Raw genomic sequence first — 72,089 nt, 5'->3', positions numbered from 1 at the left:
GTAAATATTCATGCTGTAGCATTTCTTTCACCCTTCTCAAATTCATTCCTATTCTTCTGTTTCTATTTAGGATAGGTGTTTTTAGGCCTAAACAACACATGCACTTTGGTCTGGGGGTGTGGAAATCCATTTTCTTGCTGCATATATGGAACACCGCCCCTTTTTTACTTTAGGCGAGTCAGACCACCATCTTTGGCTGCTCAGCTTGCAAGCATGTATACGCTTTTAATACTTACTTTTATAGCGGTTGCTTTATTGGCTTTTGCTATACCTTCTCTTGCAATATGTATGTGTTTTTCCTGTAAGTGTCCATGTAAACCGTCTTGTAGTTGCACCTTTTCATGTAAACAACCACCTCCTTCTCCTCCCCGTCTCCAGAGACCGAGACCATCACGTTCCTCTGCTGCTTCGCCTAAACGCTTTTTTGCTTCACTCAAGCCTCAATTGCCTTCATGTTTTACTGTTGCTTCGCGTGAACTTCAATCATCTTGTTCTTATTTACCTGAACCTCAGTTGTCGTGTTCTTTTGCTAATCTTTGTGAATCTCAAGTTTAGTTTGTAAGATGTCTGTATTAATTATAATAATTGTTAGAAATAGGAAATTTATTTACTTATTTGGTTGAAAATCAAAATAGAATTTTCTAGACTTGAATGATGAATGCACTTTGGGATAAAAGGGGGGTTCAGAGAGCCTTTTTCCCACTGTTCATGATGATCTCGATCCCAGCAGACCGGAGCAGCCGACCGCTTAGACTCACAGGGTACCCCCATCTTGTGGGGGTTTTTTTTTTGTTTGTTTGGGTTTTTTTTGTTTTGTTTTTTGTTTGTTTTTTTTTTACAACTTTAAAAAATGGATCGCATTTTAGTAATTGTTTTAATTCATGTTACATTTTTTTCCCTGTTGGCAATCATTCTGCTTATTATTTTTATACTTTTGTTTTGTCCCTGCAAATATTTTCCTTGGAGATTGTCGCTGCGTCCCTCTGCTGATTCGGCAGGGCCTTAGAATTACTTTATAAAATGTTATATTTGTTAAAATTGTTCCTGGTTATATATATATTTGTTCAAATTGTTCCTGGTTATATGTTTGTTAGATAAAAATGTTTATAGTTATTAAGAATATTGTTAAAAATATATACTTGTTAAACTGTTTTGTAGTAGTTAAGAATACTGTTAAAAGATATTTGTTCATTATGATATTGCATTTTTTCTAACTTTTCTCTTTCTCTTTCTGTATTGTTATTTTTCACACCACCACTACAGCATCAATGTTGAGCCACCGGGTGGTGTAAGGGACTTTTAGGACTTTTGGTTTGTCTCAGCATTGCTGCCTCCATGAATACCACTTCCTGACAACAGCATCCTGTTGTTGTGGATGAGTACATTTAGAAGGAGACAAATAGTCCCTGACAAAACCACGACATCCACCAAAGGCGAAAAACAACAGCCGCCTTACCAGCACCCATCGAGCTGCACCTGCTGGGTGGAGGGGAAACCATGGCAAGGCTGAAGATGCCGCAGATCGGCCCCTCACCAGCACGACCACCATGGACACCTGGGCATGCACGTATGGAGGACCACGGGGCAACACATAGAACAACAAGCCCCTTGGAAATGGGCGGATAAATCATGGGGACAGGGACTATAAAAGGACAGACTGTGTACTCCTCTGAGAGAGAAACTGAAGAAGATTGTTAGAGGTTGCTGTTTGGTGGAGACTAATATGGAGCCAGGAACATGGAGCATCATCAAGCCGCCAGAACATCGCTGGATCCCTGGTCGTGGTGGTGGTAATTAGTTGCACCTCTACTGTGTTCTTGCTTAGGGATTCTGACCTTTTCCTTCTTTTCCTCTCTGTCCTATCGCTCTGATCAGTTGTTATAGAGAATAAAGTCTCTAAGATTACACAGCATCTGACTTCATTTGTGTCTTAATCTCACTTTTGCCTTGGTTCATGTTCATAAAAGATCTATAGGGAGAGATAAAGCCCAAGCCAAATTAGTGTCCTATCCAAGTTTCACAATTTGTTGTTTGATCAAATGATTCTTTTCTACCTGATTACTTGACTGGGGATGGTATGGAGTATGAAGCTGCCAGTCTCATAATGGAGGGGTAAAGCTTAGTGAGCCTGTGGTTACCTGTGTCTGGATTACTTGTTGATTCTGCCATCATATCAAAGACCATTTATAGGGCTTATGAGGGTTATTCCTACCTGTTTCAGCATTTATGGAAAAAATTAGCCAAACAATTATCCACAACACTATCCATAGTCTTAAGATAATTGTTGGGTTCCTAGTATGGTTAAAAAGTCTTACTTCTCCTTCTCTAAGTGTTATTCCTTTAGTATCTTGGGTGTCATGCCTTTGATCCCTCTGAGGTGAAGTCTCCTCTTGTTGACCTGGAGAGGCCTGGTCAATATAGAGAGATTGGGAGTTTCAGCCCCACATCATTACGTCTCTGCCTCCTTCACCTACTCTTTTGCCAAGAGCAGTGAGGTGTTTCATCTTCACGGCAGCAGTCGTATTCTTCAGGGGTCTCGCTTATCCCTGTCCTCATTTTATAGGCCTTCCAGTGCTTTGCTTTCACCTGAGGTGCCCCGTAAGGTGTTTGAGGTAGTTGCTTTCTGCAAACTACTCTCATAATTTCCGGGGTAAAGTTTCAGGGTTCATTAGCATGTACACACCCGTTTTCTGAATTTATTCCCTCTGCAAATATTTTCCACTATACTGCAGAGTCTTCTATTATTTTACCAATGGTTACTCTTATCTTTAGAGCTTGTTCCGTTGAAGCTCTTTCTGTTTTGTAGCACTGGTAGCAGCAATCCCTAGGGGATAGCCACTTTTACAATGAACCCACCAATTTCCTTAACATAGTTTGTATTTAAAACATACAAGCGCGTAGCAAATGCAATGTGGGGTATCACAAAATGCAGTTTTACTCACCCAGTCTCTTTCTGTGCAATTGGAGCCGTAGGTCCCCCAGGGTCTCTGTAGTCTCATATAGTTCCTTGGGGATCGGTCCTTTCACTCGGCTTGCATGAGTCCACCCTTGTTCCGCTGTTTGAATTGCAGTTTCTGTCGTAAGACAAGAAAAGGTCCTTCCCACCGAGGGGTTAAAGATGATTCTTTTTAGTCCTAATCAGGACTTTATCTCTGGGATTAATTGTGTGTATGGTGACATTTAGTGGTAGTCTTTGCACTACCATTCCTTTCTTTCTTAACTCATTATAGCAAGTTATTATAGTAATAATATACTCCTTTAAATATCCATCTTCCAGTCTAGGGTGATCTAAAGGGACCTCTAGATCATAGGGCATTTTATATAAAATTTTAGAGGGAGATATTCTGGTATCTGTTTTAGGCTGGGTTCTGATATTTAGTAGGGCCAGAGATAAACATTTAACCTAGGACATCTTAATTTCTTGTGAGTGTCAGGGTTCTCCCACTCAAAGGCAAAACAATCTCTGCATTCCTCTTTAAGAGGGCAGGCCCAAAATGCATTTTTTAGGTCAATGACACTATAACATTGATGTTCAGGGTTCAATTGGCTTAATAGCATGTGAGGGTTTGCTACCACTGGAACCTAGTAACGGTTCGTTTGTTTATTTCTCTTCCTAATAAATTATAATCAGCTTCTGAAACTAACAAAAAGGATCCTAAACCATATTTACATTCTGATTTCACCTGTACATTCTTTATGACTGGAGCCTTAAAAGGTTCTCCTTTTGCTCCGACAACTTGGACTTTCTCCGAAGAAATTTCACACCCTCGGGGTAATTGTTGGACTGTTGATCTTTCAGCACCAGTGTCTACCAGAAGCACCACTGCTTAATGCTGAGGACCCAATTTTAATTTTATCAAGGGCTCTGTTCCTTTCGGGGTCCTCAGCACATAGAGCCCTTGACCCCGTTAATCTTCATTAAAAATCTGCTCATCCTGTATCTTCTTCCTGCAATCTTTCTTCATGTGTCTATTTTTACAGTAAAAACACTCCACTGTCTTTAATTCCTTCACCCCCTGCCGTGACAGTAGTCATCTGGTCCCATTGTCTTCTTTCCCTCGGGACCGCACTGCCGCTATTGCTCCCTTTTGACCTTCCCTGACCACAGCTACTAGAATCCTAGTCTGCTTCCTCTGGGCCTTGTCTTCTCTTCTTGAGTATACCTTTTGTGCTTCCCTCAATAATTAATCTAATCTTCATTCCTGCGATCCTTCTACTTTTTCTAATTTCCTTCTAATATCCACCCAGGACTTTGCCACAAACTGTGTTTTTACAGAGCTTGTCCCACCGGGGTAGCGGGGTCCACACCTGAATACAATTGGAGACTCCGACAAAGCCTCTCTAGCCATTCTGTTGGAGTCTCATCTTGTTGTTGTTGTTGTTGTTGTTGTTTATTAAATGCTTTATTAATATTCTGTCCCCTAGGGACTGATTCTTTTATACCTTGGACTATAATTGTCCTCAGGTCTTGCATATGGCCTCTATCAATTTCATCCTGATTATTCCAATTAGGTAGAATTAGAGGCCATTTCATATCTGTTGCTGGGCCCTGCTGATGTTGTTGTTCCCAGATTCTCATTCCTGCCCTCCTGATCATGTCTCTTTCTTCAGCAGTGAATAATATAACTATTAAGGCTTGCATTTCATTCCAGGTATAAATATTTGGTTCTAAAAACTAATCCACCCGTTCTGCCACACCTAGGGGATTCTCCAACAAATTCCCCATTTCCTTCTTAAATTCTTTGATGTCCCCTGAATTAAGAGGGACTGTCACGTATCCCATACCTGGTTGGGGTCCACCCCTTGCAACCTCCCTTATGGGGTACAAGTTGCTGTTGCCTTGTCCTGCTCTAGTCTGACTCTGGGTTACTCTTTGCTCCGTTGGGGAATCTGGTGGGGAGTCTGAATCTCCTGGGTATTCTGGTGCAGTTGGGGTGGTGAAGGCTCCCGAGGTGGGCAGGGTGATTTCCTGACTGGGTCTGTCCCCCTGCAGCAGGATCAGAGCCACCAGTCAGAACATCAATATATTGATATATCTTGACCCCTTCCCTAGGAGGGATTTGAGCAAGCTCCTGCACTAGTGCATCATGAACAATGGTCAGTGAATGGCAGCATCCCTAGGGGACATATGTAAAAATAAATTGCACACCTTCCCATATAAAGGCAAAGCCATCTCTGTCTGCCTCCTGTATTGCAATCAGTTCGGCTATGTTAGGTACTGCAGCTATTAGAGGACCTGTACTGGCATATAATCGGCAATAGTCAATTGTCAGTCACCCCTTTCCCTTAGGTTTATGGACTGGCCGCACTGGGGAATTATAGGGTGAGTGACTTGGAATAATTATCCCTTGTTCCCACAGCTCTGCTGTTACTGGAGTGATCTCCTCCCTGGTACACAATAGTAAGGCGTAAGGTTTAGAAGGAGGAAGTGCAGGCGCTTGCCGTAAAAGTCTTATAGAGGCAATTAGGGACCCAAATTTCCATTTTCTTCCTTTTGAATCTACCCAGGCTTGTCCCTTTAATAGATCAAGTCCCAGGATATTTGTGGGAAAATTTCCCAGAATCATAATAGTTTCTGTTGCAGTTTCATTCCCAGGTAACCAGCATTTCACCCAAGCAGTCGGCAGTGTCTTAGAGTCCCCAAAAACATCTGTAACTTAAATCTGCTTTTTACCAGCAATTATGACATTCCACTTGGTAATATCTGTTTGGAGTGCTGAGACCTGAGCACCCGTATCTACTAGAAATGTAACTGGAGTTTTAAGGGAACTGAGCGGAAAAGTAATCAACAAGTCTCCCTTAGTATTTTCTGTGAGCCTCCTTAAATGGACCCACCAGCCATCCCCCGGCTCGCTTATTGTGGATGGCATGTCCAGTTTCTTGACCCTAAATCAATCAAGTCCTCTTCAGAGGCAGTTGGTGTTTGTGAAGCAATTACCACCATCTCGTTAGTTTTCAGTTCTGTCCCTCCCTTCATCCAAAAGATCTGCTCGGCTTGGGGGTGGGGGTGGGGGGCCAGCTTCCTTCTGCCTTTCCAGGCTTGAATGAGCTTTTCTAAAACTGTAGTAGGCAGACCATCCATTAACTCTTGGGGAATCCCCTGTCTCATTCCCTCAGTCCACAAGAGGTTTCTATTTGCTCTTAACACTTGTGCAGGGGAAGGAGACATATTTTCCTGCTTTTCCATTCTGCGTAAGGAGGGCTTAGGTTTACCCATTCCCCTGATAAGGCACATTCTCCGGCCATAATTTATTAAGTCCTGAGCTATCTCTTCCCAAGTTATGGGCTCTCCCCCCTGCCCGTCTCCCCTCTTGTGAGGCTAATGCATTCCGCAAACGATCTTGTAATTGTATTGCATGTGATTTCAAAGAGTCCGGCAAGCCCCAAATCAGGGGAATCCTTTGATCAGGATTAGCAATTAATAGCATCAGGGCAGGCTGCTGCTGAACCAAACACCTGTCATGCATTAATTGGAGACAAGCAGCCTTCTGCAGACTTTCAGTCAAATGATTTATGGTTGGGGTCTCAATACATACTGGATCCCTCCTTTCCAAGGGGTCCAGACTCCCAGCCCAATAAGCAGCTCGTTGAGTTAACGACCACGGCTCTCTCTGGTCATCAGTAACTAAGAAAACCTCTGGCCCCCTGTACTCTTGGGCCTCATCTTCTGATAACAAAATTTGGTAGCCACCAGTCAAAGATACCTTCCACACATACTCAGTCTGTTTCTTGAGCTCGTTTGGTATATTGCTCCTGAATTTTTGCAAGCTCAGTCGCTGGGTACGGTGTAGTTCGAATGGTGACTTGTGGAGCTTTTCCACCCTGACCCTCGGTAGTCTCTGTTTTAACTAATGGTCTTAAATTTGCCCCCTCATTTTCAGGGTAACAAATTTCTCGTCTTATCTCTATATCCTTTGTTGGATGCAAGGGTCTGGCTGCTGATTTTGTCAGACTTGTAAATTCCTGTTCACTATTCGGAACAGAGCCAAGATCTGTCCGGTTGCAGGTTTCTTGTTCGTTCATCTCTTTTTCAGACTGTGAGATGAATTATTTTTTTTTTTTTCCCCCTCCGGTCTAAGGCATCTAACAGAGCTGTTCTTTTTGCCTTTTGATCAGGAAGGTTATTCCCTCATATTAGAGGGTTTAGCCTCCTCTGGTGTACATAAGTGTTTAAGGTTTGGCTGACCCACTCTTCAAAGGACCCCAAAACAGGCCAATAGAGATGGTTGCCCCTGATTTGTTTACCTTCTAAAACCTCTATACAATAATAAATCATGTTTACTTTGTCCTTACTCCACCTAGAAGGGGTAATTTTCCCAATTATTTAACATCAATCTTAAAGGGCTATCTGGTGGCATCTGAGGGTACCTCACCTGGGTTCCCACACCACCCATGGGATCAGAAGGCTTGCTCTTCTTCTGGAGCGTCTGCACACACTCACACAATTTACTCCCCCTTTTCGTGTCCCAGTCCCTCGCGGGATATGGGAACCACACTACCGAGGGGTCCGCACTCACTTTGCCCTGCTGGGCATCTCACACACCAGGCTCCAGGAACCCAACCCCAACCAAATGGGAAACTGGCCTATACTCACGCAACTCTGTGTGTCTTTGTCCAGGAGTTCGTGCACAAAGATTATGGGGTTAACCGGTGTTCTTTTGCTTGTTGCTGAATTTTAGGGTTCATTGATCAGGGCTCCAGCAGACCAGTCTGCAGGCGGGGGCCGCTGAAATTCAGCGGGGCGCCTCCCCCGTATGAGACTCTGCCGGGAAACCACAATCCGAGTCACGGCACCAATTTGTTAGAAACTGTCTTCTTAAAGTTGGCTGAGTCATAGTTTCCAACTTCTTTGTTTTAGCAAGCGACAACAAGCAAAACAGCACTGGGCGGCCAGGGAGTCTCCTGCTCCAACAACGACCCGCACCTCTCAAGGAATTTTGTCTTAATTTTATACTTCAAAGCATTGCATATTCATTAAATGCCTGCCTATACATATACATTACCTAAACCCGCCTACTCCCGCTTCGTATGGTAATTAGCTTATCAGTCCTTTACGCTTGCGCAGATGCTGCTGAAAATTACAGGCCGGGGTCTTCAAATCATGGGCGGTGGTCTTCGGGAGGAAGGCCGTAGGTCCTCCTCACAGTGTACTTTTCACTGTTTGCCTGGAATGTGATGATTTTACAAGCTTGCAGTGCTCTTATCAGTCTAGGCTCATTACTGGTCTTGAGTAAGGAGATTTCTGGATGTCCTTGTTCATGCTTTATAAAGTACAGACACTTCTCTCTCTTGTTGCCTCCCCTCCCCCTTTCTTTCACTCCTTTACACAATACCATTTTATCATGTTAGTTCAGTTAAGCACTTGCTGTTAGTTCTATATAATGTGCAATAGTTCATATGACAGTTCACCTTTCCATTGTCTTTTGGCTGATTTTGATGAACAAACAGTATACCATCCATCACACGTGACAAACTTTTCAGAATATGAAGTGAGTGAGACAAACTAGAAACTGGCAGATACTCTGCCAGGGAGTGCTATGGAGGTGCCTTCATCTTTTAGCTAATTAACGGACTTTTACTTTTAAATAAAACTGTCTCAGAATAAATAAATTCTGGCTACGGTCTTAATTATGCATATGTTACTTCTTTCCACTAATCGAAATCTTGACTGAAGCCCAAGTATTCACAATAGGTTATTATGATCTGAATCAATGAGTTGTCATAGGTGGGATGCTAATTTTTCCTTCCTTCATTACATTTAATTAAGAAGTGTATGCCATAGAAATTGCTTTGAATAGAGATGAACAAATAAGACAGCCAAATGTATATAGGGAAGGGGAAAGCATTCCTACTGAATGCACTGAATGTGTTTAGGCAAGCTTCTCATTTCAAAGCAAAATTCCTCTGTTGCCTTGTTTTCTAGGTTGTAACCCCAGAGCAAAAGCAACTTTGCTGAGCTATTCCTTCAGGGAGGAAGGGATAAGAAAGACATTCCCAAGAGAAAAACAGGTGTAGAAACAGGGAGAAAGGGGTGCATGCAATGGCCTGCAAGAACATGGTACAATCTGTGGGACAAAGAGTTAGAGGAGTGGCCAGCAAAGTGTTATGAGGAAGGAAGATGGGGGGAAACAATGATGAAGGGTCATAGGATTATTTCAGTTTCAGCTGCCTGAATTGAGAACTTCTTTATTTTATTCTTTTTCCTCATCTACTCAGTATACATATATTCAGCCTGTTCACATGACTTTGAATCCCTCCCCAACAATGACTGTTGAACCTGCTGTCTGGTTTCAATCCAGTTTAATAGAAAGGGAAGAGACATAGAAGGTAATTAAGCTCCCAATTTTTAATGCAAATAGCTGACTAGGAAGAAGAGACTTTGATCGCCATACAGGTGACAAAAACTGCCAGAGGAGCCAGACTAAAGGATCCATACAGAATCCATCCTGAATCAATTCCCCAAGCACAGGCAACAATTCAACCAGAAGTTATATTCCCTTGGAAACTGCAGTTGAGCACAAATCCATAGGAAACTGAGCTTTGTTGATTCTAGTGTTCACTACTTCTTTGTCAATGAAAGCTCAAATAGCCTCACTGGGATTTTGAAATTATACTCATAGAAGGACTATATTCAGGATCTCAGGCCCTGCAACTAGTGTATAGCACAGGAATTCTCCCTTAGACACAGAAATTACTTCCCTTTTGAATGTGATTACTACTGGGAATGCACAAAGAAGTTCCACATATCTGTGTTTGGGACTGCCAAAGCAAATATCTACTGAAAAATACAAAATGTGTAGACAGTGAAATGGCCTCTCAAGTAACTGATACTTAAATGGCTAGATATAAAGGAATATATAGCTTAACACAAAACCAAAATCAGCATTTTCTCTTCATACCTGTACACATACATCCCTGTTATTTCCAACTAAATTACATTATATGTATTTGCAATAAAGCTTGCAACTTTCAGCCAACAGCTACCTGATCATAATATGACACAAACTTTGCACTAGTTTGTTTTTTGTTGTTAGAAGAGATCTAAGTACTCTGGATGAGATTCTCAGCTAGTGAAAACCACTGATTCTCTGTTGAGTTTCATTAACAATGCCATTTAACACTGGCAGAGAAGCTATAGGCTGTTTGGAAATTAATTTCCGTTTTGTAATGTGATTTCCATTGTATATGTTTCAGGAATAGTACCTTCTAGACTGGATTACTGTTATATTTTTTTGAAAAGCTCATGTTATGAACTTCCATGCTGAATAATTAAATTATAATATAAACTGCATTTTTGACAAATTTTGGAGGTTTGAAGTTCAGATATCAAAAAAGCAATTTCGACAGATCTACTTCTATGAGTTCAAACTTGGATGTCATGCAGTGCAAGCTGTTCAAAACATCAATGAGTTATATGGCCAGGGAAGTGTTAATGAACGGACAGTGCGACTTTGGCTCCAAAACTTTCTTCATGGCGATTTTGATGTTGAAGATCAAGAAGGTCACGGATGTCATTCTGTTATTGACGACGATGAATTGAGCTTCCTGAATCTGGGTGAAACGATCATGGCGGTGAAGTACGTCCAGCAAATCAATGAAATGCACCAGAATCTTCAACAGCTGCGCCCAGCACTGGTCAACAGAAAGGGTCCAATCCTTCTCCACGATAACACACAGCCACATGTTGCACTTTCAACACTGCAATGGTTGAGCAAGCTGGGCTACGAAACTGTGCCTCATCCACCGTACTCACCAGACCTCTCACCCACCAACTATCACTTCTTCAAGCATCTTGACAGCTTCCTGTGCGGGAGATGCTTCAGAAACCAAGGGGAGGCCGAAACTGCCTTTGATGACTTCATTGCCTCCATAAGTCCAGAATTTTAGGCAACTGGAATAAATATGCGGTTTTTTTTCATTGGCAAGAATGTGTTGATTCTAATGGTTTTTATTTCAATTAAACAATTTTATTCTGAGCTGAGATATGCCACTTCAAACATTCAGGTTTAAATTGGCAATTAATTTCCAAACAGCCTTTTGCTGATTGTTTGTAAATGAGGGATTTCTTTATCCCTCATCATAGCTCCTGGTATTGATACAGCCTATTAAATAATAATCAGTTGATACAAAATAACAAGAAGAAACCCACATACCCACCAGCTGCATTTCTTTCCCTCTGCATTTATCCAATTTTACTTTTTGTAAGGAAATAAGGTATCAAACCCTGAACAGAGTTAGAGCTTTCTGAAAGAAAATGTTGCTACAAGCATACTGTGCAATTGCTAGATAATTCTTAAAAACTTTCAAGACTACAATAGTGTATTGGTCCTTTAGCTCCAAAACCATAGTTCGTCATTCTCTCCTTCCTCAATTTACAATGCCCTTAATCAATTTTTTTCTCCTCTATCGGTTCCAAAATATGCTTGTAATTACTGTTCAAGTCCCCTTCTTATTTCTAGTATATTGTGTCTAGGGTTTCAAAGACATAAGGGAGTTAGATGTATGACTCTGTTAGGCTGCTTTGAAACTTCAGCTCGTAGTACCAAGATATTATTTATCATGCAGTGTGTGCATTCACAGAATCACAGGATCAAAGAATTGTCTAGGTTGGAAAAGACCTTGAATATCATCCAGTCCAACCGTTCACCTAACACTGACAGCTCCCAACTACACTTCATCCCTCAGTGCTATGTCAACCCGACTCTTAAACACCTCCAGGGATGGGGACTCCACCACCTCCTGGGCAGCCCATTCTAACACCTAACAACCCATTCTGTAAAGAAATGCTTCCTAATATCCAGTCTAAACCTTCCCTGGTACAATTTGATGCTTTTACCTCTTGTCCTATCACCTGTTTCTTGGTTAAAGAGACTCATCCCCAGCTCACTGCAACCTCCTTTCAGGTAGTTGTAGAGGGCGATGAAGTCTCCCCTCATTCATTCCATATAGGCTCATAAACCACATAGTTAAACATAAACTTCCATACATGAGCTATCCCTAGATTATATAATCTACACATTTCATAGTACAAATGGATTGATCACTCTGTTCCTAATAGCTAAATTATTCTTCTGCTTCAACACGTACTAGTACAAGATCTTACTGTCCTCTGGCACACACAGAATAATCCTGGGACTATAGTCTGTTCAAAGCCCTTTACAACGTATTTAAGAAGACCATATTTTAAAAGACCATATTTAAACTTGCGTGAGTCCAGTTGTGTATTTCTATCAAATTGGAAGGAAGATTATAAAAGACAAGTAAATCAAAAAAATGTAAAGGTGAATGATGAAGGGTTACGTAGCAGTGTGGAGTATGCTATCAGACTATTAACTATTCATCTTCAGCCATTCCAACTTTTTTGAGCAGTAGTACTTTTGTAAAGGAAGTAGAATAATGGTTTTCTGAAAATTAGCTGGACTGTAGCAAAATGCATTTCAGGCATAATTCTGTTCTAATGAAGCTTTTTGTTTGGGAATAATGCAAATTATCCTCATTACAATCAGATGGGATGGTTGTTAATATCTTTTCGTAATTAGAAGCTATTTTCCTTAAATACAGTTTATGCATGAACTTTCCAAAGACATACATCTACTGGGGTAGGACTGAGTTATTTTCATCTGGAGGGATGCACTGAAGGTTATACAAGTCAACATTTAACATTTAAATATTAGTTTTAAAGATGAAGGAACTCACACCCTACCTATAGTACATAGAGGTCCCAATCCAGGTATGTGCTAAGGGCACTTTACTAAATTCAGTAGTCCCAAGGATAAACATGCCTAAATGAATTTCACAGCCATGAATGTTCAACACCTAGCAGAAATGATGCTCCTTCACTGCAACATCAATACACTCTCTATGCCAATGACTTTGCATAATGTAGTGTCAGATGGGGGCATTTTCTTACTTTACAGATAAGTCCCCTTTGTCTCACGATGAACCAGTTTTAGAACCTTGAAGAATAAAAACTTCCCAGTGTGCAAGCATCTTAAGAACTTTGTTATGACATTGGATAAAATATTCCTGTGCATTGTGTTGTGTCCACTCTAGTCCCAACAAAGTCAATGACACTAAAATATTTTCAAGGACCTGTCAATATCTTGCTGCCCTTATTCTGCATTTAAGCAAGACCTAGGACCAGAATTTGCACATGTTTATTGTCTGCCTCTTTTGGCTATGATCAGTTACTATGATTTTTGGGCAGAAGAACAGAGTTTTGCCTGGTGCCCCAGAAATGCCAAGGCCTAGGGAGAAGGTTTGCACCCCAGCAGGCATATAAACTTCAGTGGTTCTTCTAGACATAAAAGCTTTTAGATTTAAATGGGGATGCATGTTTAGTGTAAAAAAAGAATTTACTTAACACAGGATAGATGGAAAGATAAACTTTTAAGACAGACACATGCTCTGAGTAGAAAGGCAAGCAGCAACAGCAGACAAAGCTGGGGAGAAATTCCAGTTGTCTTAAATTATGAAAGCAACGATTCCAGCCATACTAGCAAGTCCCATCATAGACAGGACTAACAAGATAACAAGGTAAGTGTGTTTTTCATTGGTTTTGTGATTGTTTTGTGGGGTTGTGTTTTTGTTTTTTTTTTTTCCTTTCTCATACAAAGGGCTCTCAGCTTTACATCAGACTGATTATTATTACTTTTTAGATCTGCACACAGCTTGTGCCTAAGTAATTTTAAGGACTATAGAATGTCTACTATATTATAAGGCAGGAAGATAAAACAAAATGGTGTTCACTGGTCTATAAAATAACAGAAAAAGCTAGAAATAGGGCTTGACATCTCATGTGAAAGTAGTGACCTAAACTGTGAACCCTGCAATGAAATGTGCTCTTGGTAAAGGATGGCTAACACAGTGTATGGCTGTGAAGGAGGGCCAGACTACTTGCTTCCCGTGCTGCCTTGGGTGGGTGAACAGGCTGCTGCAGACAAGTATGAAATGTTACTTAAAATGTGACAACTAACCATTTCTGGGAAATAAAATATCTCAACTTGAGCCCCAGAAGAAAAAATTTCCCTTTGTAGTGGACCAAGGGCAGGCAGAGAAGCTTAGCTGAGACACAGTAATTCTTTGAACTCTACAATGAGCTCTGCCAAGAGAAAAATCTTGCTCTTCCTTTCTGTTTTTTAACTATTTTTATTTTCTCAAGAGTTGAAAAAGACAAGAATAATAGGGAAATGATGACAGTTAAGAAGGTCATACTACTTCAGGAATGTAGAGGGAGAGGAATATCAATTCAGGGAAAATTAGCTGAAGGACTGTGGATGAGTCCTGTGAGATCCTTAATGTAGTGCCTACCTCAGGAATGGATTGACTGAAGACGTAGCAGCAGTTTTTAAGACTATATTCCTAGTAATTTTCTTGAGCTCAGAGATGCCCCCAGATTTGGCAGCATAGTGCCAATAGAATATATGCTTCTTTCATTTCAGGGAACAAGAAATTTTGCCACTGTCTGTCTGCCACTCAAGAGAGCTGGACTTCATCACTGGCAATTTCCCCAGAAGGGTCTTAGCAGGATGACTGTAAGGGACATGGGTGGAGAAGAGATATTTCTTGGGAGCAAGAGCCTCTGATGGTATGACAGGACCACTGAAAGTGCTAGAAGCTCTTGCTTTTACTTTAGGCTCTTGAAGGCACAAAGAAGTCATCCAGAGGTGGAAGAGGAAAGGATTCTTCTCATAATGTTCACAAAGTCCGTTTTTTCCAGTGGTCCTAAAAGGAAGTTTGAACCTCTAAGCTGGAGCATTAATTGCCAGACCTGAGGCTGGGTAAGATAAAGAAGTGGCACCGTATAGTAAACCTGTCTTTTCACATCTCTCGGGACATAATGTGACTTGGCATGACATGGTCATCCAACAGAGCATCCCGAGATGGCAATGAAAATAGCTTGCACAAGCATGTGGAGATGCTAAAACCCATAGGTACATCAGGGGCTCTGCAATTGAAGGGACAACTCAAGATCCCAGCACAAATGCTGCTCACAGCTGAAGTGAGATGAAGAGGCTGCCTTGTGGGGATGTCTCCCAGGGTCATGAGGCGTCACACAGAAGTCAAGTGGCCTTGAAAAAACTTCTTACTGTGACCAAAAGTATTGGATGGTTCTCTGGTCCTTTAAGAGTCACCTATGCCCTTTTGGGGACCAAGTAATTTGGATTTTCTGGTATCCACAAAGGTGCCCATGATTTAGCAGGAGCTGGGGCCAGAAAACACAGGCACGCACACTCAGGTTCATGTCACTGCTTTAGACCTGCCACCATATCTCCAGTCTGTCTGATTCTGGTGGGACAGCAGGCAGACTTCATCACTTGCCTCCTCATCTCACTGGTACTACTGCAGACAGTACCACAGGTGCCACAAAGTTCCCTCAAAAGAGGGAAGAAAATATTATTTTGTCCCAGCCTTGGGAACGGGGAAGGAAATGGGGGGAATACACCTTTATGGGTACATTACACTGTACATGCATAGTTGTTTTGCCCTCTGAGGTGTAGCACATGTGTCTGCAAAAATAACCAAATGTGTAATGGATATTGAAGGGAAAAAGATTTCATGTTGTTTAAACTAGTTCAGTGCTGAAGAAGTCTGTTTAACTTAATGACACATAATTAACTGCCAGTCAGTCAGCTATTCAGAATCAGTATCAATACAATGGATAAACCTCAAGACCAGACACTTTAAAAATATTACTGTACACAGATTTTGCAATGTGCTTTTACAACTAATCTGAATTTTCAAATCCCACATTCACAAGGAGGATTCCACATCACACAAGGGATGTGCAATTTCCCCTTCTCCTGTGGGAGTTGGAAGTGCTTGGGGTTTGGGTGTACCATCACCCTTCCCTACAATCCACTAGTGCCTGTGCTTGTGTCCATGAGAAAGCCTTCCATGAGACCACATACATGTGCACCACATACGAGGCTGCTTTGTGGGCGGGTGCTGTGGGGATGCAGCTCTCTCTGGCATAGGCTGAGGTTAGGATGTCACAGGGACACACCCAGTCCAAGTTGCTTTCCTGTCAAGTACATGTATTAGTTATTTTAGTATGGTGAAAATGCAGTTTCATGTGGTTTATTTGCTGACTTTTTTCTTTCAGCTCAACAACAAGCATTTGCACTTAGCTGTTTTGCAGGGTCAATTTAACAGGGAAAAATTAATAGGGAGAAGCTCACTTGGTTAATGCTTCTTTGTCGTCTCTCCTTGTCTCTGGCTAAGAGTGCAGTGTGCTTGTGAAGGGAAGAATTTGTGTGGGAGAGAATGAGCATGTTTCTTTTACAGTGGAGAGAGGGTTCTCTAAATCATAGCTGTATTTTCAGTGCCTGGAAGAAAAGATGCTTCTTTCTCTTACAATTCTTCTCGCATATAAATGTAAATACCTAATCCCCCAAAATCCCATATACCTGTTTTTTAAATGCTACTTTAATAAAAGATATTTTTCCTCCAAGTGTGTTTTTTAATCTTTAGTGGGCAATTGAATGGATGGGACACTGAAAATAGTAGGGTAATGATTTAAAATAGCCCCATCAAACCAGGTATTGCTCTGATGTGTTATAAATAAATGAAAATCATCTGACTGTATAATGATTATGTTTACTCCTATATTACTGTAACTGCTAAAGGTTCATCTGACTCAAAATTACACGTGTATTTACCTGTGCTCTTCTTATAACCCTCTTTGGCCCCTGTCTCAAGAATGCAAATAAATACACAGAGCAAAACAAGCACTTAAAAAACCTAAAGCAGGGAAGTTTTACAAACAAGAGAAGAAGGGAAGGGGCTCTATTGACAACAGAGAGAAAGCACCGAGGGCATATGACAGTCTTCACGTGAAATATTCTATTCTACATATTTCCAGGATCATGCTCCGCAGTGAAGTCCCACAGCAAAGTGGTTTCACACACAGAGTGCCAGACAAAGTGGGAAGGAGCACTGTTAGAACAACCATGCTTCCTGGGTCATTAAGCCAAAGCTGTCCAAAGGGACAGTTACAGATGCAGTCTGTGGAGTGGTGTTCTGCTGCTTCTGGTGCTGTTCTGGGCCCAGGGGCTGGGGGATGTGTTGAATAGTGCTTGCAATAGGCATCTCTGAAAGCCAAGATGCAATCACTTTGTTAAATTAAAGCTCATTTCCTCCGCTGTTAAAGACAATGTACACGATCACTGTCACCAAATGATTACATTTAAAGTGAAAGGATGCAGAGGGAATGCCATTTCTTTTGGTCTATATTTAGTCACAGCTGTGAGGGAATGAGGGTTGTTTAAAAATCCCTTAAATGCCTGCCAAAACTTGTCAATCATTAGAACCAATAGGTGCTTATTATTCCAGGCATTATTTGAGATACTGGAAATTACACAGCCACAGGTGATCACATTGCTCACACAAAAGGAGTGTGGGGGAAGTTTGGGAGAAAGGATTTGGTCTCCTTCCATCTACTTTCAGTATATTCATTGCTGGAAGCCTTTTTACCTGTATCTTCAAGCATCTCCACATAAGTAAATTTCAACTCAAATCACTCAGTTGCTAGACCCAGCAATCTTGCCAAGACCTAGAGTTTAACCTGGAGAAATCTACACAGAAAGTGAAGAGCAGACATTAATGTTCCTTTCCCTTTCACTCCTATGTATATGTGTATATGCCTATGCATCAGGCTGCAGGGCTGTAGTATTTTATTCAGAACTTGTTTTCGAAAATGTGCAATTTTCTATCAGACCATCACTTTTATTTGCAAAACTATGTTTCAGTGGTAGAAATTAAGTTTCTTATTTTCAGCAAGATGAAGTGAAAATTGGTAGTTTTATAAAGTAGATTAGCAAAGTAGATACACAGCACCAGAGTAGATGGCACTGCTGGATAGAAATGACAGGGTCCACATAAAGTCAAACACCAGACTTAAGGATTCAAATGGGTTTCCATTTCATTCCTCTCTTTTCACTTGGTTAGCATTTTCCTTGACAAGCTGGATTTTCAGGTGAAGATGCTTTTCCACTTCATTGTTAACTGACAGGTGTGGTTTTGTGAGAACATCTGAGGAAAATCTGATCAATTTTTTTGTGCTCTAGGAGCAGAGTTCTATTCACTCATTTAGCTTGGTTTTGTGTCACTTCCTTCAGCAGGCTGAAAAGAACTTCCTTCAGCACAAAAAGAATATTATCACAGTTTCTTTCCCTCCCTACACACAGATAATTTAAAAAAACTAAATCTGCAACTCGAGGTGTCTGTTTTGAGGATGCATAAGGTGCTTTGTCCATCTTCAGCCTGAAGGGATTGGGTTAGATAACGAAGTTTGAAGGACTTAAATGTTGCTCACAGTCAATCGGCATCAACCAGGAAATTCAGTAAACCTAACTGACCTTTTGTGACACCACAATGAATATAGCTCTGCCCAAAATAGCTGCCTCTCGGACAATTTGCCTGAGAGATATGGACGAGTTCATATCAATCTGAGCAGCTTCAGGGAGAGATGCTTAAAAGCTCAAGTGCTGAAACTTAATAAGTCATCTCAGCTCCCTGCCCCCAAATCTTCCATTAATATTCCTACATTCTCTGCCCTTTAAATAGGCACATTAAGTGCAGATAAATAAAACATTAGGTTGATAATATTACTTATTTTGTGGTAGCAGGTGGAGGGCCTGATAAATACGTCATGATTCTAGGTCCTGTATGAACGGACGGCACAGAGAAAGTGCTGGCTCCAGAGACACAAAGCTGAAGTTTTTGACAAGATGCAAGCAGACAACAGGAGTGAGGTGTAGAAAGAGATAACAAAACAGGCAGTTGTATTTTCTTCAATTAGTAAACATCAAACACTTCAGGAGTTTTCAATTTATGTTCTTTATTTGTGTAAGTTTATTTACTGTACTATATATTTTAAGTTGCATGAGGAGTCTTCTAATATATAGCCACTGAGAAAAATGTATATAGACTGGTGATTGGAGCATAGGAGAAGGTATCTATTCTTTTGTGTAAGAGACATTTCTACAGACAAACTAAATGTTGTAATGTATTGCAATTACTGATACTTGACAATTGATATTCCTGTTTGTCCAATATTAACTTGCAATTAAACTTGCAATGTTACTGATTGTTACTGTTTTATTATTAATTTGAGTTGATGATTTTTAGTGACTTTGATAAGGAATGATTAGTACCAATCAATTAAATGGAATTTCACAGGAATATCGTTTTTTATAAAAGATAGTGATGTAATGTTTTAAGTAGTCATAGAGATGTTGTGTTTAGTTTAAAGTAACCTTACAACCAGTTATGCTGCTAGATGAGGTACCACTGTTAGACTGTTCGGTAAGGATGATTTATTGCCCTGTAGACCAAGCATGTTAAAACTGCAATGTGAGCCAAAGTCCTTGAGTCAAGGGCCTTGGAAGGTCTTTCTTTTAGGTCAGTAGTCAGTGGTGGTCACAAAAGCAGCCCTCAGACTCATTTCAGGACTCAAGTGCACATGATCAGAAAGAGGTGGGAATAAGAAAATGAGTTGTGGGGATTATCATGTTTATGTATGAGAACTTGATTAATATGTATTACTGTATCTTATATAGTCATCATGTTACATGGGTTAGGTGTGTGTTTTTGGTGAGACGACTCCCCTGCGCACCTGGCCATTAATGAAGGAGTGTCTTCTTATCTACATCACATTGGTGTTGATAAGTCTTTTATCCTGTTTGGTGACAGCAACAATCTTTGGCCTGCTTTCTTTATACAAGAAATCTCCCTGATCATTCTGTCAGTCCTTTCATTTCCAAAAATTTCAGACCTATTTTCTCTAAATGTATACAACTTTGAAAGAAAGGAGAGGTCTTAGTTATGTTTTGTTCCTACAAGCTTCATGAAAGTACATGCCCCAAAAGATCTTTCCAGTGTCCCCTATGAGCAAATTTGCCACAAGTTCCACAAGCAGGAGTACACACTTAACCCTGCCCTCCAAGGCAGCAAAGCCTTCAGCTGGAACTTTAAATTCCTAGAAATCCAGTCATGAGTCACAAATGAATTGAAAAGCAGATTTTGTTAGCCCTACTTCTCATGGGGGCAACTTGATTTTTAATATGAGGATCAAGATAAACTATTAAAAGCCTAACTTTATTCTCTGAAATCAGTTCTTTTCTGTGCTGTGTGAAAATTTGCATGTGGTCATGCTAATATGGGCTTCCCAGTATGGGAGCTGAATACTCTACTTAATGGTAACCATACTTAAGAATGAGGCTCTGAATGGGATCTCCTCAGGCTTGAACTCTTTGGAGAAAATGCAGACATTTATTCTGGGAATGTAGTAAAGACTTAGAAGTCCAACTGCAGGCACTTCTTTGTGCAGATCATTGTCTGTCACATGTCAGTTACAGCCATTCTCTGCAGCTCTGTGCCTGTGCTTTCAGGGTATTTTATGTAGGCACTGTGTGTGACTTTTCATGCATGGTCCCCTTAATGTTATTTCCTCCAGAAGGAATTTCAGGACTAGGCTAGAAGAAAATACAGGTGCTCTAGAGGAACACATCTGCCCCAGGGCAGTCTGCTGCACTTTTGTTCCTTGGAACTTAGAAAGCGGTATCTGCAGGGACCCTTCCTCCCCCTGCTGTGGCTCCTCAGCCTGGTAAATAGGTCATGGCATGAACTTGCTCAACCCTTTCAGTTGGATTTCACTTTTGCTCACAGGCATTTCTGGACTGACCTCTCTGCCTTAGCATACTCCTAGCAGAGAGTGGCAGCTGAGCTACTGAACTGCCACAAAGGGCCTCTTACAGAAATCGGCCCCTCTTTCCCTGTGCTTCTTTCTGACTAGAGCAATACTCATTAGTTCAAGTGATAATTGTGAAGTTTTCCACTTAAATATATTGCCTTCACTTTAAGTTGCAGTAAGAGGAAAAGATGCTATTATTATAAACCTATCCATTAAAAGAGCAGTAGAAGGGTCACTTTGGAAAACTGAAAAAACAGACCTTTTTTTAAAAATTTTCAGATGGGTTAAATTGTGGTTTGAAATATCAATAGAAAGCTGAGGCACAGACAGCATCAGAGCAGATCCATTCCCTCTGTTCGTTGCTGATGTTGGTGGAAACAATTCTCCAGGACACAAAGCCTTTTGTAGGCCAGATCTCCTTTCTGTCTGCAAGACTAATCGTCTCTTTAACTCAGTGCATGTTACAATGCATTATTTGTTTCTGGGGTGGCAGAACAGCTGGGACCAGCCAACTGATTTCTAAAGATCCTGTTGAAACCTTGTGACATTGCTTACAGCAGATATCACAAGTCAAGTGTTTTGGGCCTCACCTGGTTTGCAAGCTCTCCTATCTAACTAGTACAGTGACAAGGGGTAGCAAATTGTGGCATCTCCAGTTCTCGTGGTACGTTTGTGAAAGATCACTTCACAAAGTAAGGAGCAACTTGAAAACTCTGGGAGTGAATTTTGCAAACATGCAACAAGGGTATATAGTAGCATAAGGAATTATGCCACAACAGTAGATACTGGAAAGTGTCATTTTAGAGGCATTTCACACAGAAGTGGCAAGGACTGCTAGACTGAAGAGGGAAAGCTCTGATTTTAATCCAGTACTGAGAAGCTTACTCAGCCTTGAAAATCAGCTGTCATAAGAGAGCAATAAGCTTGGAGAGGGGACAGAAAACATTGAGATATCTGCTATTTTCAATTCTCCATAAATAATGGAGAACAGGGACAGTGAAGTACTGCCCTGACAATAAATCTTGAAATATGGATGGATGAAAAAAATGGAAACTAATAAGGAAAAAACAATATTTGCAAGCACAGTATACTAAAGAGAAAAAAAAAAAAACCTTAGTGGTAGAGGAAAGCAGAAAAAAAAGCAGTTCTATGAAATCAAAATTAACTCCTAAATTTTGATCTCCAAAACCTCTCTTGGTGGTTCTCCAAGTTCCTAATATGCCAAGACTTGGTCTTTCTTGAACACCAGTTTAGAAAGCGCCTCTGTCGCGACCCAGACTGGAAGCCCAGAGAATCGCAATGGTTCTGTGTTTGGGTTAAATTAAGGTGAAGCAACACCAGAAAACCGGTTAAATTTTTTTAGTTGTGGTAGAGAACAATTTAAACTTGGAAAAGGATAATAAACAATGTGGTATCTTATAAATCTATAAGAAGGAAAAAAAGAAAGGAAAGGAAAGGAAAGGAAAGGAAAGGAAAGGAAAGGAAAGGAAAGGAAAGGAAAGGAAAGGAAAGGAAAGGAAAGGAAAGGAAAGGAAAGGAAAGGAAAGGAAAGGAATACAAGGACATGATCACCTGCTTTGTAACTTATTTACTTATACTTAGAATGATTTCTGAATATTGCTTAATAATCCTGCTTGCCCTGACTGTTCTGTGGAAACTTACCAAGGACTACTGTGTTCATCAAAACAAAGCAGTTTTCTGTGGAAACTTACCAAGAACTACTATGTTGGGCAAAAAATAAGAGACATGTCCTTGGAAAGCAGATGTGTTCTAACAAGTTGAGTTTTTAGACTATATATGGACAATAGAAACTAATAAGCTAGGGCTTTTAGATAAGATAGAGGTGGTAAACTGGCAGGAACTGCTCTTGTTCAAGAAATTGGCTAAGAGAATCTGCACATGCTCCAAGGAAAACTACAAGGTGAGAAAGACTACAAGCCTTCCTCCAAAAGACCTCTGAAGACAACCACCAGGAGGCAATGCACAGGCACAAAGATAACAGGAATTGCTGACACCTGCCTTTTGAACTAACCCTGCCTTACTTATGCATATGTATATTTGTATTGTGCAATCCAATGAAAATGTATATCCACACTCTATAGGTTTCTGCTAAAATGTGCTGTTGGTTTGCAAGCTTTGTGGAGAAATGCCCTTTTGCACCCTGGCACCAGAATAAACATACCTGCTTTATAACTCTGAGTTGTAGAGTTTGTTTCTGTACATCAAGAGTCAAAAAAATCCAGATCACCACCCCTGGATCCAGCATTGTCTCAGGTCTGGAAATCTTGTGTGGTGGGTACACATGGATCTAGTTTTGATGGTGGGTGCACACACAGCAAAGTTTTCTGTTGCCTTTTAAGTTCATCCTATTAGCTGATTAGCATATCTGCCCACCTTTAGTTTTTCCTCTGGTCTCACAGGTTTTTGCTGACTTCATGCTTCTTGAACAATCATCAGGCTTCTGGAGCAGAAATGCTTGCCTTTTATCAGTTCATTAACAATGCATGCATGGTGTCTGGGAGTATACAATAAAGTCAGAAATGGCTACACAGTGGAGTCAGTGATAAACATTTGGTTTCACTCAGTCCATGTCTCCCCATTTGAGTCTTATTTAAGGAGTGTGACAATGCAACTGCAGGGGAGTGGGGGGTGCATCCTTTGATACCCTCCTGCTGCCCTGGGTGACATTCCTTAGACTAATTCAAAGGCTACACCTTGTCCTTAAGCTTTTCTGTGTCAATGAATGTTTGAGGCACTACTTCTTTCAGTTCCTTACAGCCTCCTTCATTGAATATGGAATGAAAGTGGACTGCAACATGTGGAGAAGCCACTGCCTTTTCTATCTTGCACAGGTATCCAAGTCAAATGTTAGTCATGATCCTTAGAAGAAGGTTGTCCAACATGTCTATCTTTCACTAATCTAACTAACATAAAGTCAAATTCAGCAACTAGATTTTTCTTCTTGTAGGGTTCTCTGGAACCTTACTTAGGAAAATAATGCATAGAAAGTCAACATAGATCAAAAATCAGGAGCAGGGGGCCTGGAACCAGTAAGACTAGGGAGGGTAGGAAACCTAAATGTTACAAGACGTGTCTTGAGAGGTTCATGAATGGTGTTATTTAATATGGTGTCTGTGAAGGGTGTCCCTGCCCATGCAGTGGGATTACAACTAGATGATCTTTAAGGTCCCTTCCAACGCAAACCATTCTATGATTCTATGATACCAGGCAATGGGGCTCTCAATGACCCAGTGCTAAGGTATGAATACGCTGGTGGTGATAGCTCTGTCTCTTATTTCTCTCTTTCTCAGCATTTAGGAAAGCAGGAGGCATATCAGCTCACAAGAACACTTCCAAGAGATATTTGCCTTAAAATAGAGCTTCCACCTTAAATGACTCAGTGCCTTAACTGGAAAATGGTTCTCACCGGAGAGCACTTTGTGTTGAAAAAGATACTGAATTTCTAATATATGTTCCTGGTGTAGGGAATCTGTAACTCAGCTGACACATAAACCAGATTACCATTTGTTGTTCCAGACTGTTCCAGCACAAAATTAGCTCTGTCTTGCACAGTAATTAATTTATTTCCTATGGGTGAAAAAACTTTGTCACTTGGTTTCATTGTTTCATTAGATGTACTCTTCCCCATCACTGTCTCTATGGGAAGACTGACCTGTTCTGCAGTTACTCTGCTCAGCAGGACACACCTTGAAATCCTTTGTCCATCACCATCTCAGTGAAACTGTCAACTGAAAACAGCTGAAGCTGAAACAAGAGCTGCAAACAGATAAAGCTAAGTTACCATACTTTTTTTCCCCCCTGATAATCATTCATGTGAATGACTGTTTCTGGAAGACAGAGAGGAAAAATAAATGATGCAAAGGCTGAGAGAATGAATTGGAGGAGTAAAGGGAACAAGATTTAAATTTTGGAAGGAAGCTATTATTCAAAGGAGCTGGCTAGCTGAAAACTCCTCTCTGCCACATTTTACACTCATCTGCTGTTTTAAAGAAAGATGTAAAGTGCATTTGAGCTATTTTATGAGCACTAAGCTAACAGCACTCTTTAACCTCTCGGTGCAGAACAGGCTGCGGCTCTGTAGCCTGTCCTTTGTTCTGCCAAATTGTCTTTCCAGGTCCATCTTTCCTGTACTCCAGGTACTACCCATAATGTTTAGTTATGTCTTGAAAATGTAAGGTTTGGCTACTGTGGAATTTGTGTTTAGTTGGCAGTTTCTCTTTTCTCTGACCTTTTCTGTTGCAACAAGTGGTTGTTATGATCATTTGTGGTGTTAGTAAATACAAAGCTTCAAAAGAATTCGATGTAGGGCTTTTCTTGGCAGTTTTTCAATGGAAAGTTGTATTTCCAAAACTCAGCATACCATCTTGTGTGTTGTGTCTTCTGAATAGTGATGCACAGAAAAAAAACTTTTTCAATTCCAAAATATCCATGTGAGGAGTTAAGGTAGTTCAGGAGCCCATGCCCTACATTAGTCCTCTAGGCCAGGCTCAGATGGACCCATTTCCTATTTTCCACATGTATGATACAACTGACATGAGACATCACCAGCTTCTACCAAATCCAAGATCATGATACATTGTATGAGATGTCATTCCTGTAGGAAACTCAGTCTAAAGTGAGAATGGGGGAGCAGGAGGCATCTGAACTGCAACTTCAGTAGCATTTAATAAAGAAAATGTTTGAATTTTCAAAGAAAATATTTAATGTCTTGATTTATTGGAGTGCAAAGCACTAAATCTCCATATGTTTTTGACAAAGCAGACTTGTTTGTATTCATGTCAAAATTTTCTGTGCTGTGGTTTCCACTCAGACCTGGCAAAAGGCAGGCCACAAGCTCTTTTCATGTAAGCTAGTAAAATCAAAAAACTCTCATGAAATACCTAACAGGTTAAACTGGCCAAAGCAGACATCTGGTTTTTCCTGTCCTTAAGAAAGTTCCCATTGAAATTGGTATGAAATGATGATCTTCAATAAAACAAGTTTTTTTCAAAAGATTACCTGACATGGAACAGATTCAAGAGGCTTCATCTACGAATATCTATTTGGGTAATTTGCAGAGAGCTTTTTGAGCAAATAATGGTAATTCAAAACACTTCAATTTTGGCTTCTCCTTATCCTTCACGCTTTAATCCTCGCCCACATGTGCTCATTCATACACACAGTCATAAACTTTCCTCAGATGTGGACACGCTTTAATCTTGGGCCTGATTCACTTCCCAGCATGAAGCTGATTAAAAAGCCCAGGGGTGCAGAGACCGTGAGCAGAATGAATGAGTCAGGCTTTTCTCATTGTTAAAGTGCCCTGGCTTCACTTTGTGACAAGCCTTTGCTTTCAAAGAGCAGTGCCCAAGCTAGGAGCTCTGAAGCAGGGTTTCATTTTATACTCTTCCATGATCACTGAGCTCAAACAGTAAGATTGATCTGCCATAGAAGTGAGGAAGGAATAGGATATTCCTCTAAAGATAAAAAAAATCAACAGAACTCTCAGCTACGCCTCCACTGGCACAGTGCCATTACTCACATGGCACAAGAGGATACTTGGGACTCATTTTCAGAATGATCTTGTCCACATGTTCAATTAATGTGCAACCTTCCCAACTTTCCCTGAGTGTGAAATTACTGGGGAATCACATAAGGATGCAAAAATTTGGGGGATCAGGATTGATGATAAAAGGTCAAATTCCAGAAGACCATACCCCAGGGTAGTTTGGAAAATTGATGAGAAAAGACATGTGATGTTTGCCTCTGGAGCAGAGACCAGTGCATGGAATATCCCCTGTTCTAAGCATGCCAAAATCATTGGATTAGCGTGCTCATTTTTCCTTCCTTACTTCCTTCTGATGCAGTGATCCTCTGGGCTGTGCACTGACTTGGCATCAATGGAAGTGGTGAATCTATCACTTCCCTATCAATCTCAATCCAGAATAGCCTGGATCCTGGTGGTTAGACATCTCTCAAGAAAGAAAGGTTCGATTCCCATCTCTGTTCAAGTTCCTTGATCTAAGAAATCCAGTGAACCTGAAAAAGTTATGAAAAGGTTACAAAAAGGTTACCTACAGTGGGACAGATTCATAGAGAATGTCCCCAATTGAAGTGCTAAGGCTTGGACAACTGGCCCAAGCCAGAGTTAACCTATAGATGAATCCTGTATGTTTTATAACTGAAAACCATTGTGCTAGTAGGTATTGTACTAAGTTGTAACAACACACTTCTGCTGATGTAAAAAGTGCTAAAGCTTTGAAATACTGAAGCCTGAACAACAGGCCCCAAGCCGAAGCTGCTAACTTAGTCTGTAATCATTAACAAAGTATGTAAACTCGCTAGTGAAAGATGCAGCTTAGACAAAATAGAATCAGGAGTGAGGAGAGAATGTATCCAGCTTCCCTTGTTTAGCCTTGTTCAAGGCTGAGAACCCAGGTATTTGGCCTTGTTAGAAACTCCCTTGGTTTCCCCCCCTGAGCCCTGGCCAGGCTTTGGGTGGAATCCAACAGGAGAATGAAACCAGAAATTTTCCACTCAGAACAAAGGTGCCAGCTATTCTGGCATGTCCATCTCTGGTATATAAGGCTGGGCCGGTTTGCAGTGGCTTTGGAAGCCTCACCTATGGGTGGATGCATTTAGCCAGAGTCAAACCATCACAGGATCCCACTCTCTCTTCTCTGTATTATTTCTTTTAAAAATTGGAGGTGCTTTTTTTGAAACCTCTATCCCTCTCTCAAATGCAGTCAAGTCCACTGATGGATCCAAAGTTTCAGAGGAGAAGAGGCAACTGGTTTGTGGAAAAAAAGACTACAACTCAAACAGAGTTATACATCAGGTATGTTTACTCTGGCAACGAGGTGCAAGGGGATTTCTCCACAAAGCTTGCACACCCACCGCACATTTTACCAAAAACTTATAGAGTGTGTATATCCATATTCATTGAATTACATAACACAATATGCATGTGCATATATGCACAATATATATACATTACACATATGCATGAGTAAGGCTGGGTAAGTTCGAAAGGCTGATGTCAACAGTTTATGTCATCTTTGCACCTGTGCATTGCCTCCTAGTGGGTGTCTTCAGGGGTCTTTGGGAGGAAGGCTCATAGTCTTTCTCACTTTGTTTTTTTCCCTGGAGCATGTGCAGATTCTCTTGGCCAATTTCTTGAATAACAAGAGTGTTTTTCAGTTTACTTTCTATCTTATCTAAGAGAACCAATAGAACTTCTACCATTCGTATATGGCTATCTTTACTCATTAGCAAAATTCCAACTGTTAGAGCCAAGGTAGTGGCACCAGCCAGATGTTTCTGCCCTAGAGCTTTGTCATAACGTATCTACTGCTCTCCTTTATGTGGGAGCCTGAACATTTTTTTCCTTCACTATATTCAGTATTTCAAAAGATTGATTTAGTTCAAAAGTGCAAGTGTTCCAGCAGTTCAATGTTAGCCCAAAACTTCCTGTTGTTTTCACTGGGGATTTAAGAATATACAGGTTGTTTTCCTCATAAAACCACACAGGAAATACTTGGTCCTATTTGTAAACTGTGACTGAATTATCCTGATTCTCAACAGGGAGACAGGATGAACTCTCAGAAGAGTGATTGGCAGAAGTTTAGGTTTTAGGGCAAGAGCTGTTTCAGATTAGCTAGCAGGTTGTTCATAGATAGATAAAAGTAATGAGTTGAAATTAGATTTTGATCTTAATGTTTTTAACAATCTTTTAGATTTCCATTTTTATCTTATTTGTATTGTCTACTATTGCATTCAAACACAATCCCAGCTCTGCCCACTAGTTTGACTTTCTAGCAGAAAGGAGGACTAGATGAAGCCTGTTTAGGAAAGTCTGTGAAGGGGAAAATAACTTATTTATTTTGTGGTGAGTAGGGGGAGGTTAAAATTTTTGTTAATGCTATCTATAAGATGAAGATATAGCCCATGGTTCTTTTTTTCAGGAAGGAAACTAATCTGACTTTATTAATTATGTTGTTAGTGACTACAGAGGGTTTCATTATTTTTTTGAGTAATAGTCTAGGGTAACAGTTTTTTTAAGGAAAAGAACAGTCTGCTCATGTAGCTATTAATACAAGTATCTGTGCAATTACTTTGCTTGAGTATCTCTGCTTGCATATATGGGGCAAGTTAGTCTGCTGTACTGTATTTCTGAAACATGTTAGAACTGAAGGTTTAGAAGAAATTAATCTCTTGTTTATTAAGACTCATGTCTTGAAAGCTCATTTGAGATGTTGCCAATATCACATAATTTTCAGTTTTAATTTGTAGAAGTTGTCCTTTTGTTCCTGTAATACATCAATGATGTCAAAAAAGACATGACAGTCAATTAATGGTACTTCCAAGTTAGCTCTTTTTCTTATGATGTAGGGTTTGGTTTTGGGTTTTTTTTGTGTGTGTGGAAATTTTTTTGTGTCAAAATTCTTGTTTCACAGAGATCCTTCAAGTATTCTGTCTAGATTTGACCATTCTGGATCTTTCTCCATTTAAACACTCCATAGCTCATGCCAATTTATGCTGCTGCAGTATTTTCAGTATTGCTAGTTTGATGATACAGGGTTGTATCTATACACTTTTGAAAAAAATATTCAGGCAGAATATAATTGCTAAAATTGGTTTTGGGTCAAAACATTAAGATGATTATTTTCACTCACAAACTAGGTATTGTCAATAACAATATATTTTTCATTGGAAGCACAGGATTCACTAGACACTACCAAGTGAGATAAACTATAAAACCAGCTGCAAGGCTTGTTTTTTACACTTCCATGTAGTTATTTTAAAAGTTCCTGACTTGAACAGTTGTCCTAGTTCAGCTAGGATAGGGTTAAGTTTCCCCAGCAGGGAGAAGGGATCTCCAACCAGGTTATTCATACCATGCTGATGTCAGGTCTGGGTGCTGGAGCATGGGAAGCTTTCCTTTGTGGCTTTGGTCACGGGGAGCATCGCGAGCGAGCTGTCTGTAACCATTGCAGTATTTCTCTGTATATCATTTGTCTTGTTTACTGTTATTGCTCTTTATTGTTGTTATCATTGCCACTGTTGTTGTTCAGATTGCTTATTACACTGTTGTATTAAATTTCTTCTTATTTTAACCCGGGGTTTGTGCCCTACTTGTGTCCAATGGTGGGGGAGGGGCAATGGCAACGTGGTCTCCCGGCCCGGCAGGGCCTAAACCAACACTACAGTATTTAAAGGGTGAGAAAGTTTTTAAAAAATCACAGAAGACTTCACGTGGGTGTGCAGTACTTTTTGTTGCTGTTTAAACTGGCAGGTTGTTTTTAGTTATGAACATATTTTTATCTCTTACTCAGTTTAATGAAGAAAAGATTATAATAATGTGTGTCCTTTGTGCCATCTCCCAAACCAGTTCCCATTTTTTGCTAGGAAATTTCTCATGTCTCAGATTCTTCCTCATTTTCCCATCTAAAAAAATGTGCTGTGAGAAGACAACGAATGTCAGGAAAACACATTAAGGAATGACAGATGTGCAAACAAATGGTAAAGCAACACATCATAAGCTCCTCTGACAACTATCTTCAACAGGTATTTGGGAAAGAGATTTACTGCTTATATTAATGTCGTTCAGATGGTGACCCAAATTCAAATCTGGTGCTAAATAATTCTGTCTGGGTCATCATCTTTCTTTTCTTCCATCTGGCACTGCTGTACCCAAGCAAAGGCCAGGGGGAATTTTGTCTTCAGGTGATTCCAGAAATAGCTCCTGAATTGGCATCAGGCTCAAAAAATTGTAAAGGACAGATCATGGGTAATTCCAGTGCACAAATCCAGCAAATGTTGCCTGTGTTCTTGCAGGAATCTGACCGAAGTTCACACTGACAGCAGGAATAGTTGTAAGTCTTCGCTGACTTGAATGCTGCTTTCGACAAAAATAAATGTAAAGATTTATTGCTCTAACCATCTGTAGGTACAGGCATGGGCCCATTTCTAGATTTGCCAAGAAACTCCAGTAAAGCAGAGAATAAAGGCCCCAGGAAATGCACATTAAAACACTGCCCACTTTGTTTGCATGTCTGTGTATTCAGAACTGCCAGAATAACCAGTTATTTCTTCTTGTAGCCATGATGATGCAAACCCAGATTCTGAGTAAAATCTGAGAGGTCCCTGCTGTGACAAGATCGTGCATTTGCTGAGGCTGCAGTTCACTTGTAGGTGGAAAAGAGCCTGGCCACACCAGGAAAATAAAGCTGAATTGGTATTTTCTTGCTGGGACCATTTGCTACCCCTTAAGGCTCCTGAACTCTCAAGCTATTTCTCTCTGATCCTGTAATAGCCATCTGTTAATAGATTGTTTAGCACATTTCACTGCCAACATGAGGGTGAAGGGGTGGTAGTTGAACTGCATATATGAGAAACACAGCAGAAACATGTCCTTCCAGCTCTCTAGAGCCTGATAACAAAACAAAACAAAACTGCCATTGAGAGCTGTTGTTGCAGTGGAACAAAGAGTAATAAAAGCTCTTCAAAGAGCCATCTGGACTGTGCTAAGGATGCTGCTCCATGCTAAACACCCATCCTTTGGCAAGCCTGCATTATGCTGAACATCTAGGGTTCTTCCATCTATTCCATCAGTCTCAGGCTGGAGAGCTGCATGAGTTGACAATAGATCGGATGTCCTTGGAGGTTTGACTGCAGACTGTGCTGACAGGCTCAGGCCTGGTGTGAAAGGAAAAAGAATGTTCTTAACACCTTTTTATGTATATATATTTTGTATTTTTTGGAGGAAAATCTGTAATGTCTTCTCTTTTTTTCTATCCACACAACTTGGTTTGGAAGTGAGGTATTGTCTTGAAGAGAGTTTGCTAACTATTGGATGATAGACTGCCTCTATTCAGTGCAGCAGTGAAGGTCACACTGATTGCAGTGAAGAAAAGGTTTTACTTCTATTTGTAAAGGTCAGCAGAAAGACCAGTGGCAATAGAGAATAAATCCTCCTATGGTTTTATTTTTCTTTCAGTGATGAAATCCAGTTACTCTATAATCCGTGTCTGTTGAAAAGTGACATTTAAATCATCATTGCTCTTTCTCTATCTTGAAATCAGTTGTCTTAAGTGTTTGTTGACTGTTCCTATTTCCAGCAGAAAAAATAAAATATTAAATGATGTTCAAAGTCATTACCCTTTTACCTTGGGCTAACCCATCCTCCCCTGTGTTTGCTGGCAAACTCCAAAGTTGTGGATGCAGTCCTCAGTGCTGTAAATTAACCCGCTCATTCTTGCAATGTGCCTCCTCACCATGGAGAACCCAGACAAAGACAAAGGAACTGCAGTGGCTATGGCATCCCTATATCACAACCATTCTTGTCCTACATGCAGATTTGTCAGAACTACTGGTAGCTGATGTAGGCTGTAAGGTTGTCCTAGACTTTCCAAGGGAAGCTAGATCCAGCGCAAAGAAAACACAGGATAAAGATTTGAGAACATGTTTTTGCTTGTTGTGGTTTGACCCCAGAGGACAACTGAGTGCCATACATCCGCTCACTGCCCCCTTTCCCTGCAGCGCTGGGAAGGAGAAAATAAAGCAAAAGGCTTGGGAATCAAGATAAAGACAGGTAGGGATAACTCCACCATTATGGTCATGGGCAAAAGCCAGGCTCATTAGGGGAAGAAAAAAAGAACATAAATTTAATTCAGATACTAACAACAACAACAACACTTAACAGACAGAGTAGGACAATGAGAAGCATTAAAAATTAAAAAATGTTAAAAACACCTTCCCTCCACCCCAGAGTGGTCTCAGCTCTGCTCCTGATTTCTCTACCTCTACCCTCCAGTGGCACAGGGGGCAGGGAATGAGGGGTGTGTGATCAGTCCTGCTGCTTCTTCCTCCTCACGGAGGAAGAACTCATGTTCTTTCCCTACTCCGTCATACTTTGCCTCTCATGGGAGACAGTTCTCCATGAAATTTCTCCAGCATGAGTCCTTCCCACAGGCTGCAGTTTTTCTTGAGCTGCTCTAGTGTGGGTTACTCCCACATGGTGCAATCCTCTCAGTGTCAAACTACAACAGCAGGGGCTTCTTAGCAGAGAGTCCTGACTTTCTTTGCACACAGCCACCTGCAGCATGGGGTCCTTCGTGGTCAGCATCTGCTCTGTTGAAGACATCCATGGGTGGCAGGTGGGGGCATGGGTGCTGTGTCACCAGGGGCTGCAAGAGGGTCTCTACCCCAGCACACATCCCCCTTCTTCCTCCTCCTTTCTTCCACTGACCTTGACGTTTGCATAGATGTCCTCCTCACAACTCCAACTCCTCCTCCCAGGTTTCCCTTCTTAAATACTTTATCACAGAGGCACAGCCGCCGTAGCTAATTGACTTGGTCTTGGCTAGAGGTGGGTCCAACTTAGAGCTGGGGGAACTTTGAGAAGCTTCTCACAGGGGACCACAACTGTATCCCCTTCCCCTGATATCAAAAACCCCACCACACACACAAACACAGCACACAGTGCCTTTGAGAAAATTATTCCTCAGAAGGTTCTTCATGTCTGTCAGATGAAGTTCAGTGTTAGTCCAAGTACAGGTGTGTTGCCTATGAGGCAAGAGAAGACCTCGCTGGAAATAGTTTACATTGTCTCCTGGATGTAACAGCTAGGAGTGAAAAATGTATGGCCTCATTTGCCAAGTGTGAGAAAAAGATCGTGCAAGTTGCCTCTAAGAGCTCTTCCTTGAGTTTTTGACATTGACAGGAAGAAAAATAATGTCTCTTTTGTTCTCTTTTTAACTAAGTAAAGATCATCTACAAATCATACAATTACTGGTTTTGGTTTTCTTTGCAGAGTCTCCCTTATACTTGCAGCTTTGGAAGCCAAATATTAATTATGAAAAGAATACAACAAATAAAAAACTTTATTAGCATGATAATTAATGAACCTAGAGCCTTTATTAAGTCTGTCTGACATTCAGAAACCCAAAGGGTATTTGCACTGGTAGGAGTCAGTGACCTGAAAAGATTAAGCATTGCCAGCTTATTATGATATCCTCATACCAGGGATTGTTTTCATTAAAACTGAGCAGGATTTTTGCTTGTTTGTTTGGTTTTTTTGTTTTTTGTTTTTTGTTTTTTTTTTTTTTTTTTAACATAGAGTTTTTGTGGACCATCAACACTGAAATCCGCAAGTGTATAGCTAGTGTCTTTACTATTCACTGATATATTAAATCCCTGTGCCAATGATAGTAATTGCTTATATGGGAAAATACCATTGTGAGAACACTTAAATGTAATCTGCAATGATTTCTAGCTGCTGGACATAGAGAGAAGGAGCCAGAACCATGTGAGCAGGCAGCTATGGTTGGCAACTAGTTCCCCGTGCTCTGTGGGACACAGTCTGTGAATCTGTGTTGAAGCAGGAGGCTAGGTCACAGCTGCAGCCTATGTTTAAAAAAAATGCCAGCAGAGATTTGCCCACTGAGGTCATGCGAGAGGAAAGTCATGAAATGCTTCATGACTGATTTTTTTCTTACAACTCAGTTGTGCATGTTCAGGTATCTTGAAGCTTTAGTCCAGGCCTTTCATCACCATTAAGTGATATTTTCTAAGACCACTGTAATGAATCCTCTCTGGGGCAGCTGTTGAATCTGGTAATTAAGAGAAGTGCTGCATTGGAACAGACCAAGCAAAGATTTCTCTGGCACAGTATCCTATCTATATCCAGTATTGCCTTATGATGGATGGAAAGAATATGAGAAACAGGACACACAGAAGGTGATCCTTCCTCCTGACAAACCCTTTGTTATAATCAGACAAAGCCAATTTTTATAAAAATATATATTTTTATTTGGGTTCAATCGATTTAGGGTGGGAAGCAATAGGCAAAGCAGCGCTGGGTGCATGGAGAGCTGCAGCTCTGCCACACGCACTCCGAGTTCCAAATCCAGCATTTTTTATACTCTTGTGCCATCGTCTTTAACCAATCTTCTCCCGTCAGAGAGTTGCCCTGCTCTTTTCCATTGGGTCATTTGAGTTGCTGGGATGCATGTCCTCCTCCTATGGGGTCTTCTGAAAGTCTCGAAGCCTTGGTCTCTTGGCACGCTTTTCTCCTATTGGATCTTTTAAAAGCCTCATGATCTCATCCTTTTGGCGGGCTTCTCTTCAAACAGCAGTTACATGTCAGCTCTAGGTGGGGTTTCTGAGACATGGTTACATTGTTCCAATCCAAATGTCCCACTTTAAATTTAATTGTTTAGCTTTTACAGATCATTCAAGTGTACCTACCCACCTTGCCCAGCCTAGCAAATTAGTTACTATAGTTTATTAGGGCACCCACCTTGCTTAATTTAGCAAATTAGTTACCATAGTTTATTGCACCTTCAATCTTCCAGGGATTCAAATACACCATCCACCTTTGTTTGGGTTCAACTCCACTTCTAGCAGCAGCAATTGCCTCTGTTGTTACTGAATTGTACTGAAAAATGTCAGTTTTGATTAAATCTCTTGTTGCATTCTGAAAAGCTTTGCCCTAATCCCATTTATATAAACATCTGTGACGTTGCTGTTCCAGTCTGAATGTCACAGTGCTCCCTCCCTATGTTAGTCCAATGATCACACTGGCTGGTATTTCCTCTTTCAACAGGATTTATGGGGCTAGTCACACATCCTTGTCACTAGCACCAGGCAACCTTGTCAGTACTTCTTTCACCGCTAATGGTTAAAACTACATAATAGGAAGACTGAACCAAACAGACTGTCTGTTGCTTTTTAGTAGGAACTTCTCTGGATCAAGGCAGATGTATGTGAACATGTCACTGAAATCAGGGATAAAAATAACTTATCGACACCAATTTGATGAAGATAAGCAGACACTTCTTTATTGACAGCCGGACGTGTAGGGGAGTGCTCTCACCAACAACACGTGCCAGGCACCGGAATCATACATCTTATATAGAACTCATCATACATATTCATTAAGTCTTCATACATAAGCATACAACTTCTAAGAAATCATTAACATATTCTCCTCCTACTTCCGATTCTGCACAGTAGAGGTTAGAAATGTCTAGAAATGGGTCTGGGGTGTAATGTGAGTAGGTGGTCCATGAGTCGGTGGTTGTGATCTCCCCCTGCCAGAATTACCTTTTGCTTAAGGACACAGTTTTCTTGGCAGGTACCTGCAAGCTGTTACGGTTACTTTCCTCAGTTCTCATTAATCCTGGACCTTCATAACTACTTGCATTCTTCTAGTCCTATGTATGTATTATAAATCAGTTTACAAATCACCTCATGTTTTGTCACCTAGGTTCTAACCGTTCCTACTAAGCAGTTATGACCAGTCCCTTCAGCCTTGGTACGGGGCTGTACAGGGGATTTTAGAGTAGCAGTCAGTTGCTAGATTCAAAATACAATAAATGTAAAATTATTTTTACTAAAATATCCCTTAATTCTATATTTATATTAAAATCAAACAATTTAATTTCAATTGATAATAAAATCAGTAACAAACACATGCATCACAGATCCTGCAGCTCACCCTCAGAATCCCATTGGAATCCTGCATGAGAGAGGCAAACAGTAAACTCAGTTATAAAAGCTATTTTCTTGATCCAGGGGAAGGAGGAATTCAGTGAAGATGACACAGGCAGTTAGAAAGAAGATGATCTTCTTATATATGTCTAAGGGACCATCCAAAACCTAAAATGAAATTAATTATACTCAGCTTTCTTCAAACTAATGTTTTTTACTTTGACATGAGCAAAACCATGCCCTGTAGCTCCCTGAAGAGACCACACTCACATGGGACTTTACATTCCTCTGATATATTCTGGTTCATCCACAGTCATCCTGAAGCCACTTCACTGTTCCAGAAAAGTGTCATCACTGCATAGAAAGGGTATTTCATGGGTGCAGTAACTCTACCGTGGGTCCCACACCCCTAAGGCTTCTTCAGGGAGCAAAGAAGAAGGTCAGAAGAATTAAGAAACTTTTAAAGACCCTTTAAAGAATAATCTTTAAAGAATAATGTTTAAACAAGAAATGGTTCATATCAGGAGTGGATTAGAATTGGAAATGTCCTAGCTAATGAATGTGTAACAGCAGCTGGGCCAAGTTACACCAATGTGAAGACTGTTCTAAATAGTGGTGGGATGACAGACTGGCTTTCCCAAGGTCCTTTGTATGCCCCTTCTAATCCTGGACTTTAGCTGAGGATGTATGTCGCCTGTGATCTGGGCCCCTTTTGGAAATGCTGGGTTTGTTCCTTGAAGGAATCAGCAGTCTGTGCAAGGAGTGCTTGGGTAAACGCTATCTTGAAAACAGCTGGGGTGAGGGTACTGTGAGAATGAGAATTCTCTTTCTACAAAGTCTCCTAGAAGGTCTACAAGGCAGAGTTGGGAGGAGATGGGAAAATTAACCAAGTACAAGAGTATAGACCAGTTGTCACACTGGCAAATAAATCTTTCCTTCTTTGGACAGATTGCTTGCTGAAGATCATTAACCAAAAAAAAAATAAATAAAAGAACCACCTACCGCATCTAAACAACTGTTGACTGTCACTATTGACAATAAATGAAAACTGAACAAGCATCAGCCTGACACCTCCAGACTTGATGAGAAATGTCTGTTCTAATAGAAAAAAGCCACAGCAGGGGAACAGATCACAAGGAATTTAAAATTTCAGCCACTTTTAGGTTTTTGTCTTTGTAATGCTTCCTAAGTCTGGACCAGCTGCTCCCTAATCCTTGCTGAGGTCAGCATCCAGGGCACAGTCTGGGCATTAACAAACAGCCCTAGTGATCTTTTTTTGTGCAACCTGCACTGGATGAGCACAACACACATGCTCCACAGGTATTGTGCAGGTCCTCGGGAGCTTTGTGGACCCTCTGAAATCCACAGCACAGCCAAAGGTGCCTCAAAGCTGAGCTGTACCTGAGCCTAGCAAAGGTAAGATCCTAGCATTTCCCAGTGATGACTCTGGTATCCAAGAGTCACATCTTCCCATTGTAAAACTTTCTCAGGATGAGTGCTTTCTAGTGAGGCCCAGGCAGGCTATATTAACTATTGAAATTTACAGGCTAGATGCTACCCAGCTAACATCCAGAAAGAGGGTGTCTTTCCCAGTTGTCTCCATTTTCTCACCACTGAAGTGAGATGACAGCCTCCAAGAGATGGCTTGCACCATCTGTGAACAAGTATCTAACATGAGCAGGAAGAAAGCCCTGTTGAGAAACCTTGATGTAGTTTGCACTACACACGTTTGCACAGCAAAACCCTTCTGAGGCTAATCTCATTCTTACTTTTGACTAAATCCTTGTGTTGTCACAGTTCATAATCCCCAGGAATCCAGCGCACACTCCCCATCTCTGCAGCTCCACCACATGTTTTCACGATAGACTGGCCCATTAACCATTGTAGCAGGAACCCCCTTATTTGCAGGACGAGGCTGTGAGACAAGACACACACCAATATGGTTAACAGTCAAGCTCCAATCTTTATTAGAAAAACAAGCCCTTATATATTCCTGTGACAGCAAATCCATGTGTTGCTCTGGTGCATGCTCATTTCAAAAACTCGTTCCTCTCAGCACTTTCAACAAGCGCTACTCAGCCTCCACAACTGGTAGATAAATTTCTACTTTGTTATTCTACAGATTCCTTTCTTATCTGTTCCTTCCCTAATGAGTAAAAATACTTTCACTTTTATCCATCGTTAATCTAGACGCCATTAGTCTTCTAACACAAGTGAGTCATTAATTTAGACATTGTTAATCTTCTAACTTGAATGCTGATGACACATTTACATTGTCAGTGACGCAGATGGTTTGCGACCCGGCATACACACCCACAAACCATCCCTGTAGATAAGATGTCATCCCACTAGCCCTGTGCTGAAGGGTCTAGTTCACACATGTAGGCTAGACTTGCAAATGCCCATGTTCCTTTGATGACTTTCTGAATCAGAATTACCCTCGAGTTTTTGTAGAGAAGGCAGGTTAAGTGCCGCACTTGCTACACACAACTGGTGCATGCCTGCTGTGTCTCTGCTTCCAAGTGACCCACTGACTTGGAAGGGCTAAGTCTGAAATGCATCTTCACCAGCTGACACCTTCCTCAGGAAGGTAAATAACCTGTCTCATCACCAACAGAAAAAAGAAAGGATGCAGCTTTGAAGCAAACACCTATCTGCATAGGAAGAATACCCACTTTCCAGATATGCCAATAGGAGGCAGAAATAGATGTTGTCCCAGCTAAAAGCAAAAGAGGTGCTGCTTAGCTGCAACTACTTAGCAGCCTGCAAGCATAGAAAGCAACAACTCCCCATGCTCCCCATTCTCCCAATACATCTGTGCCCAGCAGGCATGTGAAGCACGAGAAGGCACTGGGCCCCAATTCTCCTCTCACAGCAGCTTTACAGGATGATGAAGTTATTCTTAGTTGCAGTAAGCAAAAAATATATTGGTCCTGTGGCTTGTGACTGAGGAGCACTCTGCAGTGATTCTTTTTTTTTTTTATCACTTCATTGTTAATAGGGTGTTTTCAGAGTGTTCTTGTATACGGTAGTTGAAGTCTCATTATATATTTAAGAGAAATTACTGGCTTGGTTCTGTTCTCACACAATATCTCTCCTCAGCACTGCATTTCCCCCATTCTGTTTTCTTGTGTTTGGTGAGTGAAAACAACAGAGGCCAGATTTGTTAATAGATGTACAATAGCCTTTTAGCACTCAAGACTCCTGTAAATTCAGCTTCATCCCTGCCAGGTGCAAAATCGTCTGTTATCTCAGGTTGAGTATGACTCTGGGAGGATGGAAGGTAAAAAGAAACAACCAGGAGAGATGGAAGCAAATAATGAAGGAAAAGGTGACACAAACTGATTAACACTTGGGAGTAGTTAGAACAAGATTGAGGGAGGAAATATATATATTTCTTCCCAGGGGAATCACAGAATCATTCAGGTCTCACGATTCTAAGACAAATCTTGTGGACCCTGCTTGTGAGTGCGTTTCTAAAGGAGCAATACAGAAAGAAAACCAGTCTGAAATAATTACAAATGTTAAATAACAGCAACCCTGTAAATTGACAAGACAGATAAACCCATCATTTTTGCTTTATGTTTACTGATCGATAGTCTTATGTAAAATGTACCCTATAATTTCAAGAGAGCAATATACAGTATGTAACATAACATGATTGGAAAGGAGACCACAACCACCTCTGGAATGAGGCTCCCAGTAATGGTTACCATACATGTTATTCCAACCTTTTCAGAATTAAAGTGTTCCTATAACAACATGACACATGTATTCTTATATAGCTTTCCTTTGTTTATTTTTTTATCATCACTTTTTAGAATATCAGTTGCTGTAACAACAGATCATGGTATCTTTAATGGCACCTTTCAGGTATATTTATGCAATATAATTAAAAGTATGGCATGTGGGATTGGGGAAAGCTTTGGATTGGAATAATTCACATCTCTCCCATGAAACATTCCATCGCTACCACTAGAAGTAAGAGTGAATTCAGATAGGCCCAGCTTTGCGGTGACACTGCCTCTTCCAGCTGTAAATATACCTAACTTTGCAATGCTTCCGTTGTTTATTAAATGTTGGTGAGTCTTCTAAATTATAAGATATCATCATGACTCCTTCTTTGGAACTTTTTTCTGTGATTATTAGAGTTATGTTTCTGGTTTTATTTGCTAAGCTGATTAAGCAGAGAGTTGAGACATCCAGCCTACTATCCTGCCTTTCAAAGGAGACTGGCAGGCAGGTTGTTGGCTCTGCATCCAGCTTTTTCCACCACTGTAGTGGTGTGATCTAAAATCAGCTTGGAGAGGTAATGATGTCTCCCCATTCAGATGGGGATATGTTCTTGAATCTTCCTTCCACATAGCAGGAATATGCAGAGAAAGAGGTGAGGACAAGCTGGGGCTGAGGACATGTTTGTGGATATGAGTTCTGGCTGCAGATGATGTGAGTGAGAGCAACACTGGGGCATTTGCACTCAGAATGTGTATTGCTGCTGGGGTGAGCACCACCCTCCATGGGGACACATAGCCCATATCCAGTCTGCTCCTTTTGGAGTGTGAAGTCATCAAATTTGTAAGTGCTAATGTTTGCAATAGCACAACACAGCACTGATGTTCCCATAAGTCCTTGTGCTCATACTAATGTTCCTATCCACTTGTTTGACATTTCTCCTGTTTCTTTGAAGTTTATTTCCACTTTTGAGCTGGGTGCTAACCCTCTGTGGTCTGTGGTGCCTGCTCTGGGCAAAGACTGTATGCCAGATCTGAAGAACAAGACAAGTCTTATGGGCACACAGCTAGCTAGCAACAGGAGGACACTAATGTTACCGTAAAAGCCGGGCAAGACTCTCCAGAAGCTCCATAACCAAGTGGTCCTACACTGACCAAATGGACTAGACATTCCAGTGCATGCATTTCAGCCAGGAGACTGATACTCTCTGGAGAAAACATTATTGGCAAGACAGTTTGTCTGGGGATGAAAAACATGGTCTTTACTATTCCACCTAAGAGAGGTTAGCAGTGCTATGTATACATCCACCTGACCAAACTCCTGAACTCTCTACAAGGAATCATCAAGAGAAAAAAGCTACAAAGGTGTTCACTTGCTTTCCACAAGCTCAGAGGAGTTCAGGTTGTCCAAAGACCAGAAGCAGCAGACTCCCACGACTCCTTTATGTGCCTGATGTAACTGCCATACCAGGGCAGCAGAGTCATACTGAAGAAGTTATTACAGGAGTGGGTCCAGACCTGAAGGTCACCAGTTAGCCTGCTTGACAGGTGAATTCTCCAGAGGCCCACTGCAGGGCAAACCTAAAAAGGGACTCGGAGAATGATAGCACAGAGGGAAGCAAGGAAAACATTGTAATAATTGTATCTTTCATTATTACTGTGTGGAGAGTTGCTATGGGAAGAAAGCAGGGATTTCTGGTTTATGGCCCATCGCAATATTTTTTTAATGTAGTATATTATGTGAACTGGGGTGTCTTGAGTTCTGATATAGGGCAAAATAAAAGATGTGGTATGGTAATGATCTCTCTGACCTCCATGCTGTTAGTATGAGCATGAAAATAACCGTTGAGGACAAGAACAGTAAGGGATAGAAGTACTGACACTTTCAATTTTAATCTTTTACCATTGACACAGAGTAATAAGTTTAAATTACTGTTGTGGTAAGGCATTAGCTGTCTTTTTCTATCTGCTAAGCCACAGAAATGCGGCATTCAGATCACAGCTAACCCCTGCAGGAGGTTAAACCTTCATGGGAACAAAAGCACAAATGCCAATATGGTGGATGCTATTTGTTCAGTTTATTAACTGCGCAACTGCTTTATATACGCCCTTCTGTACATCGCGAGATCTTTAGTTCCCTGTTCTTTCCGTGCATCGTGAGATCTTTTCATGTGCCTCTATTTTTTCCGTACATCGTGAGATCTTCCGAGCACCTCTCCCTACACGTTACTGTTATCACTGTTCTGAGTGACTAGGTCAGGTTGATGCCATACTATTCACACATACTTCTTTAGAGACAACTCTGCTTTGGATACTACAGATTATAAGTCTATCAGCTCTCTACATGCTTATGAGAGAGATTCAGAGTTCCTGCAAAAACCCAGCTGGAGTATTCTGTGACTATCAAGTTGCAAAGGATTGGTCTTCATTATCCCTGTTCTGCTCTTACTCAATAAGCCAGTAGGGCTTTGGCAGATGTAAGCCACATATCCACTGCTGCCAACCCTTAAGTCCCTGCTTCAGCAATTTTCAGTATTTCCCTTGACACCTGCAGGTTTCCCAAGAAGTTGCAGTTCCAGATGTTTAGCAAAGAGGGCAGATGTGGCACATCTACCCTCCTCAGGAACATTCTTGCTCTCTTCACTCAATCCTGTCATGCTGCTTTGCTGCAGTGTCACAGAATGGGACATCTTAAAGATGCCTAGATGAAACACAGCACTGACCCCAAATGCGACTTGTAGGGTGCCTCTTTGGCATTAAATGCATCCAAAATCCAATCCAGTTTTAATGTGGGCAGCACTTAGAGGGGTGAGATCATCCTCTGTGGGCCTGATGTAATGTAAGGATTTTTCAGACACTTAGGACCTATTTAACCTCCCACCAGACTATATCCAAAAATCCAGGCACAGCTGTGTCCAGGTTAAGCACACAGTATCAGGGCTGTCATGGTTCAGTGGGTAGGTCAGCCCTTCAGACTACAGTATGGGCTTGGTGCTCTTGCAGCACCACCCAGGTCAGGTTTCAGAAGTTATCAGGAAACTACAAAGCACTCACACCTCACTGCACTGAGCTGTTGACAAGAACTCTCTTAGTAGCAGATTCCCTAAACAAGGCAGAGAGAGATGTCCATTAATATAATGGTTACTGATCTATGGCTTCTTATTAACAATCTAAATAAAATGGGTCATATCGTGTCCTTCTCCCCACACTGAGGTTGCCAAGACTAAATGTTCTTTCATCACTCTTAGTACTTTGGCATCTGTCAGGCTGAGCTTGATCCTGGAGGTGATTAACAAAGGGAAACAGCTGATGTAATCAGGTTATACATTAATGATCTATGTCCATACATGACCAATATATGGTTTAGTCATGCACTGGAAAACTAGAGTTCAAAGATCTCCAGGAGGAGAGAGAGTAGTGTCTGATAGTCCAAGTCCCTGACTGTGTGCAGCAAGACTGTGTGGTTGCAGAACTGCAGTACAATGTCCTGCTCACTGAAAACTACTTGTCCAAATGTGTTTCATTCTAATCACACAAGTTTTGAATGTTTATCAAAGTCTTTGACATAAGGTCATCTCTGCACTTTTGGTGTAGCCCATGTCAACAACTATCAGGCTACTTTTGGATAGCCTGGAGTGGGTGTAGCACAGTAGGAGGGCCAGTGGCCTCACTGGCAAGATCATGATCCTCCAGTACCACAGCAAAACAAGAAAAGCAAGTCTAGTGAAGGTAAGGATCAGCCACATGTTCAGAAATCACCAGAAAAGACCAAAGGCAGGTCCAAAGCCAAACCATCAAGTCAAATCAGTAAGGCAAGGTCAGGATCAGCAAGAAATGGAGATTCATGTAAGTGTACTTACAGTATAGCTAAGGCAAGGACCAAGTGCAACAATTTGAACTTAAATAGGGGTCTGGAAGCAAAGGAAAATGACAGAGCCTTTGCTTGTCATCGCAGCTATTCAAGATTAGGATGCTCTACCTGCTTTGGAAATGCTGGTCTTCATCAGTGATACAGTTTCTGTTCTGCTGCAAAAATGTTCCATTAACCATCAGAAACCACTCCTCTGAGTGTTGGGCCTCAGGTAGAAAGGAAAGAAGTGAAACCTACTGAGTGACAAGAGTTTCAATGATGTGAGTGATAGGCTGAAATAATTTTTGCTTATGACACCATGAGGGAGAAACAGTTTCTTCTAGAATGCACTGTAAACCAGTTCCAGGAAAGTTTGTAGGTTGTTATGCTAGACATTTGGGCTATGTTTCACAACAGCTAGTATCAGGTCCAAGTCTCTTGAGAAGATAAGCCACTGCATTTGCATATTGAATGTAACAGGAGGTGATCCTACCTGCTTCTCATAAGCATGAGCTGGAGTTTAAACTCTTGTCTTCATAAGTAAGTCTTTCCTTAGTGTAGAGGAGTCCATTTTAGCAACACAGCTGAGCATCTGACCACTTAGTTAGAAAGACTGGAGCCTTGTGGAGGAAGAGTAGAAGAAATAAACTTCTAAGAAACCTGGGAAATAGTGCAATCCTATATAACTGATGAAATAATGAATAAAGATATTTCCTCCTGATTCTAAGAAGCATTCAGTCATGCCTGGAAATGTGACCACAGTTTCTTAGGATATGACCTATGGCAAGAACATGAGGCATGGAGAAATTGTTTGTCCATCTGCTTGTGTGGTCTATCTTTATAGCCAAAGAACTTCAGATATATATGTATCCATATGCATATATAGAGAGAGCTCATATATCTGAGGAGGTCATAGTATTCAGTTTGAAGGGACTTCAGAAGGTCATCTAGTCCACCCTCAAAGTAGGGTTAACACTGAATTGAGACCATGTTGTAATATACCCTCTGCTTTCCATTGGCAAGGTTGTCAGGAGGCAGATAAAGATAGTTCACCTGTCAACTCTTTAAACTTTGCATTTCCAGCAACTGTATGTTCAGTGCAACACCCTGGTCACTGTAAAGCCCCAAACAAACAAGTATTATTTTTAAGAAAAGCAAAGTTAAATTTTCCTCAGCAGTGAAAAAGTCATCCCTGAATTCTGCTCTGTGTTGTGGAAATGTAACCTCTCATTCAACTTGTCCTCTCCTTCTCAGCTTGCGCAAGGGGAGGCAAGGTGGGGTAGGAAGGTGCCAGGCTGTGTGTTATAGCTGATGAGATGAAAATGACCTTGTTGTCATCTGGATTCTGCTTTGAGCAATATCCCTTACAGGTGGATTATGTTTCCACTGACAGGCTATGGGAAATAGAATTTCCATTAGAATTAGGGGAAGAATATGTATTAGATAGAGCTGCTTATCTGTGTCTTGTCTCCATCTCAAACTGTCTCTGTGTTATGTCCCCTTCTCCTTGACTGCTCTCACAGTTCCTCTGCTCGTCAGATTTGTCTTGCCTCCTTCACCTCTCCCTAGGCTTCTCCTGTGAAGATAAAAAAGGTGCTTTTGTTAGGCATGAAATGGCATTGCTTGTCCTCCACTTTCTAACTTCAACTTCCAAACAAGGGGCTTCTCTTGCTGCAAAATGACTGGACCAAGCAGCATGCAGGCTGTGCAAACCCACAACATTCCTGTTTCCAGCAGGCACAGTGAACCACTGGTGAGACTTCTTGTCCTAAGATCATCCCTGTTCTGTACCCAACACCATTAAGACTTTCTCAAACGGGGTCAACAGGTAAATGCAATGAATTTGTACTCTGATATCACACAGAAATCCCAGCCTTGTGTAACAAGGTGACCTACTAACACTTAAACAGAAGAGGCCCTGTATCCTGAAGCTTTTTATACTCTAGTTGAGAGCTATACTGGAATAACAAGAGTGGCCACAAGTGCCTATGTGGCCATCTCACAAATCCATGTACTTATTCATGCAATGTGTTTTTATTTTATCTGTGAGATGGCTGGTCAGTGTGCTGTACAGGTAGCTCTGGAACCACTTTGGTAAACACCATCCTTCCAAGCACCACTCCTTAAGGATAACTGTATGGCAAAATGATACTTTCTTTGGGAATCCGTCTCCACAGCCTGAGGTCTGGTACCCAGCATGATGGACGTGCCATGACTGTTTCAAGGAGATTAACTGTTCTAGGTTGTCATGTCCCATCCTTAATAATAATAATAGTAATAAAATTAAAAACCACAAACTTTTTTCAAAGATAAGCTTTTACTAATGCAGGGGAAGATATAATGATACATTTTCTCTTACCCATGATGTACTTTATTTCTCATACATATTATATGACCAGTATTAAAAAAAAAAAAATTATTCAGAGAATAATGGCATATTTGGAATTACAGTCTATGGTCACACATGCTTTAGAGCAGAATGTAAAGTGGGAGAGTCTATGCAAGGGAAAGAAAGGATACATCAAACTTAGCATGAGGCAGAGCTCTGCTAACTATCAGTTTTGCTTGATCATCAGCAGGGTTGGGAATAGAAGAGAGTTTGCAGAGGATCCCACAACGCCTGGCAATGGAAGCCTGAATAAGATCCACTCTTGCTGCTCAGGGAGACTTTTACCAGAGAGGAGAATGGAGACTATACTCAGCCCCAAATGGAGTTTTAATTCCTGGGAAAAATAAAATATTGTCATAACATCCTGCATTTAATTTACAATGGCTTTTCCAAGCATGTCAGATGATACCTCTCCAAATCATTGACTAGTTTAATTAGTTACATATAATATCCATGGAGAGGCATGCTGAGAGACCTGAGATCTACTATAGGATGGATATACTAGATTTTAGATTAGGACATCAGTGTTGGGCCTGCATAAACAGTTACTTCCCTGTTGGACTCTTTTCACTAGGAATGTTCCTTATGAACTGAATACTTTTTCCAAGTCAGTGTTCTGTTGGCACCAAACCCAAGAAAAACTGTGATTTCAAAACAATAGCCACACTCAACCTGAATGACTTAACCTTCAAAATTTCATGCAAAACAGAAGTTATTCTTTCTACTTCACAACAATCAAAGTACCAGTGAAAATTAAACCATTGGACTCTATTCTTGGCTTTCGTATTAGGGCACTAAAATGCAAAAGAAAAAAAAAAAACTTCAAATGAAAAATTTTAATCTTCACTCAGGAAAGGGACAGAGGAACACCTCACACAGATTTTAAAAATAAAGTCTTCTCTAAATGGACTGACTTTCTGAAACTTTTGTCTTTTGAATCATCAGTGTTAAAAAAAAAAAAAATGCAGTAGAACATTTGCCACCATTGCCAACATTTGAAATTGTTCTTGTGATCAGAGTGACACCTGCACTCATGTCCCTATGGAAGTCAGAGTGCATTCTCCAGCACTATTGAGAGACACTGTGAATTCCAAGATCTGTTTAACAGTCAGCAACATACACCAGCTTGCACCTTCACCCCCTACATGCACAGGAGAGACATGCACCTCCAAAAGATCTGCTAGGTATGCTAGGTAGAACAATGGGTTACAGAATAGCAAATAGCATCAGCATTACTTCAAAATGCAACATTTCTTGAAGCCTTCCTACTGGAATTGGGAACTCTAAGCATAGCAATATTTTTATAATGAATATGCACTCATGGATATTCATGCATGATGGTTGAGACAAGCTGGACAATTTTTCTGTGTGTTCTCCAGCCACTGGCAAAATATTGTCTCCCCTCTCTCATATCCATATGTTTTCATGACTAAGATTCACTGCTGCTCAGCTATCACAGTCTCTCAACTTTCATTCTACACTGATCTCTCAAAGTAGTTGTCTTTTGAGAACTCTGGGTTCTTTGAGAAAATGTATTTTGAATCAATGATGCAAAAAGATTAAAACATGAAGGCAAAAATACTTCCACACAAGAAAGAACATTCAAGTAGTTCTGTGATAAAAATGGGATGCTGCATTAAACACATGGCATTGAAGCCTCCTTTCCAAATACCAGCTTTCACCTTTGCACAGCAACATTCAAAATGAATCAAAGTGTCAAGCTGGGACATTTTGCCAGCTTCTTTCTCCTTTACATGTTTTTTCCCCCCACTCTGTGTTTCTCCAAAACAAGCATGGCTATACTGGAGTTGGTAATTGACAATTAGGGATGCCTGCTGGCCCTTGCCTTGCAAAGAGAAACTAGCAACACCTGTGAGAGCATTACATACCATGTTCATAACAAGGCCTTGCATCATCAGCTGCATGGACTGAAGCAAATACTGCAGAAAAAAAAAAATATCCACCAGCTCATTCATGTTCTAGACATTGTCACTGTAGACATAAATTGCAAGTATGGGTATTTTATGATGCTTACTTTAACTGTAATGTTATTCCCCCTACCCCATTTCCCCAGAGTCCTATTGGTAACACAAATTAATGGTTTATTTGGGAGGGAGAGAACTATAATACTGCTTTTTAAGTACATGTAAATCCCTTCTCTGAAGTGCATCAGATTAAGAAAATAATTTAGCCATTTTACAAATATCAGAGATTTAATCTCAAAATATACAGGCAGACCTTAGAGATGAAGCAGACTTACCTATGACATGCTGAGAAGACACATATGTCTCAGGATGCATTTATTGATTTGATTTTGTGCTCAGAGGAGCAGGAGACTCCACTGTGCCTCCTGGCTATTTTCATTGCCTTGAAATCAAAAGGATGGAATGTATGCCTAAAGCTGTGCACATGGAGAAGGAGTGCAAGAACATATGGTGTTTGTAGGGTTTAATGGGCTAGGCTAACAGCAAGGACATCTCTGGAGTACTTTATACTTTGAAGAATTCCAGATCTCAAAGGATGATGGGTATCACTGAGAAGAGATTCCTTATGCATGGAAAAGCCACTCGGTAGAGATCAGCCTTCATCATCTTCTGCCACCTCTGAAGACATGTGATGGAATAAATGCATGTTGCATTCTGGATACTTTTAACTTTTTGAATTTTTCATTTGCAATAGACTTCCAAAGCTCCCCAAGGCTGTTAAAACACAGGATAGTGTAATCTTTCTTCCAAGGGTAAGGGGAGAAAGGTGCAACCAGTCCTTTCAACTGCCTTAGGAAATGCCAGACACGATAGAGTCTGTCTCAGTCAGCTGTTTAAAGGGACAGTCTCTCAAATCTGATCTTATCCTGCAGATTGCCCCCAGATTAAAAGGTATGTTATAGTAGGCAAAAGCCTAGGAGTCCTACAAGGGAGGGTCAGTCACACATGAGAGATGAAAGTGCTCAGCTAAAAAGCAATACCAAGAATTATGGCCTAATATTATTGCTACTGATTTTATTATCAACTGAAATTAAATTGTGTTTGATTTTAATATAAGTATAGAATGAAGAGATATTTTAGTAAAAATCATTTTACATTTATTGTATTTTGAATCTATCAACCGACTGCTACTCTAAAATTTGCTGTACAGCCCTGTACCAAGGCTGAAGGGATTGGTCATAATTATCTAGTAGAAACAGTTAGAACCTAGGTAAGAAAACACAAGGTGATTTGTAATCTGATTTATAATACATGTATAGGACTAGAAGAATGCAAGTAGTTGTTAAGGTCCAGGATTAATGGGAACTGAGGGCAGTAACTGTAACAGCTTGCAGGTACCTGCCAAGAAAACTGTGTCCTTAAGCAAAAGGTAATTCTGGCAGGGGGAGATCGCGACCACTGATTCATGGACCACCTACTCACATTACACCCCAGACCCATTTCTAGACATTTCTAACCTCTACTGCGCAGAATTGGAAATAGGAGGAGAATGTGTTAATGAAATTGTATGCTTATGTATGAAGACTTAATGAATATGTATGAGTAAGTTCTATATAAGGTGTCTGATTCCGGTGCCTGGTACGTGTTGGTGATGAGAACACTCCTCTACACGTCCGGTCGCCAATAAAGAAGTGTCTGCTTATCTGCATCAAATTGGTGTTGGTAGATTCTTATTCTGGATTTTTCGTAACAGTTTCTGACACCCCAGATTTGACCTTGCTGAGGGAGACCAGAGGAGTCGGGGACCTGATTGGTTCCAGCCGGCACCGAGGATTTCTTGGGGATACCCATCAATCCCCGATCCATAAGGGTCTTTGCGATGTCCCCTGGATTTTGGTAAGACACTTCTTTACATTCTTAAGGTACTGTTGTAATAAGTGGGTTCGAGTCCCACTAGTATAAGTCTGCCTGTCAGACATGGCAAAAGCTGCGCAGGGTTGGACTAAGTGTAACAGCATAAGTCTGCCTGTGAGATGTGGCGAAAGCTGTGCACGGTTGGACCAAAGGATCCTAATGTAAAGTGTAAGCCTAGGCATCTGCCCGTAAGACATAAACAAAAGCTATTGCAGGGTTGGACAACAGCGTAGACAAGGGAACCTATGTGCTATAGTGTTCTCAAAGGTAGTGCCTCTAACGAAAAGTTTGAAGGTTTTATGTACTTTATTGTGGTACTGTTTATTTCCCCAATCGAGTATTTTGTGGTAATTAAGAGCTGTGTTATATTATGTTACGTACCTTTATTTACAGTAATTGTGGAAAGATGTGAGTGTGAGTGTGTTTGTAAGTGTGAGATGTGCAATTGAGCAGGAAGTGAGTGTGGAGTTCGCATCCGCGGTTCTGTTATTCTGCGAAGGGTGCAGCCAGAGAAGAATGAAGAGACAGACTTGAGTGAGTGATTGATTGTATATTGTGTTACAAAATAACTGAACCATGGCATTTAAGCTGACTCATTTGTTTAAAAGTAAAAGTATGGGTAATCTGGCTGCAAATGACAAAGTTCTGAAAACCTCTCTGTTAGGATGTTTGTTAGTACATTGGGGAGATTTGCATGATGATTTGCAAAACAGTCAGATGATTGAATACTGTAAGCATTGGTGGACTCTGTATACTTTGGGTGATCAGGAAAAATGGCCCATGAATGGGACACTGAAGTATAATACCATTCTACAGCTAATGCTGTTTTGTAGAAGAGAAGGGAAATGAAGGGCCATATGTTGATTTATTTTTCTGTTTAAGAAAAAGGAGGATTGGCAGAAGGAATGTAAGTTGATTAGTAGGGATAATTTAGTAATGGCTATAACTTCTGACGATAAAAAGGTGAAAAAGTGTTGTTCAACATGTGAGCTTGGAAAAGATTGTTTAAAGAAAAGAATTGCTTCTGCTGAAAAAGATGAAGGGCCAGAATTAGATATATCCCCTCCGCAGAGAGAACGACATCAGGGGCGAGAACATAGAGAGCAGGTAGAGGAACCTGAGAGTAGTGGAATAGAGAATAGAGGATGTGGATGAAGGGCCGTCTGAGGTTATAATTCATACCCCTGTTTCTCAAAGAACTCAGCAGCAGGTACAAACAATAGCTCCCCTGTGGCAGGGAGTTGGCAATGATGGGCCGGTGTATGTGAAAGTGCCTTTTTCAGTGATGGATTTGATGGCTTGGAAGCAGGCAGCAGGAGTGTATAGAGAGGATCCTGAGAAAGTAAGCAGACTGGTAGATACTATAATCAGAACACAGAGTCCAGATTGGAGTGATTTACAGGTAACTCTAGTTAATTTGCTGGATGATACAGAAAAGCAGATGGTATTAAAGGCACAGGCAGAGGTGGTTCTATTGAGTGGGACGACAGGTGGAATATTAGAGCAGAACTTTCCATCTGGGGATCCGCAGTGGGATCCAAATAACGTGGAGCACAGAGAAAGATTGAGTCGGTATCAAAATTGGATTTTATATGGAGTTATACATGCCATGCCTAAATCGCTGAATTGGTCTGGTACATGAGGTGAGACAAGACAAGAATGAATCTCCCTCAGCGTTTCTGGAGAGGCAGAAAGAAGCTGCCAGAAAATACACTGACTTGAGAGTAGAAACAGAGGCAGCTCAGATACAATTGGCTTTGATCTTTATGGGACAATCGGCACCAGATATAAGAAAGAAACTCCAGAAACTTGAAGGAGAGGACTCAAGGAGTCTGAATAAAATGCTAGAAGCAGCATGGAAAGTATATAACAACAGGGGAAAAAGAGGAAAGGAAGACCAGAGACAATAGATTATTGGCTGTAATGACAGGGACAGCAGGCAGAGGAAGAGGCAGAGGAAGAGGATGAGGAATTCGGGGAAGGGGAGGATTTATGAACTGTGGCAATCAGAATTTTAACAGCCCCTTAGGAATATATCAGCATGCCTTGTGCAGGGAGGAAGGACATTGGAAAAAGGATTGACCTAGAAATAGAAATGTTCAGCAGGAAGTAGCCAGAGTGATGGTCTTAGATGACTGAACGGGAGCGGAGGGGAACCCAGCTGAGCCTCTGGTTGTAATTAAGCTGGGAGAAAAAGAACTTAAATTTTTGGTAGATACAGAAGCGACATTTTTGGTATTGAATACTTCTAAAGAAAAAATTGGAACAAAACCAGCAAACATAATAGGAGCAAAAGGGAAGGAAGAAAACAGGCCATTCCTGCAACCCTTGGATTTAAAATCTGGAAATAAGATAATTACACATGAATTTTTGTATCTACCAGAATGTCTGATACCCTTGTTAGGAAGAGATTAGTTATCTAAAATAAATGCACAAATTGTTTTTGAGGAAGGAGAACTTTTCTTGAAAATACCAGAGTCGAAAACAGGAGAAATCCTGATGATCCAAGAAAAGGTGAAGGAGCAAGAAATTCCACCAGAGGTGGACTCTACAGTGATTCCTACAGTATGGAAAACAGATATTCCTGGCAAAGCAAAATTGGCTGAGCCTGTGAAATTAGATTTAGAAGAGGGTGCAGGGACAGTAAAAATTAAGCAATATCCAATTAAACCAGAGGTTAGACAGGAATTGAATAAGCTGATATATTTCTGAAGTACAAAATTTTAGAAGAATGTGCATCTGAGTATAATACTCCTATTTTACCAGTCAGAGAACCCTTGGGTGAATACAGGTTAGTGCAAGACTTGAGAACAGTGAACCAAATAGTCAAGGACATAATATCCTGTGGTGGCAAATCCTTATACATTGTTAACAGTGTTAAAGGAGACTTGTCAGTGGTTTACAGTGCTTGATTTAAAAAATGCTTTCTTTTGTATACCTTTGGAGAAGGAAAGCAGAAAATTGTTTGCTTTTGAGTGGGAAAATCCACAGACAGGACGAAAGATGCAGCTGACATGGACAAGACTACCCCAAGGATTTAAAAATAGACTGGACATTTACTTTTACAGTATGTGGATGACATACTAATTGCTACCTGCAAGAAAGATTTACCTGCATACAGGTAAATAGACCTTTTGAATTTTCTGGGACTGAATGGGTACAAAGTATCTCGGAAGAAAGCCCAAATAGCATGCCAGACTGTGATTTACCTGGGCTTTGATTTTTCAAAAGGACAGTGACAATTAGGAAAAGATGGTAAAGAAACAATTTGCAATATACCTGAGTCAAAAAATATTCATAAGATCAGAGCATTCTTGGGAATGACTGGGTGATATCATCTTTGGATTATGAATTATGATCTAATAGCTAAACCATTGTATGAGGCCCAAAAGAATTCTCCTTTTGTATGGGGACCCCAACAACAAAAGACTTTTATAGAGTTAAAACGTCCCATAATGTCTGCACCTGCTTTAGGACTTCCTGATTTAACCAAAGACTTTGAGCTGTTTGTTCACAAAAGACAACGCCTGGCACTAGGTGTGCTGACTCAGAAGATGGAAAGATGGAAACGACCTTTCGGATACTTCTCTAAACAGCTGGACACAGTGAGTAAAGGGTGGCCAAACTGCCTTCAAGCTGTGGCTGCAACAGTAATGCTCATATAGAAGCTCAGAAATTGACCTTGGGAAGAACAATAACAGTCTATGTCCCACACATGGCGATAACTATTTTAGAACAAAAGGGGGACATTGGCTATCTCTGAGTTGAATGATGACATACCAAGTAATACTAACAGAACAGGATGATGTGATTTTAAAAAACAACTAACCTGGTAAATTCCTGCAGTCTTTTTAAGCTCTACACAGGAAGAAGGACAACTACAGGAAGGACAGCTGGAACATGACTGTCTGGCTAATATCGAGTATGTTTATTCCAGTTGAGAAGATTTGAAGGATGTACCATTGGAGCAACCAGACTGGGAATTGTATATAGATGGTAGCAACTTTATGGAACAAGGAGTTTGATATGCTGGATATGTGGTAACAACAGACACCACAGTTATAGAAGCAAAGGCACTGATGAGTACCACATCAGCTCAGAAAGCGGAACTCATTGCTTTGATTTGAGACTTAGAACTAAGTGAAAAGAAGAAAGTAAATATTTGGACAGACTCAAAGGATGCTTTTGGGGTGGTACATGCCCATGGAGCTTTGTGGAAAGAAAGGGGATTATTATCCTCTCAGAGATCAAATATTAAACATCAAAATGAAATTTTACAATTATTACAAGCAGTTCAAAAAGCAGATCAAGCAGCAATCATGCACTGTAAAGCACACCAAATTGGTAACACAAAAGAAATTGCTGGAAACAATTTGGCTGACCTAACAGCAAATAAAATATCAAAGGAACAGGCATTCCAGATGGCATTAATTCCCTCCAAAACAGTAGATTTTCTGAGGGAGAGGCCGAAATATTCGGTGGAAGATGAAAAATTAGATAATTTTTTTAATGCTAAGAAAAATTTAGCTGGATGGTGGATAACTCCTCACAGACAAGTAGTAGTTCCACCTTTATTAATGAGAGAAATAATGCAAACCAAACATCCAGAATGTCATTAGGGAGAAAAAGCTTTAGTAACTTCTTTACAAAAAAAAAAAATTATATCTGTTAAAATGATGGACATGGCTGAATTAATAACTGCAAAATGTGAAGTATGTTTGAAAAATAATCCAGTAATCAAGAAAAGATTTCAAATGATTAAAATCTGGTACAGAAACTGGAGATTATTGGCAGGTAGATTTTTCAGAACTACCTAGACAAAATGGGTACCGATACATTCTGGTGGGGGTTGATACTTTTACAGGATGGCCAGAAGCTTTTCCCTGTCGCACCACACAAGCCAATGAAGTAGTAAAGTGGTTACTATGAGAAATAATTCCAAGATTTGGGGTTCTATTGGAATTTCATCTGACAGAGGTCCACACTTTGTTGCAGAAATAGTCCAAAATGCTAGTAAAGTTTTGGGCATCACTTGGGATTTGCATACTCCATGGAGGCCACAATCCAGTGGAAAAGTAGAAAGAATGAACCAAACTTTAAAAAGGCAAATAAGTAAGATCTGTCAAGAGACCAATTTAAAAGGGCCTCAAGCACTTCCATTAGCATTATTACGAATCAGAGTACAACCAGAGTGGAACCTCAGTCAGTCCTTATGAATTACTGTATGGAAAACCTTATGAGTCCCCAGAACCAAATCCAAACATGCATGTAAAAGGAAAACAGGATGTGTATAACTATTTGATTTCTTTAGGAAAAACGTTGACTGTGATTCGGAGTGCAGTAGTATGGAGTAGACCATTTTCCCTAGAAACTCCAGTGCATGACTTTCAACCAGGAGATTATGTCTATGCGAAAAACGTGGACTTCCGAATCTCTGCAGGAACTCTGGAAGGGACCTTTCCAGATAGTGTTAACCACCTTCACGGCTATCAGGACTGCAGAATCAGATGCTTAGATACTATACTTGAGTGAAAGAAGCACCTACTCCATGGAAAATTTTAAGCTGTGACCCAAAGACTTTAAAACATGTCTAATTTTTCATATCAGTTTGTGATTGTTCTCCTTGTATTGCTTTGGAAGGTGATGTTGGTGAGATCATGGGTTGATTTGGTGGCTAGAAACAAAAGGCAATCGGATACAGAACAATTAATTAACATTCTTAAAGGAATGCCTGAAGAATATTTGATGTTAGGATTCATTAAGGGATTTGCCAACCTGCAGAACGTTACACAAATTACTGCCTGTTTACCAATACAAAGAGCAGTAGGTGAGTCTATTCCTTGGGGAATCTTAACTATGAATTTGACCAATCTGTAACATAAAAACGAGACTACTTATTGAAAAAAAAAAAAAAAAAAAAAAAAAAAAGCCAGTGATTCAATGGTATGAACAAGTGAAAGTTATTAGGAAACAGTGGAAATCACCAGGAAAAAAATCAGACTGTGAGAAACTACTAAATTATGATTTTGTAACAGGGTCTCAACCTAGTGCTTTGGCTCGAGTTCTCCTCCCAGGAGGCCCAAACCCTAATCTAAGATGGTGTTCATATGATGAAGAGATTAAAAACAATGTGAGCAGGAGCATCATGGAATGGCAGTGTAAAAAAACTGGTCAAAGTACCCAAAACCAGGCACAGTGGGACTCTGCATGGTCTATGTCTATATTCTCATGATTTCAGTACATGGCCAGAACCCCTTGGTGTTTACTTGGGATGGTACTTGGATTAAAGGCTTGTTTGCAATCTCTCCCTCGATTGTAGATAAAGGCACTACTCAAGTAGAAAAGGAGCATGTAGTGCCATGGTGGAAATGTGAAAAGGCATATGATTGCAGCAATGAAGACTTAATAACTCAAAGAATTCCTCATTTGGCAGCTGCTTTGAAGTTTGGTTGTTATTGTTGAGGTTTTCATAATAACCTCACCATGACTAGTATCTTTACACACAGAAGAGGATACTTTCTTAGTTGTAAGGAATCTACCATTCAGAGTCCAGGGCATTTAGTTTGGGCATTAAGTGATGGCACCTGGACAACCCACTTACCAGTAGATGGTAAGGTGAAACAAATTACTTTAGGCCTGCCAATATTGTGACCAATTTGGAAGAAATCGCCATTCAAGGGATCCCTGGAAAATTTAAAATTACAACGAACTAAAAGGTCTGAAACAGATGACGACACCTGGAATGAACTATCATCAGGAGTAAAAATTGGCTGGGCTTTTGAGTCTCTTTGGAACCCAGTAGCATCTTATAGGAATAGAGAATGGCTTTATCACTTAAGAGGACAAGTAGAAAAATTGGCCAATGTTACAAGAAAAGGATTTAAAGAATTAAACATACAGTTACAGGCAACTTCCCGAATGACACTTCAAAATCGGATGGCATTAGACATGCTTCTGTTAAAGGAGCATGGAGTGTATGGATATCTCAAAGATAGATTGGATCATTGCTGCATTCATATTCTGTATGTTACACAGGATGTAGAACCTGATTTAGATCTGTTAGGCAAAATCGAAAAAGAAACAGAAACAATTCAGGAAGATATGTCAGAAGATTGGCTAGGAAAAATTTTTAGTGGATTAGGATGGAACTTGAGCTATTGGCTGAAATCCCTAATCAAAACTCTATTTCTGCTGTTAATTGTCTTTTTGATGATTATGCTGCTGTATGCCTGTCTTAAAAGAGAGTTTACTAATAGACTTGCAATACATCGTAAAATTATGAGAGAAGTACCCATTATGCCACCAGACTACAGCCCGCCACCACCACCATCATCTGGCAGGACAAACTGGCTTCGAAGAAGAAAACAAATAAAAGGATGAAAGTATTGAAATGATTTTCAATACTTTCAAAGGGGGAAAATGTTACTGATTTTATTATCAACTGAAATTAAATTGTGTTAAGTATAAGTATAGAATTAAGAGATGTTTTAGTAAAAATCATTTTACATTTATTGTATTTTGAATCTAGCAACCGACTGCTACTCTAAAATTTGCTGTACAGCCCTGTACCAAGGCCGAAGGGATTGGTCATAATTGTCTAGTAGGAACGGTTAGAACCTAGGTAAGAAAACACAAGGTGATTTGTAAACTGATTTATAATACATGTATAGGACTAGAAGAATGCAAGTAGTTGTCAAGGTCCAGGATTAATGGGAACTGAGGGCAGTAACCGTAACAGCTTACAAGTACCTGCCAAGAAAACTGTGTCCTTAAGCAAAAGGTAATTCTGGCAGGGGGAGATCGCAACCACCAACTCATGGACCACCTACTCACGGACCACCTACTCACATTACACCGCAGACCCATTTCTAGACATTTCTAACCTTTACTGCGCAGAATTGGAAATAGGAGGAGAATGTGTTAATGAAATTGTATGCTTATGTATGAAGACTTAATGAATATGTATGAGTAAGTTCTATATAAGGTGTATGATTCTGGTTCCTGGTACGTGTTGGTGGTGAGAACACTCCTCTACACGTCCGGCCGTCAATAAAGAAGTGTCTGCTTATCTGCATCAAATTGGCATTGATAAGTTCTTAATCAGGTGTTTTGGTAACATTATGACCTCATATAATTTAATATAGAATCTAATTCAATAGTGGGAACATGTCCTTTCTCAAAGGAAGAGGTAAACAGGACAAGATAAGTGCATTCTGTATCAGAGCACAAGGGAATTAACAGGTATTACCCAGCCCTATGGAAAATCTCTAGCATTGCTGGTTATTTTGGAAAAGATTCAGTCAGGTGCATCCACCCAATGAGAGCAGAGCTTCTGGCTGCTGAAGTGTAGCAGCTCCTGGCTGCTTTTTTCTCAGGGCCTCTTGGTGGTTGGGGCCTTTGGCCAATGGGAGCCGCTATTGACTACAGGTCAGATTCGGCCTGGGTATAAATGGATTCCCCTGTGGGACCCATTTTGAGCTTCTCCCTTGGAGCAGCAGCTGCAGTCGAGGACTCTCCCCTTGGGTCAGGACACTGCCCAAGGAAACTCCTTGAGGGGCCTTGGGTCGGGACGCTGCCCTGAGCAGGTCCTCGATGTTGAGAGCCCTCACGAGTGGGGCTTTGTTATGCGTTCTGGGTTGCCGTTAAACCCTAGAAAGCTGTTCTGTTCTCCTCTCACAGACATTTGAACCTGTAATATAAGGAGAGCTACTTCACTGTGTTAATAATAATTTTGTTTATTATTTTTGATCTGGTTGTTTATTTGAGAGCATCCGTAACAGCACCATATCCTTGTTAGATATTTTATGTACACAAGATCTCCAGTTCATGGAGGGGTAACTGCTGGACCTGAACCTCTTTATTTCTGTATGTGTCCCTTAGGAACATTTTTATGAGAGCTTACTGAGTCCATCAAACTTAAATAATGTTTGATAATGTTGTGACACTCTTCTACCAGTATTTGTAAATCATGGTTCAGATTAACTGTGTCTTTCTGGAGTGAAAAACAACCATAAACTTGGTTTAACCACCCAGTCAACTTCAGCTTAGGGCTTCTTGCCTTACAGAAACAGCTCAAAGCAGCCAGAAAACGTAAAAGAATCTGGCATTATATATCAACTGAAAGCGATGATTTAAGGTCTGAGCCTAGCATGAACACCAGTGCTATTAGATCCATCTCTGGTAGTCTAAGGTTAAAGATACTACTATTACAGCTTCTGTCCATGCAGGTCTCCTTGAGACCCTTGCTGCTGGGATAGTTAAATAGCTCTTGTCCAAGTTCTAACATCATTCAGAGATTCCATACCAAAAGTGCTGAGGTCTCTGAATTCCCACTAATGGTTTGTGGAAATGCTAAATGCAGTCTGTGCACAGAAATCCCAGCAAAGCCCACACTATGTTCTCACAATATAGATTAATATATTTTTCCTTTAAGACAAATCACAGCACATGAAAGCAGGAATTTTTTTCAAAATACAGTTCAGCACCGTTCAATTCAATGGACCTGGTCTAAAACAGAGTGTTTTGTGTGGGAGCCTAATGCAATGATTTATTTCATCTATTACAGTAATACAAACGGGAATTTACATTTTGGGATCTGCTTACTACCACATTTCAACACCTGTCCTGGTTTCAGCCAGGATAGAGTTAACTTCCCTTGGGCTGAGAGGGAGCACAGCTAGAGTGCCAGGTCCAGATAGGTCATTGGAGCATTCCATATCATGTGATATCATGCTCAGTATATAAGGGTATGCATTCTCTCATGCCCTGTTTTTGGTTTCTGGGTCAGTATGGTGGGATTTTCTGGTCCGGTTGTATCTCTGCTGCAGGGGAGCAGGCTGTGTACCTGTTGCCATGCTTGGTAAGCCACTGCTGCATTTTACCTGGTTTGGACTTACTATTCTTATTGTTGGTTTTGTTACTATTACTATTTTTTTTTTTTTTTATTCAACCTATAAATTTATTCTCTCCTATTTCACCGGGGGTGGGAAAGTAAACAACTGGCCACGTGGTGATGGGGTACTGACTGAGTTCAAACCACAACAGTCTTTTGTCACCCAATGTGGGGCCTGAGGTTTTGAGATAACGTACAACAGGTAATAATGTTCATTGCTTGGCTCCTTGAGATTTTATCACCTCATTTGCAATATGTATTTCCCATGTTGTTGCTCACAGTCCATGAGAGCTGGGCTAAGATTTTGGTTTTGCTGTACTATGTGATGCTCATCTCATCTATGATAGGGTGCAGTCATCAGCCCTGAGGCTATTTACAATTGTGTTTGAGAAATTCAGGAATTAAAAATAACCTTGGAATGTTGACAATGTAACAAGCTAGTCCCTCTAGGAGCCAGTGTGTTCCTGTGTATGGTTCAGGTTTTGTTCAGGGTTAAGCAACTATTTAAGAGTATCACCTGGATCTACCCCAAGGTTGGAGAATGTGATGGTTTAAGTCCTGCCGGGACCAGAGACCATGTTGCCATTGTCTCTCCCCAACCCTATGACACAAATAGGACAAACCCCAGGTTGAAATAAGAAGAAATTTAATACAACAGTGTAATAAGCAAACTGAACAACAGCAGTAGCAATGATAACAACAATAAACAGCAATAACAGTAAACAAGACAAAATATATATAGAGAAATAACACAATGGTTACAGACAGCTAGCTCGTGATGCTCCCCACGACCAAAGCCACAAAGGAAAAACGTCCCATGCTCCCGGACCCGGACTTGACGTCAGCATGGTATGAATAACCCAGCTGGAGATTCCTTCCCCCTCTATTCTGGGGAAACTTAACACTATCCTAGCTGAACCAGGACAAGAATTATGAGTGGTTGGGAGTGTGGAGTAGCATGGTCAGGTACCTAGAACAGTGGGAACCTCCGGTGTATTGGAACCTCACTCCTGCACAGGTGCAGAATACTGAGGAACTGTCCTGGTTCAGCCAGGATAAAGTTTTCCCAAGCAGAGAGAGAGGGGGAAGGGATCTCCAGCCAGGTTATTCATACCATGCTGACGTCAGGTCCAGGGGCGGAACATTTTCCTTGCTCTTTGGCAGGCTCGGGAGGGAACTTTGCTTTCCGTAAACCAGCTAGCGGTATTTCTCTGTATATCTTTTGTCTTGTTCACTGTTATTGCTGTTTATTGTTGTTACCATTGATACTGTTGTTGTTCGGATTGTTCTATCATTCTGTTGTATAAAATTTCTTGTTATTTTAGCCAGGGTCTGTGTCTAACTTCCAGCCCAACTGGCGTGGGTGGGGGAGGGGCAACAGCAACATGCTCTCTGATTCTGGCAAGGATTAAACCTTGCACATTATTAATTGGTTGGTGCCCAACGTGGGCATTGAAATAAGAATAAAAAGGGACAGACCCTGACCAGAGTGTGATAGAGCAATCTGTTGGGTGTAATTTTTTTTTTTGTATTTGTTTGATAAGAAAATGATTGAGATGCTGGCCCACATGTTTGCGTGGTGTGGCTGGATTACTCCTTATATCCAGTGTATGATCCCTGTGGTGGCGTTTGTTATGGGTGGAAAATGTGTAAAGGATTTTATGTTGTTATAGGGGCTATTGAACGCGTATGCTGCCTTTGTATCGCTGTGTGTCAGGTCAGGACGGTACCTGTTTGCTGTTTGGGCTTTTGTTAGGGGTCTCACCCCCTCTGTGGGTGACCAGGGGAAGGGATCCTCTTGGCTTTGGGGCGGTTTAGCCCCCCCGGAGCCTGCAAGCCAGTGTGATTGTGGCACTATGCCTTCTGAATGTCTGCCTGATTTCAGTTTTGGCCATATGGTATTTCTCTGACAACAGCAGTGCCCGGAAACCTGCCCCGAGGCCAGATAATAGTGACCCAGTGGCAAGGGGTGTGGGAAAAGATGGGCAAAGGCCTGAGTCTTTGGGCACCCCCAATGCTTTGGAACTTCACTCCTGAGCAAATGCAGAGCCCTGAGAAGCTGATGGAGTGATTAGAAAGGGTGTGCTACCAAACTGGCAAAACCCAGGAGACACAAATCGCTGCAATGTGTTGGGGACTTGCCCATGCGTACCGTGTCCTCTTTAATACCACCCGCTGCCCTCAAAGGGAAAAAAAGGCCACAAAAACAATATCTGAACCGGAGGCACAGACAGAGCCAGTCTCAGTCGCCTCGTCCAACACACAGACTGAGCCAGAGAGCCAGGCAGTGCCAGTGTCAGTCGCCCGGATACAGAAAACAAAATATATCAGAAAGTCAGTTTGCAGCGTGAGGGATGAGGATGAGCCAGGCCCTTCAGGGGAACAGGAGGAAGGGCCAGAAGTGATTATCCGATCTCTATCCCCGACTGAGCTGCAAGATATGCGGAGAGATTTCGGCCGCCTGGGAGGTGAGCAGATTTGCACCTGGCTTCTCCGATGCTGGGACAATGGAGCCAGTGCTTTTGAGATGGAGGGGAGAGAGGCAAAGCAGCTGGGATCTTTGGCCAAGGATGCTGGCATTGATAGGGAAATAGGGAAACAGACTCAAACCCTCAGTCTTTGGAAGCGACTCCTGTTCACTGTAAGGAAGAGGTACCCCTACAAGAATGATATCCTATGACAGCTGGGCAAATGGACCAGCATTGAGAAAGGCATCCAGAACCTCCGAAAACTGGCTGTGTTTGAGATGATCTATGGGGATCTGAATGATGAGCAGTCACCCATGGACCCAGATCAGGCCCCTTGCACACATCTGATGTGGAGAAAGTTCCTGAAGAGTGCACCAGAAGCACACTCGAAAGCATTGGCAATAGTGTCCTGGTGGACAGACACCCACACTCTAACAGTGGATGGAGTGGTTGGCAAGATCCGGCAATATGAGGGAAATCTCCCTTCATCTCAACATTCCCTGGTCTCAGCTGTGGAGGAATTGTCTCAGAGGGTCCAGAAAATGGAAGAGGACATGTCCTATGTTCCACCTGCAAGGGCTAATGTTTCAATCATTAGAATTAAACGTTTCCCCACCCAAGAGAAAGGCAGCAGAAGGTACACACCACGAGGCACCTTGTGGTTTTTCCTCCGTGACCATGGAGAGAACATGAGGAGGTGGGATGGACAGCCCACTGCTGCCCTGGCTGCACGAGTAGAGCAGCTGAAAGGGAGGACCACCACAAACAGGGAATCCTCCAAGAGGAGCACAGCTCCAGTGTCCAGTCAGAAATCCCCCAGGCAGAATAGAATGGTGAATGTTATGTCTGACCCTCCGGAGGGGACAAGTAAATCATACTTACAAGAAGTGAGTGATGCTGAGCGGGATTAGAGGGGCCCTGCCTCCAGCCAGGAGGTGGAAAGGGATAATCGGATTTACTGGACAGTGTGGATCCAATGGCCTGGCACGTCAGACCCACAAGAATATAAGGGTTTTCTGGACACTGGCGCACAGTGCACCCTGATGCCATCGAACTACAGTGGGGTTGAATCCATCTGCATCTCCGAAGTGACAGGGGGATCCCAACAGCTGACCCTACTGGAAGCTGAAGTGAGCCTGACTGGGAAGGACTGGCATAAGCACCTCATTGTGACTGGCCCAGATGCCCCATGCATCCTGGGCATAGACTATCTCAGGAGAGGGTACTTCAAGGACCCAAAAGGGTATCGGTGGGCTTTTGGTGTAGCTGCCCTGGAGGAGGTTGAACAGTTGTCCACCTTACCCGGCCTCTCAGAGGATCCCTGAGTGGTGAGACGACTTAAGATTGAGGATCAGCAAGTACCAATTTTTACCAGGATGGTGCACTGGCGGCAGTACAGCACCAACCGAGATTCCCTGGTCCCCATCCATCAGCTGATCCGTCAACTAGAAAGCCAGAAGGTGATCAGCAAAACTCACTCACCCCTCAACAGCCCTATATGGCCAGTGAGAAAGCCTAATGGCGAATGGAGGCTAACTGTGGACTACCATGGCCTGAATGAAGTTACGCCAGCAATGAGTGCTGCAGTGCCGGACATGCTAGAGCTCCAGTATGAACTGGAGTCGAAGGCAGCCAAGTGGTACGCCACGATTGACATTGCTAACGTGCTCTTCTCCATTCCGATAGCGCCAGAGTGCAGGCCACAGTTTGCGTTCACTTAGGGAATACGCTTGGAATCGATTGCCCCAGGGGTGGAACCACAGCTCCACCATTTGCCATGGACTGGTCCATACTGCACTGGAGAGAGGTGGGGCTCCAGAACACCTGCAGTACATTGATGACATCATTGTATGGGGGAACACATCTGAGGAAGTCTTTGAGAAAGGGAAGAAGATAATTGAAATCCTCCTGAAGGCTGACTTTGCCATTAGGCAAAAGAAAGTAAAGGGGCCTGTAAGGGAAATTCCATTCCTAGGGATAAAATGGCAAGATGGGCGTTGCCACATCCCAGTGGAGGTGATAAACAAAATAACAGCCATGGCCCCACCAACCACTAAAAAGGAGACTCAGTCTTTCCTGGGCACTCTGGGTTTCCGGAGGATGCACATCCCAAACTACAGCCTGATTGTGAGCCCTCTCTACCACGAAACCTGTAAGATGAACGATTTTGAATGGGGCCCTGAGCAACAACAATCCTTTGAAGAAATTAAACGGGAGATTGCCCAAGCAGTAGCCCTTGAGCCAGTCCAGGAAGGGCAGGAGGTTAAGAACATGCTCTACACCGCAGCCGGGGAGAATGGTCCTACCTGGAGTCTCTGGCAGAGAGCACCTGGGGAAACCTGAGGCTGACCTCGAGGCTTTTGGAGCCGGGGATACAAAGGCTCTGAAGCTAATTACACACCAACTGAGAAGGAGATACTGGCAGCGTACAGAGGAGTTCGGGCTGCCTCAGAATTTGTGGGCACTGAAACACAGCTCCTCCTGTCACCCCAACTGCTTGTGCTGGGGTGGATGTTCAAAGGAAAGGCCTCCTCCATGCATCATACGACAGATGCCATGTGGAGTAAATGGGTTGCATTGATAACACAACAGGATCGAATAGGGAATCCCAGCCGCCCAGGCATACTAGAGTTGATTACGAACATGCCAGAGAGCAAAGATTCCGGGATGTCACCAGAGCAGGAGGTGACACGTGCTAAGGAGGCCCCACTATATAACAAGCTGCCAGATGAGGAGAAGCGAAATGCCTTGTTCGTTGATGGGTCTTGTCGCATTGTGGGAAAACATCGACGGTGGAAGGCTGCTGTATGGAGTCCCACACGACGGGTCACTGAAGCTGCTGAGGGACAGGGTGAATAGAGCCAGTTTGCAGAGGTGAAAGCCGTTCAGCTTGCTTTGGATATTGCTGATTGGGAAAAGTGGCCAAGGCTCTACCTCTACACCGAATCATGGGCAGTGGAGAATACCCTGTGGAAATGGTTGCAGGAATGAAAGCATAACAACTGACAACATAAGGGTAAAACCGTCTGGGCTGCTGAAGTATGGCAGGAGATTGCAGCCCTGTGTGGAAAACCTCGTTGTGAAGGTGTGCCATGTGGATGCCCATGTACACAAGATTCGGGCCACTGATGAACATCGACACAACCAGCAGGCAGACCAAGCTGCTAAGATCAGAGTGGCTCAGGTGGACTTGGACTGGCAGCGCAAAGGTGAACTGTGCATAGCCCGGTGGGCCCACGAGACCTCGGGCCACCAAGGTAGGGATGCAACATACAGGTGGGCTCGGGATCGAGGGGTTGACCTCACCATTGACACCATTGCAGAGATCATCCACGGATGTGAGACGTGTGCTACAATCAAACATACCAAGAAGGTGAAGCCCCAGCAAAATGGAGAGAGATGGCTGAAATATAGATATGGAGAGGCCTGGCAGATCGACTACATCACACTGCCACACACCCGCCACGGGAAGCGCCATGTGCACACAGTGGTGGAAGTAACAGCTGGATGGCTGGAAGCTTACCCAGTGCCCCACGCCACTGCCCAAAATGCCATCCTGGGCCTTGAAACCCAAGTCCTGTGCGACATGGCACCACAGAGAGAATTGAGTTAGACAATGGTACCCACTTCCAAAACAACCTCATAAATGCCTGGGCAGAAGAACACGGCATCGAGTGGGGCTACCATATCCCCTACTACACACCAGCCTCTGGGAAAATCGAGTGCTACAATGAACTGTTAAAACCCACATTGAAAGCACTGTGAGGTGGGACCTTCAAAGACTGGGACATGCATCTAGCAAAGGCCACCGAGCTAGTCAACACAAGAGGATCTGCCAGTCGAGCTGGCCCGGCTCAGTCGACACCTCCATGTGCTGTAGATGGGGATAAAGTCCCTGTGGTGTGCATGAGGAATATATTGGGAAAAATGGTCTGGTTTAGTCCTGCGCCAGGCAAAGGTAAAGGCAAACCCATCCACGGGATTCCTTTTGCTCAAGGACCTGGATGTACCTGGTGGGTGATGCAGGACAATGGAGAGGTCCGATGTGTACCACGGGGGGACTTGATTCTGGGGAGAACATGTCGTGAATTATGTTCTACTTTGTTATTGTTAACTGCTAAATGGCAGCTGGACATGATGCAGATGGTATAGAATAAAGGGGTGGATTATGTCCTGGTTCAGCCAGGATAAATTTTTCCCAAGCAGAGAGAGAGGGGGAAGGGATCTCCAGCTGGGTTATTCATACCATGCTGACGTCAGGTCCAGGGGCGGAGCCTTTTACTTTCGCTTCTGGTTTTGGGGGTTGCCATACACGCGGCAGGCTTGCTCCTTTACCATTTTGTGTTATTTCTCTGTATATCTTTTGTCTTGTTCACTGTTATTGCTGTTTAGTGTTATCATTGCCACTGCTGCTATTCAGATTGTTTTATCCCACTGTTGTATTAATTTTTCTTCTTATTTCAGCCCAGGGATGTGTTTAACTTCCAGCCCGATCGGCTGCGGGTGGGCTAAGGGCAACAGCAACGTGCTCTCCAATCCCAGCAGGGGTTAAACCTGCACAATGTGAGGTAAGAATATTTTATAATGTATCAGTGTGGAATTACAGAGGATACATAAGAAAAAAAAAAACAAAAAAAAAGAAGTAAGCTAAAAAAACCCAAAATCAACTCAAAAATCCTCATCATTCTACTTTTAAAAACATGTATGAATACCAATCCGAAAGTGATAAACCAGCCATGACCGTTGGAATTACTGCCCAATAAACTGCTGAAAAGTTATTACCATTCCTGAGCTAATGTTTATTGCTGGAGTTCAGCTTCTGTTTTTCATGCATTGCTTCAGCAACATGCAAGCTCAGTTGGAGCCCTTCTTTAACAGCTATTGAATTAGTCCTTTTAAAGGAAAGTGTTCCTAAAATTCTCCCAAAGGCTGAAAATCTCACTAAAGTGCAAATGGTTTAATTCAGGCAAGAAAAAAGACTAGGTAGCTTACACCAGTCTTTAACATGCTGTCCATGTAACCGATCACAAATATTAATGTAGTGTAACACCAGTAGGCAACTAAGTCCCACACAGCTGTTCACTTACTCCCCCAGTGGGATGGAGAAGAGAACTGGGAGAGTGTGAAAACTTGTGGTTTGACAGCAAGAGAGTGTAATAGTAAAGCAAAAGCTGTGCATGCAAGCAAAGCAAAATAAAGGATTCGTTCACTACTTCCCATTGGCAGGCAGGCATTCAGTCATCTCCAGGAAAGCAGGGCTTCATCACATGTAACAGGAAGACAAATACCATCACTTTAAACATCCCCCTTTCCGTCTTCTCCCCCCAGCTTTTATTGCTGGGCATGACATTTTATGGTAACAAATCTCCCTTTGGTCAGTTGAGGTCAGCGGTCCCAGACATGTCCCCTCCCAACGTCTTGTGCATCCCCAGCATTCTCCCTGGCAAGGCAGTCTGAGAAGCAGAAAAAGCCTTGACACTGTGTAAGCACTGTTCAGCAATAGCTAAAACACTGTTGTGTTATCTATATTTCATTATATATCCAGAACATAGTAGCACACAAGCTATTAGGAAATGAATTCTACCCCAGCCAAAACCAGTACAGTTAATTATCTCTTTTCCTTGAACCTAATAGATCACAATGTTACTTATTTATCTTTCTCACAGATGTCTACTCAAAGCACGTACATTTTCCCAAAGAAAAAATACCTAGTTTTGACTATGCTTCCCTTACAAATCTAATCTGGGCCTCACTGGGGCTGTTCTGTTGCACAAGGAAAACTACAGTATACAGATAAGATTAGTTATACACAACTGTGAGAGACAACTCGTAAAAACAGGTCCTGAAAGAAACAGACCTGTGAGAAATGAGGACTGAGAAAAACAGCCTGAGAAAGATAAAGGGTAGCGAGGGAAGTGGAGGACCTCCCAGCTAAGGAATATCTCAAACACTTGCAAGTAATGAAACTATAGTCATGGGGTGGATCATGTGGAGGTCAAAGCTGATAAGTCTGTGCCAATAACACAAGATGCAGCTGGAGGAGGGAGTTTTGTGGAGACAGAATGACTCTGCTCTGGTGCATCTGGTCAGATTTCAAGGGCCATTTGTCCGGTGAATGAACTTTGCTTCATTATCCACAAAATGCATATACCATGAACCCCCCCTGAATATGCTAGCAAAGACTAAGATCATGCTAATTACATCATTCCATGAAACACCTCACCCCATACATGGGATATGTAGGTATGTGGGTCAACCTAGGGGATAGACCCAAGGAAAGTGTGTATAAATTGAGGGGAGGGGCAAAGTGGGGGGTTGCTGAGAGAGTGAAGTGAAGCGAAGAAGACGGATGACTGCTGGAACCCTCACTGGTGGGATTGACGCAGGAGCCCAGACCCATGATCTCTATTCTCTCCATCTCCCTCCTTTCCTTTTTCCCCTTTTCCTCCACTGCCATTAAGTAATGCAAGGCATACTGTATTGCTTGCCACAACTTGTTATATACTTAGCCAATTATTGTGTATCCAATTAGTACTTTGTGGGAATTTAATAAATGTCTGAACTCTGAGATTTGTCTCATCATTGTCCACTCCATTGAGGATTTACCAATCTGAGTCACTTGTCTCCCTTGTCTGAGTGGGACGTGACAGTCCCCCATCAGTTATGGAATAACACCATGCAACAGTACAGGCCAGGGACTGACTGGCTGGAAAGCAGCTCTGCACAAAACGACTGACAGATCCTGGTCAACAAGAATCAAACATGACTCAGAAGTGTGTCCTTGTAACAAAGAAGTCCAACTGTACTGGGCTGTATTAGTAAGAGGGTAGCCAGCAGGTGAAGGGAAGTGATTATTCCCCTCTCCGTGTCCCTTCTGAGACTGCATGTGAAGTGTTGTCTTGAGTTTTGAGTCCCCCAGTACAAGAGATATCGACATACAGGAAGAATTCAAAATTTCACTGGGTAAGGCCCTGATCAACCTGTCGTGATTTGAATTGTCTGAGTGGGAGGTTGGACTAGGTCATCTCCAAGGGTGCCTTCCAATCTGGATGGCTCCCGGTTTCTATCTCTGTAATGTGATCTAAACTTGAAGTTGGCCCTTCCCTGGAACAGTGGTTGGACTACATCCGGACATCCTGCTCAATGTATGTTAGCTTTTAACTTATGATTCTAGTGAACAACATATTTGCATAAATCTGGTGACATTCAAAATAAGCCTGTGGACAGGACAGAAAAAGAAATTGATGCATAAACAAGTCTGTTTGCTCCTGACTTCCAGTGGCTGATCCCATTTATACTGAAGGAAGCCCAAAATATATTACCTACAACATTATTGTCATTTTGACTGCTGTAAGGTACTCCGCAAGAATTCCTGTTGTCCTTCCAGAAGAACATGGTTCTCTTGGACCTTTTTGCCATATCTGCCAGCTTTAAGGAGATCCCTTGCATGACTGCAAGCACAATAACAGCACTGGAAGCCTATGCTTAGGGCTTGAATTGAACTGCAATTATCCTAAGTTTGAGAAGATGTTGAGAACCTCCCTATTGGCTTACTAGCTGTTGTAAACCAGGCCAGTACCATAGGCTGAGAGCCCACTGCCTCAGGAAGAACCCGGTTCAGCAAAAAGAAGTTTCATCTACATTTTCTCAGCTTCTGCTAGGCAAACGTTTCAGGAGCATCACAGGCACTCAGGATTGTCAGCTCCACTGACTTTCAATCGAATATACCCCCTTAAGATTCTTAGGGAGTTCTGAAGCTATTGCATTTTGGAAGGCAATTAAATAGCTCTGGAAGACAAGGCAAAGCAGATTGCAGAGTTGGCAAAGAAAACCCAACTGATGTTATGTTGAATCAACTCCTTGCCCACATGCTTTTTCTAACAGTGCTGAAAAAGGTTCTGTACCCCTATCAGCTAATCTGCTTGTGATCTTAGCTCTCCTTTTGTTGGCTCTGCACTGGTAATTGGAGAGAGGATGACAAGCCAAAAAAAAAAAAAAAAAAAAAAAAAAAAAATTCATTCATCATAGAAGAAAATTTAAGGGTGAGACAGGGAGGGAAAATGGGAGATTGGGCTGAAAAGATTAATAAAATTGTTTTAGATGTTTCCTCATGTAGTAGGCACTTTATAAAACCCGAAAGGCTGCACTAAATGGCAAACAGAGAGTTCTTTCCCTTTCTTATATTGCTTTCTCTTACATGCAGTAATATTCACCCACATTTGACATGTAGTCCTGAAAAGCAAGTCTGAGAGATAATTTCAAAAGCCATGTGCTGCTTCCAAGTAATTTTTACAAACAGACTTTATAAATATCTAGAGATGTCACTCCTCTGCTATGCACCAAGAACAGATTGGTTCAAAGCACCTAATGCAATTAGGGTGCTCAGGAAAGACAAAGATAGAAAATTATAATAAAACTCAAAGGCTGTCAGTGCTTAACAAAATACATAGTAAAATAATAATATATTAAATAGTGAGGAGGGAGTTCAAAACAATGATGGTAAGAAAAAAAAAAGCTGTAAATAAACATTTACTTATATCACACATCAAAAAGAGACTGCCACATGGCTTACTGGTGCTTTGTAATCCTCATTTTTTGAAGTCCTGTATGAGTTTGTGGTTTTTTTCTCCCATGAGCAACTCAAGAACACAATAGGTAATGAAAACCTCCATACGATCTCTTCTAACATCAGTTAGGGTGTTGTTATCCCCTCTGTAGTGTTATCCCTCCTCCGAAGGCCAGTGAAAAGTTCTCATATCACTTCAGTACCTCTTAGCCCTGCAAGACAGGTATTGCTGCTCTCTAATCAGAGTCCTGCTTTGGAGTGGTTAAAAGGATTTTTGCTCTGCAGGATGGAGACAGGGAAATTGGTGCATTTGGGAAGGAAAATCTGGATTTTTAGATCTTCTAGAGGAGGCAAATCCCCACTTCTTTGTGTTTCTTTTTCATCTCTCCACTGTCCAATTAAAAAAAATAATAATAATAAAAAAAAATTTGAATGCAAATACCACCCACAGCAGGGAGTACAGATGCGACATTTGAACATCCTGGAGCTGCAAATGGAGTTTAGTCAGAACAGAGGTTCAAATCACCACTTTCTAATTGAGTGCAAGTCCCACAGCTGACTCTCGAGGACAAGTTGTCTTCCTTCTGCACTTCTATGAGCCAGGCAGGGGAACATGGTGGCAGGTCAAAGAGCTAAACAAAGAGATACAGTGAGAGGCACATGCAAGAAGTGAGAGGCTATGAGGAAATGCCCAGCTGCATAATCCAATATGCAAAGGTCCCAAACAGAAAGACTTGCTCAGTGATGACTGTAGCAAGTCTGACTCACTGGGAAAGAAGCTGTATTTACCTTAAAAGTGACTTGATGACAGCCATCATAACTACAAGAATTCTAGTTTGATAAATTAGTAGGACTGGACAGAAGGACAAAATACAGTCAGAGGAACTGACAAGGGGTAGAGAAGGCTTTTATTTTGTGTCAAACACTCTTTTCATGGGTGCTGTAGATTCCCTGAAATAGAAACCCTTCAAAAAGTTGGCCAAAAGATAACTCCAAAGAGGAGTTGTCAACAGTCCAGCCTCTCCTCTGAGCTGCAACAGGCAAAGGCTGCATTAACATCAGCGAGCACCAACTATCTACCACAAATAAAGATGGTGCAATTGGAAGAGAAGGTGGGGGACCGTGAGGACAGAGCCAAGCAACAGTTCTTCCAGGGCCTAGAAA

The sequence above is a fragment of the Athene cunicularia genome (genome assembly GCF_003259725.1).
Source record: "Athene cunicularia isolate RWA chromosome 1 unlocalized genomic scaffold, athCun1 chr1_part1, whole genome shotgun sequence".
NCBI classification, from domain to species: Eukaryota; Metazoa; Chordata; class Aves; order Strigiformes; family Strigidae; genus Athene; species Athene cunicularia.
This window is presented reverse-complemented; position numbering follows the sequence as displayed.